Consider the following 70443-nt stretch of genomic DNA (forward strand, 5'->3'; position numbering starts at 1 on the left):
AGTTTCATGGTCCAGGGGCACATTGAGCCAACGGAACACAGCATGGTGCCAGGACACCATGACAGATGATCGGGCCTGCTGGGCTCCACTCTAACGGTTTGCTGAGGACTTCAACAGAAACTCATGGCTCTAGGCTGTCATAATTAACGACAGTATTACTCTGTTTAAAATGTAGAGGTTGTGGCATTTGACTACTCTATAGGGGGAAATCAGTGAGTGGAGCACTGGCCTTTAAATAAGAAATATGAGCATGAGGTATGTTCCTGAGGATGTGTTAGACTAAGCTTCCTGAGTGAATGTTTGTCTAATACTAGTGGGTTAGGATGAATAACAGAAAAAGCCAAATAATGGGTTGAAGTTAGCAAGTTTCAAAACTGGGATTACAAGCAAAGCCTTCCTGCACCCTACCCTAACCCACGATGAGGATTGGAACACCTGAAATTGTGACAATGCACAAATAACATTTATAAGCAAACACAACTCATAATGATATACATGTCGTTGAAATGAAATCTTCCCAATGAAAGCACACAACAATCCCTGTAGTGTCACTAATATATCTCGTTCGCTCCATTAATACCCTGGTTACCCTGCCGTGAGAAGCAAGCACCATTTTGAGATGTAAAAATCAAACATGCCGAACACTGACAACACACATCCTCCAGGCCGATACCTCTGTATTTCATGAAAAAACTCTGCAGTATTAATCTACGGTGGTAGTGAGCTGCTAAGGGCTTGTGCAGCACAGCTCATCTATCTGTATCTGCAGCAGGTAGAGACTGGGTCATTGATCTATCTTACACTCATCCAATACCAACTGAATCTATAATTGCAGGGGGAGGGAAGTAGATATTTGGCAGGAATATTACTTTTCTTGTGATCAAAAAAATACTTCTAAATGGGTCTCATGCAGGCAATGTAATAGATCTGTTGACAGTGTTGAGTAGGAGCAACAGCACAGCCTGTGACTCAATGAGTAGACAAGCTTTCATATGTGGCTCAAAACCAAGCTCAGTGAAACCCCTCTGGCAGCTTAATCTTACAGCTGCTTTGCTGCCATTTTTTCTTAGTTCAGAACAATGTCACTTGTCATGTTGCACTTGACACATACTGGAGTGGAAAGATTTTTTGATGCTTTCCAAGACAAATAATGGTTTTGGCACTATGATTAACACTTTCAATGGATTCACTTATATATCAAAAGGTTAAAACTCAATGTATGGCAGAACGACAAGCAATTGGCTACCAATTGCAAACTGAGTCAAAGGAGAGGAGCTCCCTCCAGTGGTTAATAGTTAATGGTACATGCATACGCCATACAGAGTACGGTGAGCTATTGTAAACATTGAGAACACAGCAGTTACGGACAAATAATTCAACGTCTTTTTATATTTTTTATACCTGTTTTAATTTTTTCATACATTTTTGTTCTTGCATTGGTAAACCAACAATGTTTATAAATGTTTGCTTCTTTCAAAGAAATGTATCATAAAAAAGAAATGGTAAAATATGATATATGAAAAGAAATATGCATATTGAAGGTGCTTGCACATCATTAATAAAACACACAAATAAATTAACATAAAAAGCTTTGACGTAGTCTCATTTTGCGCAATTATTTCATTTGCTCCTATTGAACAAGCTTCCAGAATGACATTGTTGAACAGATAGACATCCACACTGCCTGGTATTATGAGTTCCAGTCTAGAGTGAATCAAGGACTGAAAAATGAAGGGTGTTATACTCATCTATCACACTATTCAAGACTGATTTATCTCATACAAAGTCTAAGGACTAGTTATGAATATCTAGTTACATTTCCTGAATATATTAGATCTCTTTAATGCACTAATACAATAAATGACAAGTTGTTCTTCCTGATGGCACCAGTAAAGTTCTTAAAAGGAGGATTATACTCCAATTGATTACTATTAGTGACATTCATGACCTAGCTAGCTTTACATTTGTCTTTTGTTTCCAGTTGTAATAATTGTATAAATCAAACAAGACCAAAGTATAGGAATGACCTACGTATGTAAAACACACTATCTGAAATGTGAAAGGGGAGACAGTTGCATCCATAGTGTTTGTGTCCTTGCTGGTGATGGCAAGGGGGTATACAAGTCACTCTTTAACGAGTGACATTGCAGTTGAAGCACCTAGAACAAAAACGTCTGTAACACCAGGATAACCTATAAACAAATCAAACATGGAACAAGAAACGACAAAGACAGCTCCTTAGAAAGAAAATAATATATATATATATACACACGAAAAAAATGTTTAAGCATTGACATTCTAACATTAGCCATTTTAAAGTGATGATTACCCTCATTTTTTTTTGGAGTGCAAATAAAGCAATGGAAGTCGTGAGCTATGCTCCCTGTAACTGGCATTTGGAAAACAAAAAGCATAAATTGTTCTGTAGAGGACATAGCAACAGTCTCTTGCATAGTTTAAGACATGCATGCTTTTGTGTCATCATGCAATACTGCTTTCCATACGTCTCTCTATGGAATTCCACAGCTTGGCATCACAGTGGCATCTACTTCAAACAAAAAGGTGAAAAGAAGCTGCAGCTTTCATAATGGTACTATGAAGAGGAATATGCGCCATTTAACCTTTCAGGGCCAGAGAAAGGTTCTGCCTTGCAAGCATGGAACGGCAGAATTGTGTCAACTCAGCATTACGTGGTCACAGGGTTACTCAACTCCCCATTCACGGACGTTGACTTTAAAACAAAGATTTAACTCAGAGTACAAAACCTAGGAGCTTGAGTCTTGAGGTCTAACAGGACACAGCAGAAGGGCCATTTAGTGACACTCTGCTACAGCTAGATCCAAACCATTTCCATAGTTATAGCAATGACAGTTGCCAGTGGCAACAATTAAAAGTGACAGATTATTAAGAGTATTGCTAACCTCCCTAAAGCCTCTCAAACCAGAATTCCTGCTTTTGACCTAAATGTCATAATGAACGTATGACCAGTTTTGAATATGTAAGATAGAATGTAGCTACAGGCAGTGAAGTAGTCAGCAGTCTGGCTTTGGGTGGAAGCCAATTAATGCTACAACAGACAAGTGTTCCAATGATGTGTCTTAAGACAGAAATACTTATGAGCCTCTCTGCATTATTGCCCTAACAACACTGTCCTTCATTTCTATGGGTACTTATGTGCTTAGTTTGTTTACATTTTGTGCAGCTAAGAGAAATTGCAGTGTGCGCAGAAATATTTTGCATTTGAGATGTTTTTCATTAGTAAGCCAATTAAACTGTATAATAATAGCATTTTTGGGGGGCGACGGGGTATGCAGTGACACCCCAATCTGAAAAAAGAATGATCAAGCTGTCGGGTGGTAGAGGCATGAATTGATTTGAAGCCATCCCGAGAGTGACCTGAACCTGGAATAAACCTGGGACCTGTTGGATAGACATCTATCAAACTTGGCTGGGGAATCTGGTTCGACATTTGTGAGAAGCACATGCAATACATTCCCTCCACGAACCAACTCGGATGGGGTTGCAGTGACATGAACAAAGTATTGCACTTGCAGGCTTGGATCAATCCTAACTAGAAACGGGCAAATTCTGTGGCAGTTCAAGGCTATTGCAACTGAAAACAACTTTGAAAAGATAAGGTAGCACAACATCGGGGTGGCGATAAAAGTTGTAATTATGTTCACTCTTCTAGCCATCACTGTATCACAAAAAAAAAAAAAAAGATTCTGCAACGAGTTTTACCCTTAGATAGGCAACATAAGGAAATCCAAATGCTGATCTTGCCACCTGAAATTCTAAAAGTATGATATAAAGATTGTCACGTCATTGTCTTACAATCAACTAAAGGCAAAAAGCACAAATGTACATATTTCCAACTGAAGGAAGCCGTTGTGATTACCTCTATGGCAGCCTGTTATTTCAAAAAATGGCAGACATTATCGCCTCAGATGAGGTACCACAGCTTATGCAACTAAATGCTGCCAAGATGTTCAAAAGTGTTCACGAAAACTGTGGTCATACTTGGGAAACTCAGCATTTGAATGGCGTCAGTGCGGAGAACAACACTGCCCCACGGTACAGCACCATGTGTAGAGAAGGAGTCACTTCTTTCAGAACTCCTTCCAAAGATCAAAGATGAAGTTTGTAGTTTGTCACCCCAAGCTCATTGAACCAGATAAATTATAACGTTTGTATAAGCACTATAACACATTATATTACTTAAATCTTTTGACAGTTAGGGTACTTTATAGCTATGTAGTGGGAAAGAATGTTTAAAATATACAAAGTGCTCACTTAAAACATTCCTATTCAGTTTAGCATACAGTAGTGGACTTATACTTTGCCAAAGGCAAATGATTTGGTTCCATGATAGGACTGAAAGGCGCTTTTGATAAATTACATCTTGATTCTTAAAAGAAAATACAGGTATATACTTTATACTCTCTCTATATATAAATTCATATTTATATTTATGTATATCTTAGGCACATAAAATAACATAGCTGCATTACCTAAAAAATGAAACTACTGTTGATATATTATTGAGGCTTCTGTGTTGGGCGTGCAGAAGATTGCATGCTGGAAGATAGCTTTCTGGAAGATGCCATCCTTTCAAGAGGCTTTTTCCCATTAGTGGGAGATTTAAGACTTGTTTCAGAAGTGGAAGACTTGGATTTGCCTACAGGTAAAAGTGAGTGTCTGACAGAGGGCTTCGAGGACACCCTCCCCTCCGGAGCCAGCTCACCCAGATGAGGCTCAGTGCAGGCCTGGAGTGAGACGCTGTCTGCTGCCTCTCCGCCGTCGCCCCCATTGTTCAGAGTCTGGCTGCTCACCCTGGCTGTCCTCTCTGAGGACTTCTTGGACAGGATGGTGGCTTTCCCCAAATCGGCCGAGCGCCGGCTTTCTCTCTGCCGCAGGGCATTCTTGAAGAAGGACAGGCCCTTGTCTTCGGACTTGCTGCTACGACGCAGGTCTCTGGAGGACACGCTGGGCGAGCGAAGGCTGGTGATGGACGAGATGCTGCTGGAGCTCCTCAAGGGCCTCCTGTCGGGCCGGCTGCTGTCCCCGCTCCTGGGCAGGGGGGCCCGCGTGGCAGAGCCGCCCCGGGGCTTGTCGACCAGGGGGCTGTTGAGCCCAAATGAGTCCCTGCTGTAGCTCCTCTCCACCAGTCTCTTGCGGCTGCCGGAGGAGGAGGAGCAAGTCTCAGTGCTGCCGGAAGTCTTCTTCGCCGTGGGGGAGGGGGACGCGGAAGACTGAGGCGTTGAGGAGATGCGTTGTTTCCGCTGTGGGGTGCCGGCTGTACCTGCCTCTGGACCAGGGGAAGACTCTTTCTTTTTGGAAGGGGTCCCGGTAGGCGTCGCGTTGCTGGTCTTTGCATTGGCACTTTTGTCTTTAAAGTTGATCCCTCTGAGGCCCTTCCCCTGAGGGCTGGAAAACGATTGGGAGATGGAGGATTTGGGCGTCGCCGATGCACACTGGCGTTTCTTGGAGGATTTCTCTTGCTCGGCTTTGCCGGAGCTCTTTTTCGACCCGGTCGTTTCCGACTTGGAGGAGAATCCTCCGATGCTGCTCTTGCGTTTCTGCTCCTTGGTCACGGTGGCTTGCGTGTTTTGGTCCAGGGCTGTGATCTGGTTGTTGTTGTCCGCTGGCGTGGGGGCCCTGCAGTAGACCTCATCTAGGAACCTCTTCCCACCATCCAGATCGCCGCCGTTGCCCTCCATCATGGCCAGGGGCGCCCTGCTGCCAAAGTAACGCTCGTGCCTGCTGTAGCTACCGAAACAGGAGGTGGACACCTTGTCGTCGCAGGCCTCGCCGATCCTCTCCAGTGGGGGAGAGGAGCGGGAGTCCAGAGAGAAGCGGGATGGGGAGTTGGAGCGCATCTGGAGCTTGGCGGAGAGGGACCACGAGGGCTTCATCCCGTTCTCGGTGAAGGACAGCGGGCTGGCCACGGACGATCTGGAGGACAGGCTCTGGCGTTGAATGCTCCTCACGAAGGGGCGGGTTGAGAATCCTCCTGCCAAAGGAAGACACAGAGGGTCACGTCAAAACTCCGATAACAGGTTTGAGTATTCATGTCTTGACCGAGCACGGCATTGGTTCAGGGAAAGGCCAGACATGAATAGGGGAGAGACGGGGGGGGGGGGGAGAGAGAGGGAGAGAGAGAGGGAGAGAGAGAGAGAGAGAGAGACGGAGGACGACGAATGACGACAGGGCTGAATAAGGCAGGATAACCTCACGTCTCTCACCATCGTCTTCCATACGGTCCCCCATAAAGTCCCCTGACTCGGCCAGCGAGGCCAGAGAAGTGCGTCTGGAGGAGGCCCCTGACGCCAGGCTGGCAGGCCTGCTACCCGGCAGCCTGTTGATCCAGTGGTCACAAAGAGACGAGCTGGTGGAGCCTGAAACAGACAGACGCAACAGCCCTCACACAACATCCCTCCCAGACAGACATCTTTCAGGGAGAGCCGTTTCCTTAGTCCTGCGCAGTCCACAGTGTGTGTCCCCCTCACCAGCGACTGAGCTGTTGGCTGACCAGGAAGGGATGGTGGTCCTCCGCTGATAAAACAGGATGTAGGCCGTCTGCTGACAGACGTCATCATCCGCTACGGGCTGGACCTCACTGTCGTCAAAGCAGTACCACTGCCCGTCGATGGAATTCTTACAGTAAGCTGTCGGAGCAGAGAAAGGGAGGCTTTTTCAAGGCAAACCCAGGGCGGGAAAAACGGGACCCAACCCGTTCTGCTGTCAAGTCGCTTTACCTGTGTAGTGGCCGCCCTGCATGTTTCCGTGGTGGTTGCAGACAGCGTACAGGTCATACAGGTAGTCGTCCGGGTTGCGTCCCAGGCCGTAAGGTCGTCTCCACGGCGACCAGTGGGAAGGCAGGCTCCAGCTGCTCTGGCTTCTCTTGACCATGTGGGGCGCCATGTCCATCCCCAGCAACGGGAACCTCACCATGTTCTGCATCTTCACCCTCCGGTCTGCCTCCTGCAGACGAGAGCACACGGGTCAGCACGGAACGAGCCTTACCCGCTCGAGTCAAGAAGACAGGAGGGTCCAAGCAGGGGAAACATTCGAACAACACTGGCGCCGTTTCTGGGTGCAGTACCTGGCGGAACCTCTTGAGGTGCAGTATGAGCACATCCGGCAGGGTCCACAGGCTGAGCTTGATGCGGCCCTGCTGCAGCTGCTTGCAGTGGGGACAGCGCCAGGCATCGTCCGGGGCCAACTGGAACACACACACACACACACACAATCCAGGCAGCAGCATCAAGGAAAAGCTCCCGCAGCAATGCTTTTGAATCAGCATCACACGCGGGATGGAGGCCCCGGATTTCTCTCTTCTTCCTTCTCTCTCGCTCTCTCAGTACCCGCATTTCTGAGACCAGACTGGCTCAACGCAGCTCTGTGACTGGCCAACATAAGCCTGAGCTAATTACAGAGTACATTCACATTTTCGCTGGTCTCTCTCCAGAGTTCTAATAGTAGTAATGCCATGCTTCTCTTTTTCCGGAGACAGCATTAGGAATATAATTTCCAGCCATCTCCGAAAGTGACAGTCCATTTGCTATCCAGAACAGTAGACAAGCCAGTGGGTGGGGAAAGAGCAAACTGTCGCTTTCAACCTCAGCCCAATCACGTTGAGCTAAGCGTCTCAACGTTACAGTGGCGTTACCTGTTCCTCTTTGGTGTACAGCTGGAAGCACTGGGCGAGAGTGCAGGCCTGGGGCTGGTGATGCTGCTCCCTGTGCAGATATACACTCTCTGCATCAGGGATGTACTCCTCTTCAGTGTGGCCAAACAGACTGCAGACAAAAGGGATCACAGTCAAGACTTCCACAGGAGAGAAAAAAAACGACAGTCCTGTCATGTGAGGTCCCGTTTTTTAGCATTGTAGAATCAGTCTTATGTATACATTTTAAAAACCTGTGTGTGAATTTAGAGAAAGAGCCGTTTGGTTAGATGTCAACTGTAAGGTTGGCAGGAGGCAGATTCTGAAGTTGGCATGTTGGGCCTTTTGATAAACTCCTTTTTCCAAACGAAAATTTAAACATGCAGATGATTGACACCCTGAGCCATTCTCTCTTCCTAGCTGCAATCTTTTTGCCGATGTCGTATCATAAGAACGCAGACCAACTCCTTGAGGTATAAACAAAAACAAACATGAAAGGGCTCTTCTTTACCCTGTTCTTATTCTGCTGAGTGTGAACTGTTTCTGTGCATCTGCCATGGTTATGAATCTCCCAGCAGATCTTACTGCACTCTAGACACACACGGTTCATCAAACAGAGACAAAAAGCACAAACAATCCTCCTTCAGCTACACTCACTAGTCCTTGGTCTCCTTGTCCCACTCCACCACTATCTTGACATGTGGAGGTCCGCCCTGTCCGCAGGACTTGTATGCTCTGCAGATTAGGTTAGGAGAGACAAATCCAGTTTTACTATTTTTCTGATTAAAAAACAAAAAACAAACATTGACCACTATTAACTAACATATCATACAACAATTGAATGGACTTTTGGTACTCGATGGGGGTTTTCAAATTCTTATTGCGATGCAAAACATCGTATGCTGCTGTGTTAAGTGATATTTCACATGGGAAGGCGGCACATGTTATTCTCTACTCCGAGACAAATAGGTTCAACAGCTAGGGCATGAACCAAACACGCTGAGCAGGAAACCGAGGGGGGAAAAAATACAAAAAAGCATGTTGTAGCATGCTGCTGAACAACGTGAATAGGAATGCACCCATCTCACAGGGCATGCGTGTGTGTGGCTTGAGGACTAGGATCGGTTGAGCGTAAACAACCTGCAACGGGAGGGCGCCTTGCATGAAATGTGATAAGGGAAATCAATGAACTGTATAGAATAGCAGACTGTCGGGGCTGGAGGGAAATCTAAAAAGCAAGCGAGAGGGCTGACCTTTCCACTGTGGGGTGGCACAGGGGCTGCTCGTCTTGGGGTAGAAGATAGGTGATCCCGACAACACCAACCACCCGAAGGCTGAACGGCCCCACCTACAGACAGACAATCATTTGTCACTCAACAGTTTGCGTCCCACCACTTGACTGCAGGTGGTCCCATGAGCACATGTTGAGAAGCAGAATGGCATTCTTATTTCCAATGAAGACAATGAAATTGTCATTTGGACTGGTGGCCAACCTGAATGTAAACTCCTGGCCTTAGCAGGTGACGCATTTTCTCCAGGATCTCCTTCTGTAGTGCATCCCAAGTCACAGTACGTTCCATGTACAGTACAAACGGTAGACCAAACCTTGAGAGAGCGCACAAATTAGTCCTCCGAATATATCATGAGATACCATTTCAGCAAAGCTTTACACGCCAAGTCTGCTTTTAGAGTTTGAATCCATGAAGCCTATTAGATAGCCACTGATGCTGCTGTGCACAATAACTATAAAACTGTTCTGTGGTACCTTCTCCCTTGCTGGCCAGAGCAGGCTCGGTTGCAGACCAGCAGGATCATCTTCTCTACTCCCATGTTCTTATTGGGCGAAGCCGAAACAGGAGTCACCGCCCCCTGCATGAAGGATGAAGTCCTACTGCTCTCAGTCCCATACTTCAAGTTGTTCTGATTCAGGTTTGCAAGAAGACTCCCTAGAGGACCACAACGTTAGGGATGGGTCACCATGGGATACCTTTATGAAGACGATTGAAGAGCTTCAAAAAGAACGTCAGAGCAGTATATCGGGCGAGAGCGATACCTCTTTTAGTTCGAAGGTTCTCCAATCGAAAGGTCTCGGGCGTCTCAAAGGCAAAGATGGAGTCGCTCTCTTGAATGACGTTGAGGTCGTCCTCGTCGTCGCAGAAGGAACGATGGAACCCGTCGTAGTACATTTCCGTCAGGACAAACTGCGTACATGGATGGGAGGACAGGGATTTTTTCTTACATATTTTGCATTATGTCAAATCATAGGAACACATCATTTCCTTGTTTCCCCCTTCATCCCCCATACACTCATTCATTCCAACCGCGTCCTTGCAAAAACATTTAGATAACTGAAAAATGACTGGTTATACGACAATGCTCTTACAAAGTGATACTGTTACTGTGCCTCTGTGATTATAGGACTCTTCTGGAGAACTGCTGCAAATCCTGTGTGTGTGTGTGTGCGTGCGTGCGTGCGTGCGCGCAACGCTAGTATGACGGAGCAGAGGTTGGAGGGAGGAGAAAAGGTTACCTGGTCCGTGGGGATCTTGGTCTCACGTGACACTGCCTCTCGGAGCCGGAACACAGAGCTGTTCAGTGGCACGGCCACTCCGATCCGCATGCAATGGGAGTACTTTCCCTGGTACACCACTATCACATACAGAGGCCTGAGAAGGTGATGGAAACCGCAAATGCAACATTTAGTTTATCACCCAAAACTGAACTTTTCCAATAACGGGTAGCGGGTACCCACACATCCTGGAAGAGGACAAAACACCATGAGACCCGATTAAAAAACGTTGAATCTATAGTATGGATAATCCAATTCTATTTTCAAAAAACGGTATTTCCTCTCATGGTGTTGCTGCGTCCCTGCTATTATGTGGGTTTTGTCTCTATATTCAGGATTCCTCTGGGGAAAAAGTGGATTACTGCCTTAGCTGACAGGACTAAAAGCTTAGCCAGGAGTGCTGAGAAATGTGGCTCTCAGCAGTTCCATGTTCCACGAATTAGAGAACCCCCTGCATTAAAAGTGAGCTTTCCTTTCTAGACATTGACAGTGAGATCTGTTGTCACGTGAATTCAGCTAGGTTTGCATGGCTTAATTTAGGCCTGACCCTCACAAAACTACATGTCTATATGATCATTTTTCCAACAATGCTTTTTAGCTTAACAGAAAATCTTTTTATGTGAAGTGGTCAACACATGCTTCTCAAATAAGTAATAACTGATTAAGAAAGCTTGACTAAAAGGACTTTGAATCCTCAAAGAGAGAGAACTAAAAGCCAGGCAGAGCACATTATTATGTCATTAATCAGACATGTTGGAGGACTGATTTGACAGAAATTGTCACTGCACATCTCTTAATTTCCCCTCACCATTCCCTTCCTTAATTATGCATGGACAGTAATGAATTTAGAAGATTGAAAATAATCTGCATTGAACAAGGAGCTCTCTCCCTGATCTGACAGCGTAGCCAAGCTTTTAAAAATAGCCTCACTATCATGGGGGTCAGAAAAGACGCTCACAAGCATGTCTCCATAGTTTGAGGCCAAAAACCAAAAGTCACTAGTTTCCCTTAAATCCTATGGAACATAAAAAACAATGGCCTGATCTGTTGAGAAAATGTACGGTTATCTAAATAATGAATATATACTGTACATGAACATGAAATGAATAATAATGGATATCCAGAATAGTCCCACTGTTTGTCTGAACCAGCGGGCCCCCTGGCTGCAGGACAGAGGACGGGTGCACTACTCACCGTGTGTGAGGTAAGGGGATGGGCAGAGAGATGCAGAGGAACGGGTCAAAGGTGTTGCTCTGTTTTTGGCACTGTGGGCAAGTAAGTGAGGACCTGTTGGCAAAAGATCCAAGTCAAACATCGGGTGCGGGACAGGTACGTGTCTGCTGCGGCGAAGAACGAAACCCCTTGGGGGGACGGGACAGCTTGAGCCTACCTGTACTGAGCCTGAAATAGTTCCTGAACAAATGAACCAGCAGACAGGGGAGGAGAAGGACCCTCAAGGCCTCCGTCATCCTCTTCAATTGGTGGCTGAATAGAAAACAATTACAATGATTTTGTTGAAAAGCACTATAAAATGTAATGGCTTGAGTGTAAAACATTTTGCAGTCATATACGATTTTGACAACGACTGGCAATGAGAAGGGAAAGCAAGGTTCAGGGGTCATGTATAGAGAACCAGTAAACAATGCTTTAAATTCTGATCAAACGGATTTCTACACTCACATTTTACATTACCATTAAAACAGTCTTAATGGCTATTGCCAAAACTAAATCACAGCCAATTGGATCGACCTCAAATAATTCAACAACAAATGACGTAACCACATATCTGTTCACACAGCCCCAGTTGAGTACTTCGGGGGAGGCTCTTAACCCAAACCTGTTTTGCATGTCAAGTCATGTCAGTTAAAAATTGGTTTGGTCAGTAAATCAGCCCGTCATTTGGATTTATATCTGCTGCTGGGGACATTTTAATGAGTGTCCCACTACTGTAATATGCTGCTGACACACCTTAGAAACGGTTTAGAGCTCATCTGCACAGTCAAAGTCACACAAACTCTACTGCACTAACCTAGACACCAGCAAAGTCATGCAATTCACGGCTGTTCAATTGTAGAATGTACCTTTATTGATGGCCTGTTGTTGGGGTGTACAATGCAGTTTAGGTCCTCATGTACCCTGTCCAGGAGCCAGAGCAGAAACTCCTGTGCATCATGCTGAGCATTCCCTTTGTATTGCAAGGCGTTTTTTGACACAGCATTCTTTAACAAAGAACACAACGCTCAGATCAGTCTGTTCAAAACATCTGTACATGAAATGTAAAGTGTGGCAATTTCAAACTTCAACTTGGACCACATGCACATAGGTTAAACACCTACTTTAAACTCTCGGCTGTGTTGTGGAGTGTACTCAAAAGTCCACAAAGCCCGGACCAGGCCAGACAGCTGCTCTGTAACCTCTCCTCTGAGCTGCGGAGCTTTCCTCTGCAAAAGCACACCATTGGTCTTCGGTTTCTCTTCATCGATTCCCTCACCCTTGTACTGTTCCAGTGCCAAAAACTCAGCAAAGAGCTCAGTGTTACTCAAGCACTGAAGAATTGCATTCATGAAGCAGGTGTTTCCATGGTTTTTGAGACCTGACACTCCAGGAACCTTCTCTCCAAAAAGGAAGCCGCTACAGTCCGTGTCATCCAAAGGCTGGGCATCCTTACCTCCTGTCTTAAATGATATGAACCCACCATCGTCTTTGTCACCCTCAGTTGAATGCACCTCCGATCCAAAATGGGACAATGTTGACAAGGTCCTTAAGACTCTGCTCATAAAACTACCGACAGAGCGTACAGAACTCCGCCGGAATAGCTTCTTGCTAAAACCAGACTTTTTTTCCTTGGTTGTGGCTTTGCTAGACATGGTTTCTTAAATGTAAGCGATCCCTTCAGAACCGAATTACCAATGTTATGGTCGTTGCTAGCTCAATCAAGCTTAGATAAACGTAACTGAATTACTTTCTAGTGCTGGTTAAGTTAGCTGGCTATACCTGCTAACCTATGAAGCCAGCACAGAACTGCTTGATTGCAATGATAACACATTTCACACCCAAGCAATGCGAATTGAACTACATCAACATGGCTTTAGCATACCGTACAACTGCTTTGCCCCTCAGCTAGCCCAGCCAGCACTACTAGAGCTAGATACTACTGTAGTTGTCCAGTAAAGTATTTGCTGTAATTAACACGGCGCAATAGATAAGGAAAATTAGAAATTAATAGAAATAATCAGCGGAAGCATGCTACTAGCCGAGATAGTAGCAAGATAGCTAGCTAGCTATCTTTTTAACGACTTTACTGGTAGCCAACAAAACTCAGCATAAATCATTCTGCTAACGTTAGCTCTAGCTAGATACCTCAATATATAACGTTAGATACTGCAGCACTGAACCGAGCTTTAGACTTGCTAACGTTACCTACTAGTATGTTTGCTAGATAACGTTACTACTACAGTGTAGCTGTTGGTACTACTAGCTAGGCTATCCGGCTCCATTACCAAGTTAGCTAGCTAGTAGTAGCTGTCAAGATAGCTAAACGACTAGGTCAAATTGTTAGCTAACAAAACAATTATCTAGCTACCGTTAGCTAGCAAGCTATACGTGGCTGGAAGCCGAACAAAACTATAGCTACTTGTTTCACATGGTTTACTTAACTGGATTAAATGTCTTACCTAATGTAGCTAGATTAAGACTAAACTAGGTAGCTAACTAAGAGTGGCAGCTGCCAAACAAACTAGAATTCTAGCCTCCATTGTATTGGGTTACCTTGTTAGGGATAGTGAATAGCTAGTAGTAACGCCTCCCGGCGGTGGCAGTGTCGAATTTAATTTGGCAAAAACACGACCCAATGCCAGAGATGTACCTTGCTAGGCTAGTATAAGAGGATGCAAGGCAGTTCGAGGCCCCCGTTGCTTGCCTGAGCCCGGCTGACTTTTTCAGGGCTTTCAAGTCTCAAGCATTCGCAGTGAGACTCACGCATTTCAGCCATTTCTCACGCAACACCTTGTATTTCTCACGCATTTCAACATTTCTCACGATGAGACATAACTTGTTCCGCTATATACAATTAATGGACGAGGCGCAGACATACTGAGATGATGATAGTTGTCTCGAGTAAAAAAACAATCAGAATCAATTTAAGATGTGTCTGTCTACTCTTGGTGTTCCCGTCACTCAAAACAGATAAAGATAGGGCAACCAAGGACACTGCAATTTTAGAGGATTCGGCTATAGTATTACTGTCATGAATAAGGATTGTTATGAGGGCCACTATTAGTGTCTTCAATTCATTTTAGCCTTTTCCTACCACAGTCCAATTCATCCATATTCTGTCTTTAAAAAAATGGTTTCCCTGTGTTCTGGGATGGCTTTGATGAAGAAAGTGTTTGTTCCATCTCTTCATTAACGGAGTGATTAAGTGCACTCTGCATTCTGCAGTTTGGGAGAGAAAACCAGACCTCTGACAATAAATGTCAACTGGAACACCAGTCTTAGGTCTCAAGCATGTCTCTCTCTGCTCTGAAAGCCGGAGGACCATCTATTATAGGGCACAAGAAAATAAACACAGATAGTGACAGTCAGGCAGTAATGGTGTTACAACAGTCACAGAGAAAGAGATTCACAGCTCACAGCCCATGACCACTCTCAGGGCAGAGAGAGATTGAGGTGGAGCTCTCCCCGTAGTCATCACAAGGAATGTTTACCCAGTACTTTCTCCTCACCCTGGATATCTATTCAGCCTTATAAATATCCACAATTAACTCTTATCAATAGTACACGGACATGAGACCATACTAACTAGTATCCAAAGACTAGTTCTATTAGTGAATAACATAAGTACACAGGAAATTCCACAGCTTCATATGTTGTTTCCTGTTGACTGCACAATGCTTTACACAGTGGTCAGATATGTCTATTTACTGTACTTCATGATGAATCATATTGCATTTCAGATAACTATTTGACACACATGTTAGTTAGGTATGTAGGATTGGCATAATACAAAATAGTTTAACAGCAGTGTAGTATTTGCAGAATTAACAAGAAGACATAATAAACACGAGGCACCAATAGAATCCTTTTGAGTGACAAAGAAACAGTGTTTACTCAAATTAATAAACCAATAACCTTTTACCAAAAGAAGTTGGGGTGATTTCAATAAGATACAACACATTCTTGCCCTGTAGGTGTTAGGAACAAATTGACTCATTTAGTTCAAGATTTGCTTGTCAAAAAATTCCCACAGCCAACTGCTAGCACTTTGTCTGTACACGTGTAGGTGTAAGATGATTGTCTGACTAGACTGATTATGTATGTGTATTAGTAATCATAGGGGTGCCAGACACTGTTTAGAGTATCTGAAAATGTGTGAAGACAAAAGTAGTTATATAGGTTTACTTTTATTAGTTTGGAAGAATTGAAACAACACAATCTCTATTTTATATAATTAAATACTGTATTCATGCAACATAATCTCAAAGCAAAATATAATATTTCATATTACATAACTTGATTTTGTGTTGCCTTATGAGATGGCTTTAGATAAGTGTCATTTTTCAAAATAACTATACTAGTCATTGTTGTTTGTCAGCAGCTGTAAGTTAGATGGGTTGTATTGTAAGAAACAGCATGATCTGTGGGAGGGACTGTGTAAATGGCTTATATGGGTTTAGCCTCGAAACCACTTCCTTGCAATGACATGGCGGATGATGACGCTCTAAATTCATACATCATGGTAATGTCCCCCAAAGTATCAGAGATATGGGTGAGTTTATCAATTTCATGAAATCAGAGACGATGGTTTGAAGAATCCTCATTCAAAAAAAGTAAGATTTTGCCAGTTCTACAGTGAGTTATGAGTTTGTGAGTTTGTAAAATAAGTACAATATCTTATTTCTGAAGATACATTTTGTTTAATCACTTTTAATGATGTTGTGACCTTTTATCAGAAATACTTTTCTAGTGAATTAATCAATTCTTCAAATGTTTAAAAGTAATATTGATTAAACAATGGTAATGAGGTTTGAAAAAACTGTTGTTGAACTAGTTCCTCATGGAAGGTCATGGAATCCTATAGATACATTTTTTAAATCTATTGTAATGTTGCTTTGTGTCCATAGTATTTCATCAAATATGTCCCTCTTATAGTATGTAGAGTTGCTAAAGGTAATATGTTAAACACTGTACAGTATTTTATAACAATCTATAAACCATGTATTTTAATTTTAAGGTTGCAGGTACCTTGTACTGAGTTACATTAAGCAGAACAAACATATGTTTCCCAATGGCAATTAAACTACTAGCTATTCATTTGTTGTGGATCCTATCCTGCTTAATTCAAGATGGTAAGAGGACATATTTAAATCCAATATATATATTTCTAGGAAGTCACCTGTTTAACTATTTACTGTAACACTGTCCAAACTTTGTGCTTGTTTTTGCAGCGGAAAGCATCTGTCTTATAAACTGCTGTACAAACATGAACGACTCGTTGAACTGCTCCTGGTCTGGCATAATCTTCAATGAGATGTCACCATCTCCATTGACCCTTGAAGTTGAGTGCAGGTACCTGACATTTATGATTGTTGCCATGCTCATTACAAGCTAATCGCTTCACTCTATTAACGATTCTCAATTCTAATCTAATTGAATGAATCCCCATTTCATGTCTATGTAGAAACAATTAGTATGAATTGTTAATCATAACTCTTGTCTCATACAGGGATTTTGAAGGGGAAATCAATGGCAGCTGTGAAATTATATCCTCGCAAGGCTGGTGCTTAATACGACCAAAGGATTTCTATCTATATGCATCCCTTGGAACAAACTGCGTTTCAAAAATAAAATATTCAGAGAAGCTAAATGTAATGCACGCTTGTACAAATGATTCATTTTGGAATCTGGCGGATATGGGTGAGTGAAATGTAAAAATAGTTGGTACTTTCCGTTATGTTGTTTAAGATGAAAAAATAGTATCAATATGATTATTTCTTCTCAGTAGTAATACAACTTTCTTCACTTTTGATGTTTCCCTTTTTAATCTGCCATTAACAGTTACACATTTTTAATCTGGGATTTGGTAGTTTATTTGAATTATTTTATTGAACTTTCCCACATAACCCTCAATAATCAATCATTAATTCTGCCCCATAGTGAAACCCCAGCAGCCATTTAATGTGCATGCAACAGAGACCAAAGAAAGCTACAATATCACTTGGGAGACAGATGATCACTTTGAAAACTTAATGTACAGAGTACGAATTAGGACAAAAGATGACCCCCTAAAGGTAAACATTGTTTAATGTCTGAAACCTTAACGAATGATTGTTACTGGAATCACCCCTTGGTCTAAATGTTGGCAAATGTTCTGGAGGGCCACTTAGGCCGGGTTTACACCTTTATAGATATTGAATTGTTTCCACTGCACTCAGGCCAGCCATTAGTAATTGTGGAAAGGAGGACAACTTTTTCCCAACTGGGCCCCTCATCCACAGGGGTGGGGGGTGGAGGAGAGGGTGCGAGTTAACTTATCAATGGGAGGGAGGGCGAGGGGATGCAACTTTACTTAGCATGGGCCTTACCGGGTCCTGGGCCTGGGAACCTCTGTACCCTTGGACCCTCCCTGATGACAGGCCTGACTGCACTACAACTGAACAAAAAAATATACAACATTTATATTTCCATTGGAACAGCATGTAGTTTTTAATGCCTGCATGTTGTGTTAATTATTCATCCTGACAGGATCCCATACACTATACTGTAAGCGAGGACCAGAAGTACTTAACTATAAACTACATACAGTTGCAACAACAGGCTGAATGCATGGTGGATGTACAGGCTAAAGTTGGACCTAATGATATTTACAAAGGCCCCTGGAGTGAATGGAGTTCTACCACAGAACTGGATAAACATACACGCGCAGTATACAGTATTGACATGAAAAGTAAATACACATTTTAAGATAATCAGTTTGATAATAACAGAAGTTTAGTTTATCCTCATTGTTGTAACATTAATACCGTTTCCATATTTTTTAGGAGATGATATATTATGGTGGAGCCTGATGCTATCATTTGTGTTTGTCCTTGGTGTCCTTAGCCTAATTTACTGCAGAAAACCGTAAGTATTTAGTTTTTTACCTTGGTTAAATATACTTTCAATAGACTGGCTGGGCTATACAACTGACTACACAAAATATTCTGTTAGGGTCAAGCTAATAGCTCGTTAGAAGAAGTGTCCCAGCTTTTGTCAGATGTTTTTTAATAGAGGTTATTATTATTATGTTCATTTTTGGGCTCATGTCTATCCATACCAGTAAATGATATGATCTACTGCTGCGTTTTTACAGAATGTGTTAGTAGATACTTTCCTGGCATCTCCTCCCACGTTAACAAAAACCCCACAGATGCTTTACTGTGCATGCAAAAGTGCATGTCAGTCAAAGGGCAAGCTGACACAGGAAGTTGAAAAGCACTGCAAAAGCGAGATACACTATTGATGCAAATATGCTTAAAGTACAAAGTGTTCAGATAGTATAGCTGGAACAGAATCAAATAAATATAGCTTCATAAAGCTTCTTAAATATTCTTTGTTTAATAAAATGATTAAATACATGTACGTAAATAATGACAATACTAATAGCAATGTCACTTTAGTGCACACTTTCTTGTTTGAAACAACATGACGTTTTCTTTTCTTCTTTTTTACAGGTCTTGGTTTACAATGAAATACATCCCAAAGCCAGATGCATTTTTCCAGCCACTCTACCATACATATGATGGGGATTTCAAGGTAAGTCAAAACAGAAATATGTAAAACAGAAACAACCATGGCAGTGTAAGTCCCAGCGATTAAGATGAGAACTGCGTGAAATCTTTCAGTTTTGCAGGTGCTTAAACAAGTGTTTTTCAACACAAACAGGCTGTAGGCGGATCATTAAATGACAAGCATACATTACTAGTGCAGTTGACCCCCTTGATGGAAAATACCATGAAATGAAACAAACACTTTCCTGTTTCCAGTTTAAATATAGCCCACGAGGGGTTTCCATCCGAAAGTCTTGACAAAAATACATCAAGACTTTGAACCTGTTTTTATCTCAGCTAAAAGTAAACTTGTTGTTAGCTTAGCACAATTACTGGAGGGTGGGAGTAATCACTAACTCTTATCAAAAGCAGCAGAAATAAAAATACAGAACTGATCCCTTCGGCACCCCCCCCTTTTTTTCTTTAAAAGTCTTTGTGTGTGCATGCTCACAATACGTAACTATTTGCTCAAATAACCTTCTTAACTTCTATGAATATCTTCATATAATCACTTAAAAATATTTTTAGTATGAGGTTCGCAGTTCTCTAGATGCTTGTCAATACAGGACACCAAAGCTTTGAGCTTCATCCACCCAAAAACTGGAACTTTGTCCATCCACAGATATACAGTACCTGTCTGCAGAGCACCAACACTTTTTTCTCTTTTTTTCTCTTTGGAACTTTTGGGCCAATGCTGCAAAGCTCTTATGTTCAGCTTTGTCCCACAAACACACATGAGTAATTGTTCCTTTTATTTGCATCTGTTGTAATGGTATCAAGTCAGTTGTCCAGCCCAGCCAGTTTATTAAATGTTTGTTATGAAGCCATGAGTTAATCAAAAGTATATATTACAAGCTGCGAGACCTGGAGGCAGAGCTGCTATAGCTGCCCTTAACCTAGCAATATATTCCAACCCCAAACTGTAAACAAAATAGGGGAGAAATGCATCCATTGGATTCCTTTCTTTGTGGACAGTCGTTTCTGTCAAATCATTCAAAACATTTTAAAACAAGAAAACAAACTAACTACGAACCAGAATCTATGTCTGTGTGTGTGTCTATCAGTCTGTGACTCAATTATCTCAAGAACTGGTCATTGTATGAAGTTGAAATGAGACAGATGTATGGCTCAGGGCTCAAGGACATTCAGTGTAGCACAACACCAGTGATTTAAAATCACCATGCCACGCCATGTTTATATGCAATTACACAAATATCCAGCAGAGAGAGCTGAAGTTCACAGCCAAACGTAGCCAAAGCCTGAGAACTAGAAAATATCTTTGTCACTCAAAGAAAGAGTTGCACCTAACAAACAGCACATAGTTTAATACATCAAATCATATTTTATTGCTCAGTCTGTTGCTTGTTTGTTGAAAGTGTGATAACAGGAACATTTTGTTTTCATGGGCATGAAGGAATTCATGTAATCGTTTTAAGGGGATTCACATATTAATGAAAATCTGTGATGGACTTCAGCGGAAGCTCTATTTCATCGGATGTGGCATTGACTTGAAAAAATGTTCCGTGCATATTTGTGGGCCTTATCTTGCTCAACTGGTGTCAGTGCTCAGGGTTGCGCAATAGGATATCCTCCATCGAAGGCACAGTGTTTGATGCACAGTTTTAATACGAAGCACATACAAAATTATAATGATGTACTTGTTCATTACAGCTTGCTAACAATGTCTCTTAGACATCGTAGACCTTACTGCACCCATATGAGTTATCATTCATTCTGTTTGTCGCAGAAATGGGTCCGACCGATCTTCAGTGAGTCTGACCACTTGATGATGAACACACCTGTTCAAGAGATGCCCGTGAAGCAGTTGGAAGTCATCATGCTGACCTGTGGGAGCATAAAAGAGAGAAGCAGTGAGGACAACCAGGGAAACGGTAGACACGGTATCGTCTCCCTACTCAGCCTGGCACCCCACAGTTCCTCGTTACTCTACTTCAGTGGGGCAAGCGGGCATAGCACTGGTCACTCAGCTGGCCACATCTCTATCCATACTGTGACCACATCTGGGGAGGAGGAGGCCACATTAGGAGGCAGCACAAATAGTTTGGGCAGCAAGTTTAAAACTTCAATGGATTGCAATATGGATAACGAAGAAAGGTTATCTGTACAGAAAGGAAGACGATCATCGATTTGTTCATCAGCTGTTGAGTGGCAGCCACAAGCCCAACACATAGAACCTGAGCAAATTTCACTGGACTCCTTCTGCTCAAATGAACCGTCGGATGATGGCTATCCCAGGGTGGACTTGGACACCATTGATAGTGGCTTTATGGAGTCAGACTGCGGCCCCCCAATTAATTCAGACTTTGATAATGTGGAGCAAATGAACTCCTCTTTACTGAGTGGAGCAGAAAGCTCAAACTATGTCAAGCAATGGATGATTTGCAACACCGTGGAGGGAAATCCTGACAACCCACAGAAGCACAGTACATCCACCCCTTAAGCCCCTCTGAACTGTAAAGAAAAAAACTATCCAAAATATTGAAGACTATTGTTTTGCATATAATTGTTTTATTGACTTCGTAACTGCTTGTGTGAACTAAATAATGTTTTTCTATTGTTATTAATCTTTCGTCAAATAGTTTAACATTATTTATAGTGCAACGTTTGGTATATTAGGATATTGTAGTGTTTTGTATCTGATACAGAGATTTAAAAAAAAATACATTAAAGAATTGTGTTGATGTTGAGTTCTTAGCATGTTATTATGCATTAATGTTTGATAGGGACATGTGTGTGCATATTCCAATTGTTTTACACAAATTCAACATACATTTATCAAATTCAGCTTTACAAATGAAAAGATGTGTGTTGGTGAGTTTGTGACAATAAAAGTACCTATTATATATGTTTATCTAGACATTATCACGCAAACAATTCCAGTTTCACTATTATCACTAAACTGCTTGCCACATGCCGTGCATGGTTAAAAACAATACGATACAATCTTAAATGTGATCATATGACCATACTTTGGTGGTGCATATTAATCTGGCTCTGGTTTTCACACTCTACTCTTTAGTAGATCTATTGCATGAAAAGGAACAAGGTAGTGCTTTACTTTATCATTGAATTACACGATGTATGAACTTTCAGTCTTAACTGTATTGTTAATTCATTTGTCATTAATGTCAATTTGATTGGGCAATATATACATACCAACTGAATTTCAATACAAACAATATGAGAGATGTTAATGTTTTTACATGATGAAAGTCAAGACTACTAGTTTTCTTGTTCATCTCCACAGATGCATGTTAATTGGAAGTCTTTGCTGATACTGTGTGAATTCTGCAGCATTATTAATTTGTCAGCAGGTACTACTGATGAAGGTAAATTCATAAATTATAAATAAGATCAATTCATATTCAAGTGCAAAATGTACATAGTGTGTAACTTGACTTTTCCTAATACTTACAGATCCAATAAATGGACTCAGCTGTACGACAGATTATCAGTTTACAATTAACTGTATTTTGAAAAGAGACACAACAGTTACCATCCAGTACTGGCTGGATTTCAAATGGATTAATGATAAAGTGGTGCATAGGTAAGTTTTGTTTTGATTACCAATATGTTTTTCAACTGAGTTCTTTATTAGAACCATTATGTGTTATTTTATTTCAAATTGAGAATACAAAAGAATGTTACAGTTCTTTGTTTGCAGAAATTATTCTTAAGGAGCTAGACCATTTTAACAGCACTGATGCTAATACCTGACTATTTAAATCTTAAAATTGACTTGCTTGCCATCTTGATAAAGCTTATTTCAATCCCCTTAATCTTTTCCCTACAGCATGTTTAAATGTCCACTTGTAAAAATAGGGGATCATCATTACAATTGCACATTTGTGACTGTAAATAAAACAAAGCGCAGATTCAGAGCATCTGACCATTTCAACGTAACGCTTTGTTATGACTCTGACTGTTATAAAAATGTTACAAAATTTCGGCCTTCAGCTAATGGTGAGTTACTTATGAGGATAATACTTGTTTTTTATTGATACATTTTTGTGTTTATGTGGGAGTGGGGGGGTGAATGTCTTTGTGATACAAAGGTCTTAGTGATAAGATTCATCAGTACGCCATACCATTTTCAATGTTTTGATCATTTAATTTATAACAAACTCTTTGTGTTCAGTTAAACCAACTGCCCCAACTGATCTCAAAGTCCAGAGCACATCTGATAGCTACAACATTTCCTGGAAAAGTGGCTATGAAAACCACATAATAAAATTGACGTACCAGATATCCATACAAAAATATCTTGACAATGAGATATATAAGGTAAAAGGTTATTCAGCAAGAGGTCAAATATTGTATTGAAGTACAGTTTTTTTTTTCAACTTTGATAAACTTTTATTTTCAGGAATTTCGTGTGTACAACAAATTTTTCTTAATGAACGCATCCAAACTTGATCCAGACCAAGAATACCTTGTTAAAGTGAGATCTAAAGCAGAATGGTATAACGAAGAGAAGAGTGAGTGGAGTATGATACGGCTAAAGACCAATGCAAAACAGGGTAAACGTGTTATTTTTCTTCTTTTTCTTGTTTCTACTGCTCACCCACACACATCTGTCCCTCCCCTGCACATTTATTTGTTGTTGTTGTGACTTTGCAGATCTGTGTTTCTTTTTGCAGCATCGAGGGGGTTCCTCAAGTTAGCATTGCCAGTGTGTTTGGTCGTTGCAGGTCTGATCTTATACAGCTTATACATTCCCATCAAAAGGTAAAGACTGTAGAACGGTAGAATCATTTCATGTTATATTTTAAGGGCACTGGAATGTGTTTATTGAGATGAAATGTCAAATAATATATAAATCCATTGTGCCATAGAATGAAGATTGAAGCTTGCTTACATGTGCCATCCCCAGCCCCCTTCTTCCAGCCTCTCTTCAAAGATTATAATGGAAATCTTAATGTAAAGTTTTTTTAATATAAGTTTTAAATATTTAAAATGTGTCTTGTGTGAGACTGTTTACATCTTAATGATATTGTCTCCACAGGACTGGCTTGCATCACAAGGGAATCTGAAGTGGATTCACGAAATAGAAGATCTCCAGACAACAAATACTTTGATTATTGAAAGTAAACCTATTAAGGAAGACCACTGCATTTTGGCAACAGCAAATACACCATTGCAAGATCAGAGTCCTTATGTTGATGCTTCTTTGATGAACTGGGTCTCTTCTAATACAAATGGGACATCTCCCACACACAGCACCCATGTTCAACCCTAGAGTTACGTTATGGAGATCATCCCCTCGCCTCCGAAGTTTGAAGCAACTAGTAAAGTTGACTCTTGATGGGAAGAATTGATGCTCAATCCTGTTAGCCCATGGCCAGAGACTCCCCGATCACTCTAAATGCCTCTGTGAGGGTTACAAAATCCTTCACATTATCCCAGAGAGTGTCATTCCTGCGGTATGTTTATGTGCAAATCGTGGTAAGCTGCAGAGTCTCTCATTTCATAACTAAGAATGTGGTCTGTCAGGTTGATGGCATGAAGATGTGTTTGCAAAGGATGTGTAAACACATGAAATAAACTAAAAATGGAGAAATATTTCTTATTTGTGAAATCGTTCCTTTACTTTATGTCCCATTTGGAAGTGTTGTCACAATGTATTTCTTCTTCAGTTGTGGTTCTCATTGATGGGCTGTCTGTGCTTTGTTTATATTGTATTTTTTTTATCCAGCTGGTCAAAGCACTATAATTGTTTTATTTAGATATAATGTAAAGGTGGATGACAGGACTGTATTTATGAAACCACTCTTATTTATTTGTGTTGAATCACTTTTTTCAGTTTGGGTTAGGAAAAGTAGACAGGAAAGTAGACAAGTCTGTAGTAGCTGTAGTTTTTTTTATTAAATTAATTGTGTTCCCGTGAGCACAGTCAGCACTCATATGTATATTTGCACTAAAAGTGAAAATACAGTGTGCAATACAGTTTTGCAGGAATATACTTGCATCAATTTTCTCTTGTCCTGGCTGGGACGGGGAGGTGTGGCTTTAGTCAGTTTGCTCACGAGCAAAGAGCTGCCTGTCTTGGAACACCAGAATACTTCCTGTTTCTATGAGGTCCTGCAAGCTCCGAGTAGCTGCAGTGTAGTGGGGGAGAAGGGATGGCGGAGAAGAGCCCTGACCTCAGCGGCTCAGTTGGACGGAGGTGTCCAGCCCCGTCTGCAGGAGAAATAACGCATTCACCTGGAATTGGAGCATCCAAATGGGTTCGTCTGAATGTTGGTGGAACGTACTTCCTCACCACGAGACAAACGCTGTGTAGAGACCCCAAATCGTTCTTGTATCGACTGTGCCAGGCAGACCCCGACCTCGACTCTGACAAGGTAGTTAATGTTAACGTAACAGTTGCTGTGGGTAGCTAGCTAGGTAATTAGAGTTTCCTAGTTAGCCATGCACAACAGTCCAGCTGGCTAAACCGTGAGTGAGCCAGTCTTCACTTTTTAGCTAGCTAACTAGATAGCCTAACCCCTGCTTTTCTAGCAGAGGCTAGCTAACAGCCAGCAGTAGTTAGCTCGAGTCATCATAGAATTGTTTCATGATGGCCATTTCAAACAACTTAGACAATGTTCACAATAAAACACAAGGTTTTTCAGCTTTGTAAATTACCCTTAGTCATATAGTCTGTTGACCGGTTATTAATAATAAATTAACAGCCATGAGCATGATTTATCTTTTGTTGTCAGATGTTTCACTTGGACTCAGGTGCCCTGTTCTGGTCAAAATGTGATTATATACATGAGAAAGTGTGTTTTTGACCATCCTATACATTTCACAAAAGGTCATCATGCATCATTTAACTGAAGGGTGACATTTACAAGTCAGCAAAGAAATTCACAAACCCTGTTGCTCGGATAATATTAACATTTGGACATGGAGGAGTAAAAAATGCCCAGCAGAAAGTTCAGAATGAGTGGAAAATGTTTCATGCATAATCACAAAGTAATTCCTAAGTTTTGATTAGGGTGGCAAAGAAATGTAGCTTTCTGTATTGATTCTAGCTAATGAAGGTGTGGGAGTGTTGAATCTAGCTCGCAGTGGGGATTCTTGGGAGATAATGAGACTTCTTAATGTCAGTGCTCCATGTTGTCCCTTGGGGAGCTGGGGGCATTAGCCACTCAACTATGTCTGGGCCAAACTCTGGAAACAGACTCATATTACTTCCCGGGCCTTGGCAAGGGATCCTAAACAACAGATCATCCAGCCACAATGTTCAGTGTAATTATGGCACTTCCGGCACTCACCTGTAATGCTGGTGCCTACAAGGTTTCAATGTGTAAGTAGAAAGTTGACTTCTAGCCAATAACTTCAACATCTCTTAAATCCTAACACCAGCGTAAATTGAACATCAGCTGGAAAGTCAGTCTCTTAGAAGAACGAACAAATAAATCTGATTGGAGTCTGTGGGGATCACAGGCTCTGCTTCCACCTTCTAGAATTCTTTTTGTAGTAACATGTAAACACCCCCTCATGCATAGACAACATAGTTCCTATACCATAAATAGCTCTTTAACCAGAGGCTACCTTTGTGAAACAACATCACACATACACACTTACATGGTCGGTCTGTATGTCAGATACATGATCAAGTGTTTTCTGCTTCCATCAACCTTGTAACAACTTAAACCTACAGTATAGCAGTAATCAACAGTTTTGGAAGGGAAAGTTTAGATCTAGCACAGATTGTCCTCATAATATTGTATGAACTCCTTTCTCATTAATATTCTTTTTTTTTTTTTTATTCTTGAGGATGAGACAGGTGCATATTTAATAGACAGAGACCCAACTTACTTCGGTCCAGTGCTCAACTATCTACGGCATGGGAAATTGGTGCTCAATAGAGGCCTTGCAGAGGAAGGTATGATGAGAATGTCCTTGATTGTTCATAGATGTGTTTGGGCCTGTCTTTCATGTCACCTTCAGATAAGTGTTCTGTTGTTGTTTCTGTGTTGCCGATCAATCTCCTTTTTATTTATGATGCTTATATTCACTAACAGCATGTTAAATGATTCCCTCATTAGTTTCAGATGCTTATTTTAAAAAACTTTCAGGATCTGTTCATGTGTAGTTTTGTTCCCGAAGGAGTACTGGAAGAGGCAGAATTCTACAATATTACCTCTTTGATCAAGCTAGTTAAAGACAAAATCAGAGAGAGGGACTGCAGAACTGCGCAGGTAAGTTTACATTGCTGATTTTGATATCACAGCGTCCCCATTTCTTTAAAATGAGGAATTAGAAAATATCTGTATAAAAAATATATAAGAATTCAACAAGGACTTCTTGATTATGCAAACGGTTCTCCCAAATTTCTCTGTTTACAGATGTTGTATTGTGGAGGGTTTCTGTTTGTGCCTCTGTGGTGCACTTCTGTTAGCTTTCTTGTGATTATAGTATTTCTTAAAATGTTGCAAAATAACAGGAATAAGAAGGAGGTGGAAACGTTCCAACTTTAAGAAACTCCCCTCAATTAACGGGGAGTGATATGTGGCAGCCTTGCATAGTTTAAATATTTGCATCAAAACAAAGAAATTGGGCAATTCTATACCTCATAACCTACTGTATATTATGACTTAAACGTCCAGTACATTTTTCCCTCTAAGAACATTTTTAAGCACATATTGCATTTCATTAATAAAGAAACCACTTTGAAACAAGCTAATACTAACAACGTTGTCACTCTGGCAGTATCTTAGCTGGAATTGCGATTCAAACAGTACCATCTGTAAACTGAGAATATGCCCACATAAAACGTAAATAAGCTTGAAAAGTATTTTTGGAAAACTAATATAACTAGTTAGGGTGGGAAAATAATAAGAAATAAATATACAGTATATGAGAAGGCAAGCACGCACAATAAATACCTGGAGCTTAGGTATAGGCTTTAACGATTGGATTGTTTTTCACACAGCTTCCTGTAAAGCATGTCTACAGAGTCTTGCAGTGCCAAGAAGAAGAATTAACACAAATGGTTTCTACAATGTCAGACGGCTGGAAGTTTGAACAGGTAGGCCTAGAGGATAAAGATGCACTGTCCGGTGTTTGTATTCGGTGAGCAAGTGCTTTAATGTAGACTTAACGCTTCAATGACAAATAATCTACAGATCATTAGTAGTTGTATAGAAAACTTTTATAGCCAGAGCAAAAATGTGTTGATTGAAGTTATTTTTCTTATAAGTCTTACAATTGTCAGACCGTGTGAGGAGACAAGAAAATGATTTTTTTAAATCCTGGAAACCATTTAAGACTCGCTGCTGTCGGGGTACAAGTTGCTAGAGTTTGATGTTGTGTTCAAAGTTGTTGCCCCCCCCCCCCCCCTTAAAATCATCAGAACACCAAGCAGTGATGCCTTTTCTGTGATATGTCTGTGAGAAGCCTCTTCCCTTGCAGATACCTTGCAGGGTGTAAAGGTCTTGCTCTGATAGTAGGAATGGGTGTCCTGGCTCCTGCCACTCACACATTTCCTTTTTTGGGAGACAGCAAGGTGACAGAATGCCAAGCATTCTGCACATGGCCTCATTTGTGAAAAGGGCGAACCGCAATACAGTCATGGTTTAGACTTGTTAGAATACAGCCATTCAACGTCCCCTACGTAAGGCATTAGTGCTATGCATTAATATTATGTACTGTACATCATTCATTAATCAGCAACTGATGAACCGATACATGATTGAGAAACGTTTTCTTTAATTGTAAGCAAACATGATGTTCATCTTTGGTCACAGTTAAGGGACTATTTGTCTCTGTTTCTCCCTTCTCTTCTCTTAGTTGGTCAGTATTGGCTCCTCATACAACTATGGAAATGAAGACCAGGCAGAATTCCTGTGTGTTGTCTCCAAAGAACTGCATAACCAATGTTATGGCACAAGCAGCGAGCCAAGTGAAAAGGCAAAGGTGAGTGCTTCCATACTGCTACATGGCGTTTACTGGTCTCACAACTTGATATGTGATGTTGAGAAACTTTTGTTCTGCTTTTTTGCATGCAACCTATAGAACACCCTAACTGCAACCTAACTGACTTTTTTTTCCACAAGTCCTTGCCTAGAATCTTAGAGCTATGGGTAAAACTGCATCCTTTCCCCTGCCTCCCCCTCCCTATGTGCCCATTATATCAAAGATTAGATGATAATTCCTCCATATTTAATGGTTTTCCCTTCCCTTACATATCTTCTCTAGTGTATGGATGTTCTCTATTGCTTTTGTGCTGTTACTGTTCATGTTTTGTGACTCCAGAAGCTAACCTGCTCCTCATTGTTGTGGCATTCACTCTATACTTTTCATGTAATACATAATTTTTATGTTAATCTACCATTGTTTTCAGATTCTTCAAGAACAAGGTTCTCGAATGTAAAGAGACTGCAATCCTTTTGTAAAAACATGATTATTATTTGGATATAAACAAAACACGAAACACATATACACAAAACACATCACAATCTAGAGGAACTTTCTAAGGAACATCATGGTAGGCTGATGAAGTCAGCTTTCTTTTTTCTACACACACCAGTAATGTGCACAACTAAGTGTTAATTGACTGTTTTGACTACTTAGTGGTGTAGATTGATCCCAGATGGAAAGAAGGACCTAACAGCCTTATCAGTGTGATGGAGAGAAAATAGACATGTCATTTATAAAAACCTGCGCAAGGTAATCTACTACATCTAGCTGGTCCATCATTTACTCAGGGTTTCTGCTAGTATTTTCGAATATTCACCAGGAAACATAATGCATACAACTAGGAGGGAATCGTTAAACTTCAGTTCAAGAAATTAACTTGAAGAAAATCAATTAGATTTGTACTCTGTATTAATTTGGTGTTTGACAAATCCATATTAGACTTTTTTGGTTTTTATATATCTATGAAAATGAGATTATTTGTCCACTTACACATAGCCCAATGGCACAGAATCTTATGTTATGGAAAGGGGACATTATCATCTGTTTTTACCTGTTATTTTAAGAGATTGACGATATATGATTGGGAGATGCAGGATGTAGAAGTCTTCCATTGTAGGGTTCTTGGTGTACTCAATGGATTGCCTTGAAACTGGAACATTCTTGTATTTTAGAGTATTTTACCTTAAAGGCAGGGAAGGTAATGTTTCTGAGAAGCACTTTTTGTCATATTTGCAGAAATAAACTTCACATCCTGATAGCAATCAATAAATTAATTGCTCTGACGATAAACAAAAATATATATCAGATATCTGTGACCATTGCAGGACTGTAATAAACACGACCAATCATCGCATTCAGACCGAATGCAATGATTTGACGACCAATGATCTTACCTACCTACCTGCACGCAGTCTGCCTATGCACTCATTGCAGTAGTCAGACAGCACGTTCATGTGTTTTTGGGAGAGTAGCTTTGAAGGGAGGGAGTGGGATATTTTCGGTTGAATATTATTAATAGGTATTTGTTAAACTGTATGTGGAACCCATTTTACTTGCCAATTTTAATATAACCTTCGCCTCTTTGTCTCAATATTAATTGCAAGCCTTATTTGTTTACTTAGTTTACTTTTAAATAGTTGTTATTATTTGCAAAGCTTTTGTCTTGGATTTGGGCAGTTAACTTCAATATTAGGGCAGTGACTGTTTGTGGCAGGTTCTACCAAGCAAATAATTGATATTATGCATACATGTATCACACCTGTGTTGGAAACATAGTTTTGAAGCACTAATCCTTCTGCATGATTCACCACAGTGTTTTTCAATAACACCCGTATACATTCAATCAGTCATTTGACTGGTTTTGGACTGGCAGTGTACAAACATTTAAGGTTAAAGCTGCAGCACACAATGGCTTTACCATCACTAATAGCTTTCACATATCCTGCTTATTGACAATATATACAGTACAATTTTGGTGTAGAACATGTTGCCTTTGTTTGATGACCAAATCAATATCAATTCGAACTGAATTACATAAATATGTGGTCAGGGACTTGGAAACTATTTAGGTAATTTTAATATATCTACAAGCCTTTGTTTGTACATTGAGGAGAAAGTCTGATAATATACTGTATGATGTTGTCTCATAGCATGTTTTTTTTCTTCCTTACACACTAAGGGCTTTCAATAGTGGAATACAAGCTATAATCTCTACAGAGGTCAATTTAACCATTGTTATTGCCTGATCAAGGTAAAGTTTACGTGTAGTGTTTTATAATCTTGATCTTACATGTTTACTTACCTTGCCATTTTGACACCACCCTCAAATTTGGCTGGTTGGAAGATCTGCATATTTGTATATTTACATATCCCAAATAGTTGCTGTCAGCCATGTATCAACACAACTAGTAATAAGTTTTTGAATATTTTTTGATGACAATTATATTTACTCGTCACCGAGTGTCTTGTGGTGACATGTGCCTCTAGTGTCCATGAGGCACTTCAGTGCATTTGCAATGGGTGTGTTACTGATGCTCATATTTTTCAGGGTCAACTTTTGATGAGTAGTGACCACCCAGCAGTAGCTTTTCAGAGTATGGCGTTACAGGAGCTATCAGTTATTGCATGTGTCGTCTACTGCATGATTAAACTGATGCACCCTATTGGGTCCTCTTCAGCTCTGCAGGACACCACCTCATTTTAGATAGGTCTGACTGTTCTTCTTAGGAAGGGCCCATGGTAGACACAAGCATGTTCTTTCCTCCAGCTGCTGTGGATGTCTTAACAGAACGTTTTTCAAACTTTCCATTAATCTGTAAAACATTTAGAAAAAGAACAATTATGCTTTGCTCCACTTTATCACTGCTGTTCCTATTTAGTATCTTTCTAGATGTTTGTACATGTATTTTATATACTCATGTATATACACAATATGAAAAATGTTTTGACAAGTAAAAATTCGAAACGATGTTAAAACATGGTTAAACTTAATAAATGTAAATTAATTAACAAAGTGTTTGGAAGTTTTTCCCGAGACTGGTTTAAACGGCTGACCTTGATGTTACAGTATGCTACAACTTGATATTAACATCAACGTTTATGTTACAACAAATATTTATTGAAGTTAATAAGTATGTCAAATTAGTTGTTTTTTTTAATTGTATGATAAATGCAACGACATTAGTAATGATGAAAATGATGAAGTATTTCTCTATGGCTCTGGGCTAAACCGTTGTGACTTTGTGTTAGTTTACACAGCAACAATTGTAATAACCTTCCAGCTACCTACTGAAATAAAACATCCACCTTAAATACAATCTTTTTCTTAGTTATTTCATCAGTAATATTGTCTTGGATTTTCTGTATCGCTCTGAATAATATTGTCAGGGCTCTTCAAGTTTGGGGATTTCAGTCACATAACATCCATGCTAGAGTAAAAATTATGTGGACTAGCCTACTAGACAAATGTTCATAGTAGGGAAAAGAACATTGGAGTTCGGTGTCCCACACATTACCCTACGTTCTCTTTTTGCCACGTCTTTGAACTTTTGAACACTTCGATAAATGTAGCCTAATCATTTCATTGTCTTTACCAATCCACATATACAAACTGTTATTGTGGGTACATTTTAATAAAACATTATTTGGGGTAATTATACCTGATTCAAAATAAGGAACGCGGGAGTTTTGCAACTGGATCAGTTAATTAGTGAAATCGTTTTCAGGCAGAAGCAATCGGTATATGGGTACGTTCCGTTCCTAAATTGTGTTTCCTCCTATGTGTTCTTGTTTTCTCGGTATAGATCTGATTACATTTGATTGGCATACATTTTATGATTAAATGCAGTCTGGTTCGTTGCTGTATTTGTGGTAGATCTGCGAACGAAAGCAAATAAAGGTTCGCGCAGGGTGGACATTTGCGCAACGTAACGTGTGCTTGGTCTTATTTAGACTGGGATAAATTCTGTTTCAGGAGGAGGGAAACTTCGTAAGCCTGGCAAGCAAATTGTGGCCAAATTTGACGCCATCTGTTATCATCACATAAAAAAAAACAGTTTTAGTCATACTGAAGGTGAGTGTTGATCTTTTAAGAACCCTCTACGTGAAAATTAAACGTTAATCGGTAAGTTTCTTTGCTTTTGCCTGCTTTTTCAGTCAACAACAGCCAATACGCTAGGAAGCTCGTACAAGCTAACTGGCTAGGTAGCCAACTGCCGGCTAACTAGCCTATATATACAATTGTTATGAATGGCTAGAGATTGCTAGCTAGCCATCTTGCTTGTAGCTGGATAGTTACCTGGCTACATAGAAGTGACTGACTGGCTAGCTGTCCTACAATTGGCAGGCTGAGTTAGCTAGTGTGGCCCTAAAACTGGCTGGCTAGCTAGGAAAATAGGCTGGCCTGCTAGCTAGTCCAGACGTTATACTAGTAGCTGCTTTGTGGACATCTCTCAAACTTATCAAGGCAGTCAGAAATATCTACCCTTCACTGCTACTGAAAAGTAAAGTTGCATTATTGACCAGATGGCAAATTTATTTATTGCTCTCAGAAACTGGTTTGTGTACGGGTTTCCCCGGTTTCTTTATTGAATATTGCATAATACTTTGTTTTGATTTAGGAAGCAACAAGAAGTCATGTCTGGTATAGCCTTAAGCCGCCTTGCTCAAGAAAGGAAGGCCTGGAGAAAGGACCATCCCTTTGTAAGTATTCAAATCTTTGCAGGACACCCCACTTTGTGAAAAAGCGGTATATAGCCTACTTCGTGAGTTGTATTTCTCCTCTACTGTTGCTTGTTGGAACTGTGGGCCTAACTTGATCTTGATGCTCTGAACATTGCCATGATATTACATTTGGTAAAAGACATGTCCTTCACTAGGGTTTTGTTGCTGTCCCAACAAAAAACCCTGATGGAACAATGAACCTGATGAACTGGGAGTGTGCCATTCCTGGTAAAAAGGGGGTAAGACTTGATGGAAAGCCGCAACCAAATTGTGTGGACAGCTTTTAAATGGGCAATGGCTTTTTCCAGGTACTTTTTCACAAAGTTTGTTTTTTAATTTAGACGCCATGGGAAGGAGGGCTGTTCAAACTGAGAATGCTCTTCAAGGATGATTATCCTTCCTCTCCTCCAAAGTGTACGTTTCTTTTCTTTTAATGATTTAACTTTTTACATGAGCACTAATCCTACATGCATGTAACATTTCATGTAACTAATTACCCAGGTTGTCTTTTGCAGGCAAATTTGAGCCTCCCTTGTTCCACCCAAATGTGTATCCGTCAGGCACTGTCTGCCTATCGATTCTAGAGGAGGACAAAGACTGGAGGCCGGCCATTACTATCAAACAAGTACCCATCTGGAGTTAATTTTTTTCAAGATGCGCAGATCTTTCTGTTGGAAAATCCAGTTTGAGTAGTTATTTATGTTTAACTGTCCTTGCTTTTGCCTTGTCAAAATGTTGTGCAGCAGAGGGCAGCAAAGATTCATGTTCTGGATATTCATCCCATGTGAGAATTTTAAGGTTGCCATTCTGCCTTCATCAACAGATATTGTTAGGAATCCAAGAGCTCCTAAATGAACCAAATATCCAAGATCCGGCACAAGCAGAGGCATACACGATTTACTGGTAAGTCTTAGTTAGCAGTTGACTTATCCATAGGCAACAAATCTATGTATCAGTAATTTTGATTTCAATGTTTGTAAACGGGATGTAATGCAAACTGGGGCCTGTTCCATAAAGACCGCTCAAAAAAGCTTGAGATTAAACTCCCAAACCTGACTTGAATTAACCTAACAAGTCAGTCGGGGCAAAATCTTTTCCATAAAGGCCAATTGTAGTTCATGCAATCCGACTAATTCAAGTCAATTGCGGGTGCACCCTATTCTTAAGCAGCCTGAGAGGTAAACATAGATCCTATCAATCCACCATGGCAAAGCGCAATGTTCATGATCATGTGACTTATTCCGAAAGAATGTTCTTTCATCCACCACTTCATCAGAAAAAAATGACACGCCATGATTGACATGAATGATGGGCTACGTAGGTCGAGGTCCTTTTTATTTTTATCGACCTTAACTTCATTGATAAAGGTTTTAAAAGGCATCACACCAGAAAGTTTGTGGTGAATCATTGTTTTCCCGTTGGGTCAGTGAACGTCTGGTTAAGCAAAAACACGTGCTAAGCCTGACAGTTAGCCTGCCCCGGACCAGGTCAGTTTCGCAGCATAAGTTGCCATAGTAACTGAGTTTGAACTACGTTGAGCTGGCTTTATGGAACCGAATGAACTGGAACAGGACCCCGGTTGGGTTTCATTCAGATTTATTTTATTTACATGTTTATTTTTTAAAGCACTTAGAGAAACTACTTGCATGTGACCATCACTATCACTAAATGAATGCTCATTCTAAATAAGGTGCCCACACACTTACTTGGGTACAGTCATCTAAACAAGGCCAACAATATAATTACTGGTTGCATTCAAATATTTAATTTCATTGTTTGGTATGCATGTAAACACCATGTTTAATTTTGAGATCTTATTGTAGTGGGTTCAGAAAATGATTAAGCATAGTTCATCCTAACGCAAGCTGTGTAGGGGAAGAGAATGATTGTACCTTTTTGTATTTATCTTTTGCTATAAATATGTATTCAAAAAATGATTATGGTACTAATATCATATTCATCAACATGGAGGGCAGAGATTTGAAACCTGAGATCAAACTTCTATATAAAATGTGGTCGCAGGATGACAATTGAATGTCTAATGTCCCTTTTTGTAGGATACACAACTGTGTTCATACCTCTTTACTATATATGGGAGAGGACAAGGAGGCTTTCTAGCTATGAGTTATACCCATGCGGGTCATGTACTGAGATTGAGAGGTTTAATAGCTGAAGTTTGTGTGGGAGTTTTCTGTAATATTTCATTGAGTCCCAGAAATGGTAGAGACTCCTGACCTTGATTCATGTGAAATGTATAACCTGTCCTGCATCTCATCAATTTCCCTTTCAGCCAAAACAGAGTGGAATATGAAAAAAGGGTTCGAGCACAGGCCAAGAAGTTTTCCCCGTAAGCTTCAATACTTCACGTCAAAGGATTGCTCATGTTTTTTTGTGTCTGCTCTTTTTGGTCTTTAAAACTGTCCATAGCAAACCTTTTTGTGCTGGACTTTCTTTTTTTTAACTGAATGTTTTGTGCCATTTTTCTGTCCTTAAACATTCACCATACTGATCTGCCCCTTTAAACTTTTTGATTTGGAGGTATGGGATATGAGGTGAAATGTATCACCATAATGGATTTGCCGGACTCCCATCTGTGGTTTTTTGAAAAGACTGAATGAGATCAATGGATGGGAGCATCCACTTCTATACATTGTCCAACTTAATGTATTCAATAAATTAACGGTTGTCTGCCTATATGCTAAACTTTTTTTATAGTAATAATAGGCAAGACAACCATAGTAAGTTCAGCAGTTAACTAAATCACAAGTCTTTGTTTGAAGTATTTAGAGTAAATAAAAAATGTTTATACAAAGTGTTAAAGCATACAGATACATTCCATCATATCACACTGTATTGTATTATCAGATGATCAAGCTTATGAACAAACTTTTTAGATATTGAATGTTATGAGGACTGTCAACATGGATACTGAACAGGATGTTGCAAAAATTCAGCAGAATTCATCCTCCATGTGACAATACTGTTATCTTCTACGACCGTGTACATCCAAATATGTATGCATACAGTATCTGTATTTTGTATGGGAAATTTGGCAAACTTGTGGTATATTACTGAAATGGATGAGGAAGCCCTAATGTGCTGAGCCCCTTGAGTGAGACAGGTTTCTTAATGTTTTTACTGTCATATGATTCAAGTGTACCGTCTGAATTCAATTTTAAGCGTTGTTCACATTCCTTCTCCTGAAGTGTGATGTCAAGCTGTTCCACAAAAAAACATGTGTTTTTTTGTTTTTAACTTGACATTAGTATTTAATTGTCATCCCTACTTGCTTCCCTGTTAAGTGTTGACTAATCATAGATGTGGAGGCCTAGCTTTATTTGACATTTAGATTTATTTTTTTATATTGACTTGTTTTATTCAACTCTTGGAGGCTGAGTCCATTTAATCTTAATGTTGAAAAAATCTAGACTGGATGAGTAGATCTAATTTCTTTTGACTTTACTGTCCAGTACATTGACAGGGTCATAGATAGTAATTAAAAGCTGTCTGATAGTTTAAGAGGATGGTCATGCTCTTGGAGGTTATCTATGTTCCCAGGGCCCATATGTTTCCCCTATTCAATGTTCAATAGAACACATTAACTCTCCTATTGTTTTCAGGTCAAATTGAACCTGTCATGATAGAAATATTGCATAAGTAAATATCAAATTTATTGGAATAAGGTTTCAAAAGTGCTATAGAGACGCAATGAAACCAATGGTTAACGTTTGATTTTGATCAATTTAGGTCTAACACTGCTCTGGGGACTGAAGTGGGAAACTTGAGACCCTGGGCCCATAGGAATGACTCCCATCCTGTAGTAGAGCGTCTTGCACTTTCATTTGCTTTTCCTCAACAATCAACCTCTACCTCACCATCCTGCCCCACTGTGTTATGACTCATAACCCCAAATATTCAGTAAGCAAGTGTAACACACTTGGTTTTGAGGCAATGTTAAGACAATTGTATTAGTTATGTAATTTGTTTGAGGTTGTGTGTAAGACACTGATGAATTGTCTCCGAGAGGAACTCCTCACTCATACCTCATAGCTTGTCTGATTGCTAACTGAGCGCAGCAGGTGAAATACAATTAGCACACAATGCAAATTACAGGGTTCGCAATGCAAATTAAATCATTAGCACTGTCATCAACATCAGGCTATACATCCTGTTTTGTTGCAATTTTTCTGAAGAAAACAAATCAGGGTTGAAATGATCATGGAGATGTTTATCAGGCTGGGTGATTTGAATATGGATCACACCCAGATTGTCAAAATGTGAAGTGATTCTGTATTATAGTAATCTGAAGAGAATCATAAAAAAATAAGGTTTTCCATCTGCACTTGCACTAGGAGTCTTGTTTAAGAAATATATATAAAAAAATCTGTGCCACAGATACTTCAAACAATTCAAGCCAGCTGGGGCGGTTCACTAATGATGTGTCCATGGAAACGGTGCGGAGGGTCACCCAGTGTCTTTCCACTGAGCACAGCGAAGTCTTCAACCTTCTTTGTGGATTTTGTCTAAAGGGTAGCTAGCTGACAAGGCATACAGTTAAGAGGACAAGCAACAGCTTGGGGGGTAGGGGGGAATCATTTTCTGTTGCAGGCTGTGCAGGCTTTTATGTGATGAGAGTTTGTGTATGATAATGATATAAACATGCAATTGTGAGGTTCTCTGATCGAGGAGTTCCTGACACAGCAGACAAATGAGGTCCATGCCTAGAAGGGCTGTTAACAACACGGAACACTGTTTAATCAAACTGCAACTTGGAGGTTAGTGAATTGCAAGTCGTGTAAAATCCAGAAACACAATTTCTGTTTTGAAGAAGGAAAAAAAGCTATTATCTGAATTGCTTGTCAGCCGTACACTGTAGTCTGACCACAGACAAAAGGGAAGAACATTACTGTAATTCCCTGGGGGGGATGTGGTAATGCTGCAAGTGAAAAACTCTTGCCAGTGTCTCAGTGAAATGTGTTGAAACGTAGGCCTAATGGGGTTTATATGGCGTTTGAGTACAGAATATCCTTTATTTCAGATTCACAACTCTAAAGAACAGAGTGAATTACGTAATCCGGCGTTCCTTAAGCAGGTCAATTAAAGTGAAAACCCTATCGGGAACTTCTAATCACTTGGGATCTTTGGGTTTGTCTATGTATAAGTGGTTCTATTTGGTAAGTGTCACTCCTGTGCCGTGAAATGGTGCCTGACTGGAGCTTTTGTTATTGTCTGTGTGTGGAATCATTTCTGCGCTTAGAGAGGCACCTCACCCCAGCACCCGCGTAATTAATGTGTCCGTGCCTATTTATAGCATGTGTACGCGTGCACGTACGTACGTGCGTGACAACCGAGAAATGAGTAGAGTGGGGGTAGTGTATAGTATTTGACAGCGTGGGGTGGTGCACCTCTCCACCTGCTGATTTGTATCATAAGCTATAGACCTTGTTTCCATAACATTATCACTATCACTCGACATTATACGATTTTATAGAAAAATAAACAAGATCTGCATAGGCCTACTCAAACACTTTACCTTGAACTTATTACATGAAATGTAGGCTAAGCTTTGAGAATGTAATTATTGCAATGCCGAATCTCCGAGACCATTAAGGAAATCACTGAATAAACAACACAATCATCAATAATAATAATCAACCTCTGGAGTTGCTAATGCCAGTTGTACGGTAAGAATTCGGAGAATCAATTAGTCTATACTAAAGGCTGCCAATCTGTGATGGAGTTGGTCAATTGTGCAATCAACCTTATAGGCCAACAAAAGTGGTCCCAATAACAAATAAAGGGTAACACGTGTAGGCAGGTGTAGCCTATACGGTCAGTAGCTTTAATTATGTCCTTCGGAGTATTTCGAGTAGGCCTACCTATGTAGTGTGTGAACATAACTGCACACACAGTAGAGTTCAATAACTGGCAAATGAGGGTAACCTTTCTTAGCAGGGTTGTTATACGACATCCCTCAGCAACAGCTAGAGGAAGATGAAGTGCTGCACTTCCTATGACCATATTCGGTTAGTACCGCTGATGCGGGAGCATCAGTAGCCTAGACAGCTCGGTGAAAAATGAGCGCGTTTTATTTCCATCAAATACAATAAATTAACGTTTATTGCAGTAGTTTATTTGCTCCTATCATTTTTGAGAATACGCTGTCAAGCCTTGAACGTCGATTGGTTTTTGTTAAAGGAACTCAAAAGCACCCGACAACAACAACATTTGCAAACTGTGAATGAGAAAGCTACAGGTGAGAATGATTTTATATCTATCTGAAATATCCTAACTTTGCTAGAATCATAATTGAATCTTATTTTAAAACGTAAAAATATAATTAATATATCATCGTTGGCATTTTTTTTACTTAAAGGGAACATTCAACGATTCTACCTGTTGATTTTTCTTCCCCGCATTCATAGCAAGTTCGGGGAATGATGAAATGTCAATGGTTTATTTGATTAAATGACTGGAAGGGCAGTGGTCACTTTTGAGTGATCAGTCGCATTTCGAAGTTTCTTCCATTCAAATATAGGCTAATTAACAAATCTCCCATAGGCCCTCTAAAGTGATTACAATAGTTTCCTTTAACTTCCATTGCTAAACATATGCATATGCTAAACATAATGTTTTTTTAAGCCATTTAATGAGGATGTTAAAGCTATGTTAGTTTTGCCTGCACAACTTAAATCATAGGCTTAACAGGGAAACAGAGCTGTTATTCTATGTTCTTTTAGGTAGCATAAGGTAAGAGAGGTTGAATACATTTTGAAACTTGTTTGGCAAAGAAACAAGCATATGGTATAGATACACATTTAGTTTAAACATACAAAGACTACAGACACATCATTTTTCTGTATGATGTTAGAATGTCTTAACAGCCTTGGATACCGTTATTTAGAAACCTAATCAGAAGGACAGTACATGTTTGTAATCCCAGATGTTGACCAATGAAAGAGAATTCCTCATCAACCATCCTCTAATTGTCATAAAGCATACATTAATTTACAAAGTGTAGGTATGGGTATGTCATTTGTTGTTGTCTTGGAAACAGCCTTACCATCTTATGACGAGTCAAATATATAGTGTGCGTTATAAAAAGCCTTTCTTGCAACCCACAAATTTAGCAATACTTTCTGTAAATACAAATTGGAGGTTAGTTACACAGCATTGTAAGCTTTGAGTATAATCCACTAGAAGGCTTACATTCATAATGTTAATGCTCTTTAAATATATATGGATGGGAACATGTTCTAGCTCTTGAGTGACCATTAGCCACTAAACCTAGAAGTGTTAGAAGAAAAATGCATCAACCTCAATCTGCGACATCCAGTATACCAATGATCACTGTTTAATGAAGATTTATATACCCTATGAATTCGTATTTTTCTCCCTTCCTATTTGTCTCCCTAGAGCATCAAGAGACTTCTATGGCTGTTGTCTTTTTCAATGTGTGTTGTTATATCACAGTGGTTAATCAAAATCAATTACAAGAACATTTAATATCAATAATAATCAATGTGTTTTTATTTAGCAGACGCTTTTCAGAAAGTCATATTTCAAATGACTTTCTGAACACCTAATCTCTTAAAATGTTATCGTTAAAATGTAGCTGTATGTAGCATGCTACTGAAGAGAAAGACACAGGTCAGTGTAGAGGTTTGTTCTATATCGGGGGAAAACCCTGCCCCATCCAGGTTGACTGACGGGTAAAATCCTCATTGTTTGTTTTCACTGCTTGTGAGCTTCTTCTTGAACACTACTCAGCAAACAGTGTTAAGCTCCGCCTTTCTGAAAGTCGCTGACATTCAAAGGACCATAATGGTGATTGATGGAATTAAATATATTAATGGTTTGGATATTGGCAGTGGTATACCTACTAGTGGTTTGTCAACTTGATATACAATAGGTTTAAGGAGAGTGGACCAAAAGATAAATCTTTATAATTTTCTGTCTTTTACGTATAGTAACATTTAGCTCTTTGAACATTTGAATTTGTATCAATTGTGTTGACTACTTTCCTCATGTGGCTTGTTTTCTTTATGCTTTTGTTTAGACCATTTACTATGCACTTATCATGCACTGAAGCTGTATGTAGAGAGTTGTTGTTGTTGGGAACCTAAATAGCCCTCGTCATCTGGCTGTAGCTGCTTCTGCTGCCAGACCACACTATGGCTGTAACAATGCAACAAGTGTCCTACACATTATCCAAGCCAAATAACTCTCAGCTCAAGAATTGGTTTTTTCCCCTCCCATCTGAAATGCAAAATGTCTGCCTGTGTCTTGTCATCCCTGACATAAACGCTGATTGGAGTAGCTGATTGTCATGCTGGATATGTGTTGGAAATGAGCTGCTGTGAAACCCCTGCATTGTCTTCTTGTTTTTATCAGAGCCTGAAGGGGGATTATGTCCCTTATCTGTACATGCAGACTGATTACTATGATCGTTCTCCCTCTTTGTGGGATCCTCTCTTGTCAGCTGAAATGTCCATATTGGCTTGGTGTGAAGTGTCTGTCTTCAGAGTCACAAAGCCTTGTCCTTCAGATCATCAGTGTGTGATGGACATACATTAATTGGGTAATCAGGCCTTGTCACATCAATAAGGTACAGCATTCCCCCCCTCCCCCCCATGATTTTCTTTACATATGGTTTGCGTTAGAATACTCTTCAGATATCAATCGTATGGCCTCAAACAATTGATTAATCAAGAAGACCAAAACAAATAGCTCATCGACATTCATAAGTCACCAGTGGAGGGAGTCGCACAATCATGTCCTTGTGTTGTTTCACTACAACTGATTATGTAGAATTGAATTATGATACATCCGAAGGTCAAAATATGTTATTCAATTACAATTATTTTATTATCAGGTTGTTATTGAAAGCCACTGGACACTTTTCTTTCTCCAAACTATGGTTCTGAAAAGAATATTGAAGAACAAAGTTAATACATGTTGAAGTCTTGTAGACATGGCAAACAAATGTTTTGATATCATATTCTGTCTGAGAAGAAAAAGAAAGGCTTATTTGGTGTGGCTGAGACTTTGTGGTGACATTGATGGAGATATTAGAAATGTTTCTAAGATTTCATTTCATGGAGAACAGTAGGTTAATCAATGTATATGAAATAAATCTGCAGAATAAGATTCCACAGATGGGAGGAACTATTCTGACAAGTATGAATCATAAATCTAGCTTTATCTCCTGACAGAATTGGTTTTGATATGAGGGCGTCTCAAGATTGAGACCTCATGCCATTCTGGTGTTCTGAATTTCTGACAAAGCAGTCATGCACTACTTAAGTCACCCTATATATTGAGTTGAGCAACTGGGGCTGTATACTAAACTGTTGTTGTGAGTCAATGTGAAGGGGGGAAAAGATTGCTATAATAACAGCAAGAGTGTTCTTGGGAGAATGTACCTGGATTCACTACCACTCTTCCTGCACTGTTACCATAGAGACCCCCTCATCCCTACAGTAAGGAGCCTTTGGCTGCCTGGCTCTGGCTTTCACAGGAGAGAGGCATGGGCCTCCATGGAGAAGCTCAGGCACCCATGGAGACGACAGAGAGAGAGGCATTCACTTGGCTATGACAGTGTTTCCTTGGCAGCCAGTGCCCCTGTGTACAGTGGCACGTCTGCTTTTGTCACCAGGGGTTGATGACTGAGACAGTGACGACCAGTTGGGAGTGAGTCATTTTTAATTGAAATGAGCTCACCTGGGAAACGGATGCTTTGTAATCCCTGTTAACTGTCCCCAGTCAAAGTTGCAAAATACACGGGTACAGTAGCAGTTCGATAGAATTCCCAAACAGGGACTCAGTCATAGTCATGACTCAAAGTAACCTTCCTCACAGTAGCATAAGGATATACCTGTATGCAGCAAACATAAATGCATGATCAGACCCAAAACTGAGACTTTTCTTTACACTACTAGATGTGCCGTCGGTAAGTTGAATGTGTGTGATGCCGTGAGACGGAAACAGATCCTCTAATCATGTGGGAAGATTATGCTAATTACGTTCATTGGATTCACGCACATTCTACACTAACTTCTACCTCAGAAAAGGTCATATTCTTGCATGGAAAGTTGTGCTCCAATTAACACTACAAGCTCAATGTCGGATTCCCAGTATGCAGATTTTGTATGCTTTTCTTTTATTTGTAGCTGAACGGCATCTGCTGTGTCAAAGCCAGTGTACCGTTCCTCTTCCCATCCTCAAAGAGAGATGTGACAAAAGACAGACACGCTGTCAATGGATGAAAAGACTTGTCTGTCAGTCTTCTAAAACAACTTCTCCATCAAATCCATTCTCTTGTCCCTTTTGTTGTGTTTTGTGCATATTTATTTATTTATTTGAGCTTTTCTCTGCTTCTGTCTTGTGACAGCCTCTACTCGTGTCAGGAATTCAAGCTGGGGGATGTTCAGAAATTACTCACTGAGGTTGAACTGACAGAGTTCTTTCTTGAGTCTCTTATATCACAGTTAAACTCAATTGGATGTGAAGCGCAAGGTCAAGAAATGAGTTAGATGCTTGTAATTGTTTGGTACATTGTGTGAGTGTATGGAGAGAGAGAAGGGCACTTCTGAATGCTCCTTATGAAAATCTTTTTTTTTTCTTCCATGGAGCCTCTCAAAATACTGGTTACCTTGCAAGTTGAAGATAAATGGTCCAATATACAATATCAGTCAACCCCAGCCAGAAATAGCACTACTTCTGGGTGTAATTGAATTAAGAAACAGAGGGGTTATTAATTTCACTGATTAGCCTGGTGCATTTGCAGAGAAATATCCTGAAGCAGATATCCCTTAAGATCAAGCCAGGGGATGAGAAACACATTGATAAATACCTATATGTCTGTAGAAGACATGAGTTAATATAGGATGTGGTCTTCCATATAACACATGTCCAAGGACCTTGTTGCCAGGTGTCTCCTGATCATGAGTGCTTTTTTTCTGCAGAGAGGAAATCAGAATGACGACACTGCTGGACCTAAAGAGCAGTGTGATGAGGCAGGTGCAGAGGAGCCAGTCCCTGAGGGGACGGAGGGAACCTGCAACCTCTGTCAGCAGTCCCCCGTCTCACCGCCCTGACCCTCAACCCCGTGGGTAAGTCTCACAGAGCCCGAAAGAAACTCATGCTCCTCCCACCTGACACTCAACTTTGTCAGGTGTATACCACACAATACATCATGTGTAGGAACTGTGGATTATCTTTCTTCATCTCTACCATGAGTCCTAGTATTAGGCTCATTAATGGGCACCTGTTTTTGCTGTCGGCGGAGCTAAAAGGGACAATGACAGTCTTTTTAAATTGGCTGCCTAGCCGTGTAATAATTCATGTCTTGTTTTTCTCAGTCCTAATCAGCTGGTACTAGGAACCATAAACTTTGTTCTGAATGTGTTTTAATGGGGATGGCATCCTTTGCTTCAGAGATTGGACCTGTTTTGAGAATGCCTTGCACAAATTCTTCCCCAAGGACAGATCAGCCATCTTAAATTCTTAGAGCCACATACACAGTCAGACACTTGGTGATTGGGTAACATACCAATCGGCTAACAAATTTATCGACCTGGCACCTTGTAACTTACGTTTCCTGTTTGAGTTGAGTTTCTATCATGCGCTATATAGATCCAAACATGTTCCTCATAAACCAAAGCAAATTATACCTCTCTCTTTTATTATTGATGAATGCAATGAGTCATGAAAATGTTCAGTCCTATAAATACTCAGGAAGATGACTGTGCCTGATTCAAAGGCCCAAGTAAATCAATTGTTTCTCCAGGCCTACTTCAGTGCATCTTCCTTTTTATTTATCTTCATATGATGTCAAATCCAAAAGTAATGGCCATGCAAACATTGAGGTTTCTATAGCAACCTAAACACGTCAGTTTGTTACATCTGCTCAGAAAGTATAATCAGTTTTATTTTTAACGACTGTACCCACTTTATTTGAGAGGGGAAAAACATATGTGACGATGAATCCAGAACATTGGTTATTATTGTCTTAACACCGTATATAGGCTTCGAACTGGGATCAGCAATTGTTTATCCCTTGTGTTATCTTCGGGTCATTCTGACCCACCGTCGTATTGCGACAACTTTACCGCATACAAAAACAAAGTAAAGCATTTTCTTTTAACCGTTGGGCTGTCTCAGACCCCCCACATTGCGAAGGTTAAAAGAAAATTATTTTTATTTGTTTTTATATTGGGTAAAATTGGGTAAACACAACGATGGTTCGTTATGAACCTTTGGGTCATGTGACCCGAAGGCAGCACAAGAGTTATATAGCACATTAAATCAAATACATTCTAAATAGAATATAAAAAGAAAGTCGATCAGGATCTTTTCGATGTAAGAGACTTAGTCTATCCCTGGAAATAGGATGCCTCCCATACATGATAGAGTGCAATGAGACTGATTACAGTTGGTCCTGTGTCGCAGTGATGGCTCTAATGAACGCACACTCACACTTCCTGGAGGTCCAGGAGGACAGACGTGTCTTCCTCTGTCAGCCCCCATGGATATGCATCCCCACTGAGCCCAGAGCGCAGCCCCAAGACCATGAGTGGTGACTGAGCTCTCATCATTAGAGAACGGAGAGACTGTTTTTCTTCTTTGTTAACCGTAGACACATACACAGTGGCCCTGATCCTGTGGCCCCTCTCATTAGCAGCATGGAAATAAGACTGGGCCCCTCCCTCTATAGCTGACCCAAGATGCAGAGAACCCTGATTAAAGTCTTGTGAGAGCTCTGACGTCAGTCACGTCAAGAAAAGATTGTTGTAAACAGCAATATTCCGAGCCAGGACATGCATAATCATACGGTTTCTCAGTGAAATTGTATTATGTCTGTGCATAGACGCAGCACACCTATTAGCCAGTGATCCATGTAAAGATTAGCAGTGGACAGGAGATTATTATGCAATAGACAGAAATTTCCCCATAGGCTGTTTGTATTCTCTAATGGCTTGCTCTTTTTAAAGTGCTATCCTTATGCTTGGACAAAGGTCTTAATTATTTACACATTTTTGAATTGTGTACTATTAAAATAATTAGAATTCTGAAAAACATGTTGTCAAATGTTGACGAGATGATGATTATAGTGAATTGAATATAAAATCAACTGACATTTAATCAACTGAAATGCTCTAACAACATCAATTAAAATGAGGTCATCCATACTTTAATAAGATGTTCAAATATACTTTAATATACACAATCTTCGCATTGCAAGTTATCATAAGAGAAACAAGATTTTTTAAAGCAATAATATCAATATTAATCTGTACTTGACTTAATAAATGTGTCATTAAGGATTTACAGAAAGAAACGGTTCTTGCTTAGTATCAGTCCAAGTGACAAAGATGACTGTGAAGAATGTATTCAGCATCCTAAAAATTATTAACGGATAACAAGTGCTCTGAGGATCTGAGGAAAAACTGGCAAATATAAGAGCCACAGATGTCAGGTACGGTGCATCCGGAAAGTATTCACAGCGCTTAATTTTTTCCACGTGATTTTACAGCCGTATTCCAAAATGGATTCAATTTTTTCCCCTCAAAGTTCTACACACAATACCCCATAATGATAATGTGAAAAAAGGTTTTTGGAAATATTTGCAAATCTATGGGAGACTAGTCAGGATCGAGGGAAAGATGAATGCAGCAATATACAGAGACATCCTTGATGAAGCGCTGCTCTAGAGCGCTCTAGACCTCTAGACTGGGGCAAAGGTTAATCTTCCAACAGGACAACGACCCTAAGCACACAGCTAAGATGACAAAGGAGTGGCTTCGAGACGACTGAATGTACTTGAGTGGCCCAGACTTGAACCCGATTGAACATCTCTAGAGAGATCTGAAAGTGGCTGTGCACCGACGCTCCCCATCCAACCTGTTGGAGCTTGAGGTCCTGCCAAGCAGAATGGGAGAAACTGCCCAACAATAGGTGTCATACTCTAAAATACTTGAGGCTGTAATTGCTGCTAAAGTTGCTTCAACAAAGTATTGAGCAAAGTCTTTAAATACTTATATCTCCGTACTTAATTTTTGCAAATCTATTAAGAATATGAAGCTAACTTTTCACTTTGTCATTATGGGCTATTGTGTGTTGAATTTAGATTTTTTTTTTTTTAAGTTAAGCGTTGTGAATACTTTCCAGATGCACTGTACAATAAATTGTAAATGTTAAGCAATAACTGCTTTACCGACCTAATCGAATTGCAAATGTTCATATATTTTAATTGAAATGTATGTAATTAGAATGTCTTATTCTGTTCAAATCCTGCTGCACAGGAAAAACTAAGATAACCAAACTCACTCAATTGTTCGAGCATAGCTACTATAAATAGATTTGTCAGTCATTTTATGGCCCTATATACCCAAAAGGAAAGTTCCATGTGACCTGGCCAATTATAAACAATTTTCTTATGAAATGCAAAACTAATATTGTCCAAGGAACTTGAAATGTATGTTTTTATTTGTGCAATTCTCTCCTAATTTAGTCTCTAGACAGAAACCGCAAGTGAAGGCATTGAATGAATAATCAAAATAGATTGGAATAATAATAAAAGGCTGTATGGGAAGAACCTGTTTCCTAGCAACATCAAATGGGACTGTTGTCTAGGTTTTGTGTGTATGTGAGAGAGGGAGAGTAATAGAGAGAATGTGGAATCAATGTTCATTTCTCAAACCTTCAAGTAGGTAAAAATTGACCAAAAAACTGCATTTTCGGAAGGCTTATTTTACATCTACAACACCTGAATGAATTATTATCTGCACTCCCCCACACATCCTGTCTGCTCAGGATTAACAAAGTAAAAGCTTGTGCCTTTCTTGCTGTCAACATGTAAACTTCCTTTGTAATGTCAGACTGGGTCCCTAGACTGCCAAATCTACATTTACTTCACATGAGTCATTTTCCTTTTTCCGTCTGATTAGATTTTCCAAAAGATTTGATATTACATGTATAAAGGCAATTTATTTTTCACAGTGTACAGTACATGGTCACCAGTCAGGCGTCATGGCATTCTTGTGATGAAGACTTGCCAGCATGATTACCATTGTCTCCATCAATATGTTGAGGGTGTACCATCTACTCCTGACCCCTGAAGATGGGCAATAGGGAGATCAGTGAGCAGTGTGTTGGCTGCCACATGCCTGCTGGGATGTGATGGAGGCAATAACGAAGCATGACTGGACCATGGGGACAGCCCATCAGCATAATGAGACAGATGGGGATGGAGACAGGCCAGGAGACAGGGACTGAGCTGGAAAAGAGAAGTAAAGAAAACTTTCCACCAAAGTGAACCGGGAGCTAGTTCGGAGCTGGTGCTAGAGCCGGTTCGGCGCTGGTTCAATTTGCGAGCCTTCTAAGAACTGGTTTGCTTTTCCACGGACTAGGGAGCCACCACAGAGCCACATCATTACGTCACTGTATACGTCATCTTTTCCTCATCTTTCCCAGCAACGCTAGCGCAGCAGCGCCCAGTGTTGCCAGGTCCGAGGTTTTCCCGTGGAATTGGGTTACTTTTGAAGTGTTGCCGCGGGTTGAATTTTTTGTCTGCTGGTTTGGGTAGACCTATTTTGCATGCAAATTACATGAATATCTTTAAATAAAAATCCATATTTTAAATGAAATTATTTATACCCAAATCCTACCCAACTGACTCCAGATCAGCAAGTACACACATTGACATGGGACCCTCATAAACACACGCACTGTGCGTGTGCACACGTGCCTAATGCTCTGTCTCCTGAGAAAACCTCCTGAAAACTGCTTTTAACCCTTGTGCTGCCTTCGGGTCACATGACCCAAAGGTTCATAACGAACCATCGTTGTGTTTACCAAATTTTACCCAATACAAAAACAAATAAAAATATTTTTCTTTTAACCTTCGCAATGTGGGGGGTCTGAGACAGCCCAACGGTTAAAAGAAAATGCTTCACTTTGTTTTTGTATGCGGTAAAGTTGTCGCTATACGATGGTGGGTCACAATGACTGATGGGTCACAATGACCCGAAGATAACACAAGGGTTAATTCTGGCATACTAAACATTTGGTGTTTCTTTGTAGATATTACAATACATTTGGCAATGCTGTTGGACTTTAAAATCAGTGTCTATGGTTTGGCAGGGGCATATTTTGAGTTCTGATATTGGGCTGGTTTTATTGGCCTTTGGGCTGGTTTTGATTGGCCATTGGGCTGGTTTTGTCGCACAGACCTGGCAACCCTGGCAGCGCCAAACACAAAGCAGAGCTCGTCTAAAGGCTGTTAGTGTTTAGCAATCCGAAGAACGCGAGGTTGAGATGCGTGTTTTCTTGGCTATTGTGCAATACCCTGGACTAGCAGACAACACTGGCATTATCAGCGCAACATTTTATAAACTTTTGCTCTATAGTGCTTGTGTATTACTTTTGTGTTAAATATAGGCTAACGTTCAAACCAAACTTAAAATGTGTGTCATTTATAAGATTATGATAAAATGCAGCAACGAGCGTCTGCACCGATGCTAGCTGCGGTAGGTTATCAAAAAGTCAGAGCAACTTTAGAAATTAGCCGTTTCATCAATAAAATAAGCACATTTTCAGCAACTACACTGCCATTTTCTCATCACGTTTGAATTCAGATGCTGATTTACACGTACCGTTTATCTGAAATATGGAGTCAGATGGCTGAGCAGTTAGGGAGTCGGGCTATGTTGGTTCGATCCCCGGCCGTGCAAAAATGACGTTGTGTCCTTGGGCAAGGCACCCCACCCTACTTGCCTCGGGGAGAATGTCCCTGTACTTACTGTAAGTGGCTCTGGATAAGAGTGTCTGCTAAATGACTAAATGTAAATATGAATTGTAAAAATTTACAGCAATGGCGGTCAAAGGATTCTGTTTGTCACGGTAACCCCGCCCTCGCCCCTGACGCAAGCGGTTCTTACTTGGTTCCTACTTTAGCCCACCTATGTGTTGTTGCTACTTAAGAACCACTTTCCCTGGTTCGGAGCCGGTTCTTAGGCTGTCTAAAGAGAAGAACTGGTTTGAGATTAAGCTCTGGCTCCGAACCAGCATCCATAATGCGTTGGTGGAAAAGGGATTTGAGGAAGCTAGGTAGGGGACAGAGGTGGCAGGCAATGTTTCCTTTGCTTCTGCTCATGCCAGAACAGTTTTCTGTGCAGGAGGGGGGATGGGTGGGGACGGGTGGGTGAGGCGGTCTCCCAAGGTGTTTTGCTGTTCCAACGACTCCCTCGTTCAATGTGACTTTATCACCATGGTGACTAGGGCTATGAAATTAGCAAGTGGCACAAGTCCAAGGATTCACCCGCACAGAGAGAGAAAATAAAAACGTATTTTGTATCTCCCTAGGATCTCTATTCATCGCGGTAATAGATTAACATGGTCGTAGTATAGTGTGAGGCCACTTGAAGCCATCGTGTAGATTATTATTACTGCAGAACAATAAAGCTCCAGAGAGGATAGGCAGTGGTGTGAGACAGTTCAGTATGATGGTTCTTTTTGATACGTGACAAAAACACAGGTTGCTGCGTTTATCTGCTGTTTACACAGGTCAGAACAAAGCAAACAGACAAAGAGACTTTATTGGCAGACTATTCCCTTGGCCTCTGCAGATAAAAAGGTAATGTGACAGCTGACCTAGTGTTCATCTGTTCTATAGAAGTACCGACTACCACTCACTCCCTCTCAAATATCCCTCTCAATAGAGTAGTTGTGATTGAATGATTATCTGTCACCGGTTGTGATTGACAGCCCTGTCCATTTTACAAAAAGATATACATGTGCTGAGTGTATTGGCTATGCTCCTTTTGAACTTGTCTGTAAAAAGCATGTTATGTTTGCCTAGGTTCTAAGCACATGGACAGAACCTAATCCATATATCAGAGCTGAAACACAATGATGTTTCTCTCAAGAGTATGTTTTTGTCTCTTTCCTTTTTGTTTACAAGGGTTCCAGAAGGGAAGGAGGAGTTCTTTGAGCGCATGAACAACATACTCCAGAAGCAGGAGAACATTCTGCATGCTCACAATGCTGAGGTAAACCCTCTCCTGGCTCTTCTCACGTTCTTCTCCTTCTCCTGTGGAAATATGATAATGGATAGACATTATCCCCCCCCCCATGCCAGAAGGCCAAGTATGACGTGTGTGGACAGAAGGACAAGGTTGAGTAGAATGCTCAAAAGGCTGGAAGTTCAGCTGTCACAAGCTGCTCTCTGTGGCTATCTCCAGCCTCCTCACTGCCCACGCCAGACGACGCGGACTCACACTCAGTGGGCCCTATTAAGAGGTTTAGCTGAGAGCACTTGATTCCTATAGGCTTGTGGTATTAAAGTGGTGAAGAACAGGCCAAAACATACATCTATGTGATACCTATTGTCTTTTGAGTTATGCTGTGTGTACCGGGACTGAAAGACACAATGTCTTATGTCTGACTGTGACTTCCCCTAACGCCGTGACCGTATTCAGGCTGTCATGGTGATTTTAGATTTTTGCTTCTGAAGTTTGTGAGCCCTGAGTTCTGTCCCCACAGTGCCAGGGAGGGAGCAGCACTGCAGCCCCACCCCCCGAACACATTGAGCAGGCCTTTGTACCAGACAGAGCCACCAGGAGGGAGGTGAGTGGGTTGGGGTTCTGACCTGGCTATGCTCAAATTACTGGTAGAGCACCATAAAATGAAAGCGAATACAGATTTTTTTAATGTTTATGAAACAGATCATAGTCCCATTACCATTGACGACAAAGATACAATAGTTTTTTTTCTCCAATGACCTGGATTTAATGATGGTGCTGCTGATAAAATTGCATGAGGCTGTATCTAATCATGTGTTTGGGTATGGTTTTCCTCAGCTGGACCTCTTGTATGAGGAGGCGGTGTACACAGTGGTGAACAGGGTCGGAGTGCCTTCACCGGAATATGTCGCCGGAGAAGGAGAGATCTTCAGCTACTTGCTAAAGGTAACCATGCACATCAGGGATTGTCATCATGTCTGAAACAGAGACAAAACAAGGGTTTAAAATGACGAGGCATTATAAACTGAGTGTTCCAAATTATCATAGTCAAATGTATCATAAATTTCAATCATAAACCGGGAAAATTCCCAATTTAAGGCTGACCACTAGTTTTTGTAATAGGATGTCTCTATAAGTTAGTGCAGATGTGCTTGCCTCAGATCTGATTAAACATTAGTGCAGATGTGCTTGCCTCAGATCTGATTAAACATCAAAGTCCGTGCCTACCAAGTATCGATGTTTAGCTGTGATATAACAAGTCAGACACTGTCACTCTAACGCTGGCACATCTTGTTGTGCCCGGCTTGTGGCTCTCAACAGTGTGGTAGCTGACATGACTCTCTTTAAAGTTCTATGAGGGGGATGAGATGGGATCTGTACAGCCATCTTGTTCTGCTTTATTTCAGGGCTAGTTAGTGGCAGAGCCAAACAGTATAGACATTCTCACTATGAGCTGTACAAACTCCATGACCTGCCCTGCGTGTCTATCGCTAATATGCTCACAGACGCATGAGCCTCTGTGGCACAGTGTGACCTTTCCTTCTCCGCCCCTCTCTGTCAGGTGTTTGATCTGGGTCAGGAGGAGCATGACATTACTCTGCAGAGAGTCCAAGAATCCAAGGTGAGATGCTTTGTTACTTTTTCTCCATGTCCTTTGCTCGATTCTTGTTGCTTACATATTTTCTCACACCCAAGCAACTATCCTCGACCGCTATAAGGGTGCTGTGTCAAAACGATGTGGCCGCTAGTCATTGTGTTTAGACATTTTCCTCTTCCCCCTACAAGGAACGTTCAATAAATAAGGGCCTGGTGAGATCTAATGGAAAGATTTAACAGCTAGTACCTGAACAGGCAGGAGTCCCTTTCGTCCATCCAACTATGAGAAACCTTTCAAGTGTCTGAAAGAGATGCTGGGGTCTTTCTGCAAGGCTTCTTAAAAGACTGAAAGATATTGTGCCATTTAAACGCTCCTTTTAAAAAAGGATCTCAGCTTTCACATGCACAGCAGTCTCTTTCCACCTTTCTGGTACACAATGCCAGGCATGAAGCATCTGACAAAGAAAACAGCCATCGATTACACTTCCTTGGCAGACTCCTGCAGCATGTATGCCTGCTTTCTATACCACAGTGAAAGTGCAATAAAAAGAAGCGTAATCTAGGGTTCAGTGTGCGTTCCACACTTACTGGTTTGGTATAAATGTTTATTGACTAATGGGTGTCTGACTACATGGGCGTACACTTTATTTTACAGAGAGCCAGTTTCTCCCTGAGGGTTTCTGTCATGAAAGGAAAAAATCTAATGGCAAAAGATGCAAATGGTAAGAGGTTCATTCTTTTGCCCATTTTCATCAGAGGAATGTTTTCTGTAAATTAATCTGTAAATGTGAACACGAAAAAAATGCTTTACGTAAGGAATTTAGAAAGCCTTTGGTCATATTAATGAGTGGCAGTACAGGATAGATTAACCTGGTCTGTTCTTGGAGGGAGTAAGGCTTGCATGACTTGGTGTACTCAAGTTCTTCAAAGGGACTGACTGAAGCTCTAGACTTGTCATCTTTTCATAAAGCTTTCAAGTTATCCCACTGCCCAGAGCATTGTCTAAAAGACACTGTTGGATGATTGCTTTCTCTTTCTGAACCCCAATTGAGTGGAACCTCATTATCTAATAGCACTGGTTCGGAGTGCACATTAACCTTTCTTGTGTGTTCACCGGGGGGCTGGGCAGGGTACAGCGACCCCTATTGCATGCTGGGAATCCTGCTGGGTCAGAGCCCACGAGAGACAGAGGAGAAAAAGGAGAGGAAGTTTAGCTTCAGGAAGAGGAAGGACAAACTGGAGAAGCGTTCCAGTGTGAAGGAAGTACTGGCTGCACGCTGCATCCAGGTCACTGAGGTCAAGCCTGAAACCCTCAACCCCGTTTGGAATGAGCACTTTGCCTTGTAAGCACTGCTTCCGTCTCGTCAGTCTGTGAGAGGTTTGGTGTGCTTGTAGGAAAAACTCCACAGTTGATGATCTGCCCATTTAGGATGTTCTGTGATTCACAACTCAGTGTGACTGTTCACAGGCTTTCTATCACCAATACTGTGAATGACCATGATGACATGAGTGTTTTCTGTGTTTTTTTACATTCGTCCTTCACAGCGACATCGATGATGTCCATAGCGATCTACTGCATCTAGACATATGGTATGTTCACTCAGAAGTCTGGTCTACAGGAAGACTAATATTAGAATATTTTGACGGCACTCTCTTGGATCGGATCTGATCTAATGCTGGGCATAGGACTATCTCTGATAAACTTTGATCTTTAATTTCCACAGGGATCACGATGATGATGTCTCGGTGGCTGAAGCCTGCAAAAAACTGAATGAAGTCAGTGGATTCCGAGGAATGGGCAGGTAAAATATTCAAAACTTAGTACAGACATACACATATACACTTTGAAGGTTCTGACCCTCTGTGGTTGCATTACAGGGAAGTTAAAGGTTCTTTATTACCAAGACACAGAGGATGTGCTGATCACTTGGACGTGTATTTCTGTGGTTTGTCGTTGATTATCTCACCAGGTACTTCAAGCAGATTGCTAAATCTGTTCGGTCCAATGGAACAGCAGCGTCTGGGTCCGAGGAAAATGCTGATGACTTCTTGGGGTGCATCAACGTTCCTCTAAATGTGAGTCATCTAAATATACAATAACTTTGGGCCTGACCTTTCCTTGTTGGTTCCAGGGGCTTTTGACGTCATTTTCTTATCCTGTTGTCCATGCAGGAGATCCCTGTTGTGGGGTATGATAAATGGTTTAAACTTGAGCCTAGATCTAGTGCCTCCAAGGTCCAGGGGGAATGTTACCTGATCCTGAAGCTCTTCACAACTCAGGTTTGAATGTCTCCCCACATTCACCAAACTCGCCATACTCCAACACCTCTCTAATAATTGAAGGTCTAGTACAGACTATTAAAGGAGCTCCTTTTTTATGTTCCTCAGAGAGACACAACACTGAGTAAGAGGGATTCTAATATTTTAATTCACAAGAAAATGCTGAGTCAGATACTGGAGTATGAACATGCTCACATTCAGGTGAAACATGACTTTTAACTATTTGATTTATATTTTATTGAATAGGATACACAGTATATTGTCATTCAATAATACTGTAGGTAGGTAATATTGTTTTCATTTTCAGAAAGAGCCTTACAATTGGAACGGGCAAGTGACTCCACCAGCATGGACTGTGCTCTCCCATCATGCAGTTCAAACTGACCTCTCACCCCTGCAACAGGCCATCATGTCAGTTCATAGATCATGCTGTATTCTGTACTTCAAATATTGTGGTGCTATTTATACTGTAAACACTGTTTTTAGTTGAAGCTCTTTTTTAAGTAAACCTAACATTTCTTGCCAACAAGCCAGCATTCATTATGAATCATATATGACTTATTACATATTGTTTCACATAGTGAGTCAACCGGTTTCAAGTGTAGTTCAACATATACCTTGCACCGTGTAATGACAAGATCTTGACACGAGGCGAGAGGTAACGGTCCTGGTTTGATGTTGCCCTCGTCTGCAGCCGCTGGCAGTGCTACAGCAGCCACCACCGGTCCCAGAGGGTCTGCTACACCCTGCTGCTGCGTCTCCTCAGAACCATCGATGCAGAGTGGGATCCCCCCGAGGTCAGAGGAGACCTGGTAGGTCCTCCCTCAGTCCCCCTTTTGGCTCTGTCTCATTCCATGAGGTGTTCTACATTGTTACAGGTTGAGCGCATTTAAAAATGGTAATTATCTCCATGGAGTAGTGGATGTATTAAAACACATGAATTCAGTCTCAAACCCCTAACTAGATATGGAATATAGATTTTTTTTATAGTTTGTTTTGGTCATGCGAGACTGAGTCATGTGTTGCCTGCATTGTGTTCAGGAGAGGCAGCTGTCTGACAGCTTCCGGCTCCACATAGAGCATTGCCTGGGCCTGATGAAGAGCATGCGTCAGGTGTTTCCCTATTCCAGTCCATCCGCCATCACACGCTGTGAACTCATGCTGAGGTAAACTCACTACCGCCACCTCTCTCCTGCATGCTGCTCAACACTCCACTGGGCCGCTGATCTGCATAGACATACAGTCTACAGCCATGTCAATCAGTACCTCAGTCAGTTCTAGTGTTTAGGAGAGCTATAGAACCCAGTCAAAGAGTCATTTGCGCGTGATTGGCGGTCATTTTGCCAATAAAAGCAGCTGTGTTTCTAAATCTCAAGTTGCTGTGCCCTTTCTGTATGAACATCCTCATGGGGTGCCACACTGCAAAGACCAGATTGGAAGAATTGATATCCTGTGGGGTTCTTTCCAATAAGATTTCAGACTCTGCCCAGAGATTGACTCCTCTAGAGAAATCTCACAAAGTACACATGCACGCACAGACGCGCGCACACACTCGTATGTCTTCCTGTTAATTACACATTCCTGTTTGCGATTTGTCATTATTTCTTTCATGGCAGGGGGATAGGACACATGCAGACCATGCAGGCATTCAAGACTGTTTGTCCTTTACGAAATGAATTGCATTTGGAAATTGCCACAGTTGTCAAGGTAAAACATTAAAACAAACACCACTGATTTATTAAATTGGTGATGGCATTTTACTACGCACGTTGCCTTTTACCCTGTTTCCATGCCATCAGAAAGGAACTGCGGAGTGGTATGAGAACATCATCTCACAGTACAAACCAGAGAAAGGGGTGAGTAGTCCTCAGTAAATGTTCATTCAACTGCAGATGTGTGGCTTGAAGACTTCAAGGCCTCCTTCACTGGACTGTCTCCTGTCAGTCGTCCGGCACCCAAGTCCCTCGTCATGACTCGTCATCATATACAGTACACCATGTACTGAAGTAGCCTGTGAAGGCGGTGACATCTCTTTTGGCTGTTCTTGTTGCCGGCTCAAGGCCCTGGAGGAGCAGCTAAGGAGACTGGTCCAGGTGGTGGATGCTGTGTGTGTTGACGCCCAGAGTGGACAGAACGTCTACAACAAGCTCTTCTACAGGTACACACATTCAGCCTGCAGGCAGATCCAAATCACTTGGATTAGCTGTGTCTGTTGTTAAGTCTCATTTCTGGTTTGTGTCAGTTCAGTCTCATTTCTGGTTTACGTTTCTTCTTTTCTCCTTGGAATCCCCAGTGCTGTGAAAGTAGATTTCTTCAGCATCTCATACAGGCAGTTGGAAAAACTAGTAAGTTTTTACTAGTTGTGAGAGATACTGTAGCTGTTTGACCATATGGCCTCTGCCTGAGAATTTTGTCACGAGGGACAACACCTGACCCTTGAACTCTGTCCATCTTTGTGCTCACCCAGGTAGCAGATGACGTGAGCGTTGCCATGGAGAGGGTGTGTGGAACTCTGGAACAAGAAAGCACCAGACTGACTCAGAGCATGGGCGAGACCCTCTTTGAGCTCTACATGTCTTTGAAAACATTGAAGCGCTTCAGGGAGTTTCTACCTCTCAAGTGAGTCACTGCCTAGATTCTAGTATGGGTATTCACTGGCTTTCAATTTCATACCACAAGCATTTTCCAAATTAAAAGAGATATAAATAGATTGAGTCCTCTTCACAAAAACCTCCCTTCTCAACTAGGTGATTAGTTAAACTGGTGCACAGTGCCTGTGATTCCGTTGGCGATTTAAGATGTTGGTGAGAGTCATCACCAGTTGCATCACGGGCACTGCACTACTCATCTATAATTCCAGGAATCTGTGTGTGTGTGTGTGTGTGTGTGTGTGTGTGTGTGTGTGTGTGTGTCAGCAACTTCCACACAGGCACTATTCACTATCGGTCAATAGTTCCAGGAATCTGTGTTTGTGTGACGGTATTTCTGATTCACAATTGTAATTCTCAAAAATACATATTCAGCCTCCACATCATCTAGTCACTTATGCACATCATAAAAGCAATTTCTCATTCTTTTAAACAAATTGCTAATGCTTTGGTACATTCATCCAAATGATTATGTAGCCTACAATTGTTTGGGGTTTCCTATGTTAACAATTTATGTCATGTTCAAAATGTATTATATTATTCTGTTAAATTGTTTTACCCCTACACAAATCTAGATATTTAGTTCATTTCATAAAACATTACATGCACAATGGTTGAGCCAACCATAATTATAGGCCAAATTCACCATACAGTGTTGAAGTTATGCCTTAAGGGGATTTTCTAACATTTGTATTATTTTCCTTTGTGCTATGCAGTGCTGTAAAATAGTATAGTATTTTCTGTTTCACACTGACATAAACAATCAAAACCAACAATCAACCGAGGAAGCTAAATTCGTAAGAACATAGTTTCTGTTGTATGCCCATTTGCAGCTTGCTATATCCATGCCTCAAGAAACCGATTGAGGAGGCAAAAGTGGTAGGCATAGTGTTCTTGTCCTATACCCGTTGCGACCTCATGCAGTGCCTGTGATGCAGCCGGTGATGCCACTTAGTTGATTCAGTCTCACATACACACACACACATTATAGATTATGCAGTGTCCATGCCTGTGATGCAGCTGGTGATTTTATAATGTTGGTTAATTGATTTGGTGTAAATATAATTGAGTTTTTGCACATTTGCAATGTGCAAATGTAGACAGGCAGAGTTTTTGCATCAGTAAATGCATTAATTAATGTAATACAATTCACTGATCTATACTAAAATAGTGTTCTTTCTGTTAGCTAGTTAGCATTTCATCCATAAAGAAAACCCTTTGAAAGAAGCTGGATTCAATGTTATGCCTGCACAGCACTGCTCACCTGGCCGCATCTGCGTTGTAAAAGTGATATGAAAATTAGATTCTAAATGACAGTATACCCCCAAAACGGATTTGTGTATTGGCAATTGAAAGTTTGTTCAGCAACTAAGTATTCTGTTGATGATGCCTAAAGCAATATAAGTCAATTCCCTGTCTTAGGCTAAACCCTAGTGACGTGTATACACAGCACAATTGTAGTTTATAACCTTCCAGCTATACTGAAATAAAGTATCCACTTTTAAGTGTTGTGTTTCTCTTAGCTAGCCAGCATTTAGTCCATAATAAAAAACATGCTCACCTGGCCGTATTGGCATTCACAATATTTCTCAGAGTCCACTTGTCTTTAATAAGTTTGTCACAGAAAGTGATGCACGTTATAGGACTTTAATTTTCACATCAGAGCAATACACAGCATTTCAAATTTCAGTTGTTCAAGCGCTTAGTAGAGCTCAGCTAAACGCTGTGTAGCCTAAAGTGCAGCTAAATTCTATGTACAGTGCTAGCTCAACATGGCTGAAAGGGATCAATTGCGAAACTGGCGGGATCTTGAAGCGCTTATCCAAACAATGTCAAACACGGCACCACACGTCTTTGGGTTCTGAAACGGACACCTGCAAAATTGCAACTTTGCAGTGCCCAGTTCTCAAGATAATCATTGGCTGGTCATTGCCCTAAAATCCCATTATAAAACAGACACACACACACACACAGAATCCTTGTGTACATACTTGGTTTACTTGGTACATGATGCATATTCTCATCGCAGGGATGCTAAAATGCTAGCTTTGACTGGCTTTCACAACTGGTTCAAGTCCTCTATACACAAGTGGCTGCAGATAGTCCATGAGAGATCCTGTGACAGGATTCGTAAGGCAGTGGAAATGGACCAGGTAAGAGAAGGACCCTCTTATAGCATGACTCTTACTGAACATACAATACCAATTTCCCTCCATCATTACATATTGATTTTGAACTTACCAGAATATCAGTGATATTCATACAGCCTTCATTAATTTATAAGTACTTTAGCTTGTTTAATTGTGTGTGCATCTATTTATTTACATGTGTATGATATATTGATGGGTGTGTTTGTGTGGACTGAACAGCTGGAGCCAGTGCAGCAGACCAAACATAGCTCCTCAGCGGTGGACGTCACAGCATGTTTCAGCCAGGTGCAGGACTTCTGGTCCCAGCTGGCCTGGCCAGACTCTGCAGGAGCCTTCATCTTCGTCACCCGCCTGACGGATGTGAGTGGCGCAACCAACGCTGCCACTCTTCTATTCACAACCAGACACACACACAGCACTCATTCTCAAGTTGAAAAGCTCTACAGGTGGCAAACTACAATCAAAGACACCCGAGCAGAAATCAAGAGGAAAATTGAGGGTTTCACACTCACGTACATTTTGTGTGGTTCTGTGTGTCGCAGAATTTCTGCAGTGAGGCCGTGAGTTACTCTGAGATGATAAAGCACAAGATTGAGACCAGCCAGCTGGGCCAAGACCACAAGAGCCTAACAGTGCAGGTAACGCCTGTGGGAACACAGGAAGGGGGGAGGGGGGGGGGGGAGGGGGGGGCGGCGTTATGCAATGACGTAAGAAGTGAATGTCAATGAGTGTTCTCACCTCGGCAAAACACAAGACAGCAGGGGGCTTGTAGAGTTCCAGTATGTGTTTGCTCTAGTTCCTGCTCGTACCTATACTCATTCCCAATTGTTCATCCCCTCCTCCACCTGCCTCTTTTAGCCCTGCCACTCTTCCTCCTTTGTTTCTTCACCCTTCTGTGCAACTTTTCCGTGTCTGTCTCTTCCTCCTGTTCTGCTCCCTGGCTATCCTGGCTAGCTGTGCATTGCACTGAACAACACCGAACACGTGCGTGTGTTCCTGGGGGGCCTGCCCCGGGACCTGGACTGGCCCGGGTTGGAACAGGCCATGGAGGAGTCTTGTGGAGCGGAAGGCAAGGAGCAGGTCAACAAGGCCCTCAACGGGCAGCTGTACAACGCAGACCTAGACCTGCAGAGAGAGGCCAAGCGCCTCATCACCCTGCTCACTGACAAGGTTCCACTGGTCTTTCTGTTTTTATAAAGCTGTCAGGAACCAGGATGATTATTATCAGGCAGCTGAATGAGGAGTGAGTCAGTATGGTTTTGTGCTGCCTTCACATGCTGTCGGAATTATGGTAAATACAAGTTTCCGACTGGGAGGTTACACATGTAATACCCCCTAAAATCGGGATTACCAGTGGGGAATTTTCCGAGATGGATTACCTTTCAACATGGAGGAGAAGAGGACAGATTCAGTAATGTATGTAATTCTTTAGACTATTTTTAACAGTGCAACTATTGTTAGCTGTTTGTGTACTTTAATCTGTAATCTATGTACACTTAAAGGTCCCATGACATGAAAATCTCACTTTAGGAAGTTATTTAACATTAATATGAGTTCTCATAGCCTGCCTTTGGTCCCCCAGTGGCTAGACATTTTGATAGATGTAAACCAAGCCCTGGTTATTCTTCTCCGCCTTTGAGAAAACGAAAGCTCAAAAGCTCCGATCTGGAACCTTTCCTCTTATGACAACATGTTACCTCCCCTTTCTCTGCTTTGCCCACCCAGAGAATTTGGCCCACCAATGAGAAAATGAACTACAACCTACGAATGCGATAATGTATTTTCCTCGAGAGACAACATGGCTTGCAAATGACCAAAGCATGGCAGTTAGCCTCGCCTCTCTCCTCCTCATAGCATTTAAAGTTAGTCACAGAAATGGCACGTCCTAAGGAAAGCTCAATGTGGGTCTGCTCGTAGTGGCTGTAATTCTGCACCAAGGCTGAATTTTGGGAAAGAGACTTCAAATACACTATTAGGGGACCACTAAGGCCTATATAAAAGCATCCAAAAACAGCATGTCATGGGACCTTTAACTTGTAACCATTTATTGCATCAATTTCCTCCTTCAGCAGGTGCATAATGGACTCAAAAGGATTTCCACAATATGAAATTGTGTACGCCATTTTTTATATTCCTCCGAAAACAAAAGCACTTGAATGTCAAGTACTTTGACGTCCTTTTAATCTCGATTTAACAAGTGGGAAATGGGATCTTCCGACTAGCACGTGAAGGCAGCATAAGAATAGACTGTTGGCAAATGTCATTCCGTAGATTCTTAAAGACAACTAGTGTGTGTGCGCGTTGTATAGATGCTTTCAGAGTTGAGGAGGTACATTCAGCACATCAGCCTCTCCCCTGACTCCATCAACAATGATGACGTAAGACCCAACACTGCCTTGCAGTATCTGTTATGTAGTCCATACATTGGTGTAGTACCCTGTCCAAGACTGGTAATGTGAGTTTGATCCATGCAGGCTGTGTCCCCCCTCATGAAGTACTTGCACGACACTCTGGTCATCCTCAGTGAGTCCCTGCTGAAGGAGAATCTGACAAGGTAATTGCCTTTATTGTTCCACACTTTACTATGCATAATCAGTGTGCCATAATAGCATGCCTACTGACACCTAAGCCATCGCAGCGATCATTAACTACTCATTTTGCCACACATGAGCATACAACAACTATAAATAAATAGCTGTTTGTAGTCTGGTGTATGGGTCTGTTCAACATTAGTGTGTGGGAGTGTTCCTGTCTGTTCTCTGCTAAGGATAGCGATGGGGCCCGTGAAGGAGGGCGCAAAGGGTCCGGGGCTTTCGCTGTCTGACCAAGCCGTCTGTGTTCCAGAGTTCTCCACAGCATGTGGGAGCTGCTCCTCAGGATGATCCTAGACACCATCGCTGAGAACCGGGGAGTCCAGGTGGAGTTCTACAACCGCTTTCAGTACACTGTGGAGGTCAGTGTTCCTGTGGACCACAGACCATCTGCCTCCAGCTTCCCCCCCCCCCCCCCCCCCCTCCCCCTCCAAGGTCCAGCCGAGGCCCAGTCAGAGACTCGGAACAACCGTGGTCCCGTCCATCATCGTTCCCATCATTCCCATCATCATTAGCTATGGTATCCCTGCTGTTGTTGCCGTGATGTTCTTGCCATTCATCACCTCCCATAAACCTCATGAATATTATTCATGAGGTATATTGGCAGCTGCTCGGTGCTGAGGGGAGTTCCCTGTAGCATGACAATGTGAGAGTTCCTGTATTCAAATGGCACTGAGCTGGCGAGGGACATATGACAGATTTGCATGAAAAGTCATGAAATGCTAAGCGCGTGGGCAGAGCATGATGTGTGGCCCACGGATGTCGCCGTTGCCTGCCAGGGGTTTCACGCTGTTAGCGAGAACACACACAGAGTTGCTGATATCCTCAGACGTATGCTCTGACTAGATGACAAAACCGCCAATTTCGCCATGCTAATCCACCGCTCTGAAATCCTCTCCTCTCCCTCAATGTTCCCTACCTCCAGGCCCTGGTGCAGTTCTTTCACGCCGAAGGAGAGGGACTGGCGTTGGAGGATATGAAGAGTGGAGACTACAAGGTAGGAGCCCCAGCCATTCAATCAGTCTTTGCTACGACTGAGGGCATTTTTCAGTGTGTGTGTGTGTGTGTGTGTGGGGGGGGGGGGGGGGGGGGGGGGGGGGTGCCTGTCAAGCTGACTTGACACCTCTTCTCTATTCTCTCTTTTCATTCCCCTCCTCCCTCCTGCTGCTCCAGGCTCTGGATGAGGAGCTGAGGCTGAATAAATGCTCCTCCTTCGAGCTGATCGAGCAGTACTTCCTGGAGAAGATCTCCCAGCAGGTACTTGGCAGCACACGGGGGTGGCTGCTTTGTTTCCAAACCCCCAGGTGTAGGGGAGTGTTGATTAGAGGCAACATTTACTGAAATGAAATTTGCAAATTTTCATCTGCATCAAAGACAGCTTATGGGGTTTTGTTTGACTGAGGCGTGTGGGGCTGCAATCAGGACAAATCTAATCTTGTCATTTTTCCTCCCAGATGTTTGTTAAGCAGACTTATAGAATATACTTGATTTTATGGATCTTCTTTCCAGAGAACACTTAAGCACACCCGTTTTGGCCGTATCAGTGTAAAGTGTTACTACGATGCTCCTGAACAGAGACTGACTGTGGAAATTTTGCATGCAGCTGACCTCATTGCCCTGGATGCCAACGGTAAATATCACAGTGACATTGACATGCAGCAGCTCATTCACCAGGAATATTCAAAATTTTCACTCGCCCGTCTCCCGTCTGTCTGGTTTCTGCTTAGGGCTAAGTGATCCCTTTGTCATCATGGAACTGTGTCCCCATCACCTCTTTCCTATGGCCAAGAGTCAGCGCACCCAAGTCAAGCTCAAGACCCTCCATCCAGTATTTGATGAGATATTTTACTTGTGAGTGTCAAACCTGGCAAACACACACACACATACCGTTTTGACCAGGTTTGGAGGTTGACCGTTCTGTTTTTTACTGTCGTTCCACCCCCCTGTGTTCCAGCCATGTCAGTCCTGAGCAGTACAGACACAGGTTTGCATGTTTGATCTTCACTGTGATGGACTATGATTGGTTGTCCACCAATGACTTTGCTGGTGAAGCTGTGGCCCCCCTAAGTGACTACTGTTGGCCGGGGAGACCTAATGCCTCAGCATCTGGCAAGAACGTCCAGCCCTCCATCTTGCACTTGTCTCGCAACAAACCCAGCGGTATGCAGCCCTGCTCCTCCATCACACTGACTTCACACTGAAAGGGATAGGGGTCCCTTAGGAGAGGAGGGGGTTCAAGTTGTGCAAGGGTTTCCAATTACTTTTGGAATTTAACTTGGCCAGCCATTCAATCGAAAGATAATTGTGTCAGGCTTTGGGAGCTCCTACATGTCTGTTTGCTCTCACCCTCCAGAGAAGCCAATCATGAGGATGCTGGATGCACGGACAGGAGACAAGGAGGCTCAGGAGTTTGTTCGCAGACTGAAGGAGATTGAGAAGTCTATGGAAGAGGAGTAAGCTGTCCAGCTTCTGGTGTATCAATGTTTTCTTGCCACATCTTGCCCTTGCCGTATTTGCTTTTGTACTTGTTGTACGATGTTTCCAATGTTTACAGTTTTTAAATCCTCTTGAATGTGCAGTAAATATGTCCTAATGGAAAAACATGGTAAGACATAACACTGTTTTCTAATTGGGAAGCTGATGTCCTGTCAGTGCTGTATTTCAATGTCTCAGCATTACCCAGACAGAGTATCTGAGAAATGTGACAAATAGTGTACTCTATACTGTAGCTATATTACTCAATACCGTATATTTTGTTAAGAGGTTTCTGAATGTCATCTTGTTGTATTATCTTTGATATGATAGATTTAAACGTACATCAAATGACAATTGTGTTTGTAAAACGATTGGTATGCAGTTTAATCATTAAAATGGATATTACAGCCATTATAATATTTTACATATATTAATTCCCCCCCCCTCACCCCCCCCCCCCCCCCCCCCATGAAGATATCCCTATTAATTGATTGCAGAGTTTATGGAAAAGTAGCACTGTCTGTTTAACGACAAACAAAAAGCCATCTGTAGTCACATTTTAAAACCGTGTGCGTAATGTCGGCTGTACTCAAATATGATTCCAGAATGATTATCTCTTCAGATTATGGAACATATCCTTGAAAAGAAAAGGATCCTATATTTGTTAATGTAAATGTGAATTATTTGTCATTGAACCGTAATGGACTGTGTTGCTGTTGAATGTATTATTCATATGAACCTAACTGTAAACTGTACTTTAACATGATTACTTCAATAAACAATTCAACTTTTGGGTTTATCTTATTTGCGTTAATTAATATGCAGTGGTGTGGAATCTTTACAAAAACACATGGCGTTCCGGTGCGAGTTCTCCAGACACGTATTACATTTACATTTATGCATTTAGCAGACGCTTTTATCCAAAGCGACTTCCAAGAGAGAGTTTTACAAAAGTGCGTAGGTCACTGATCATAACAACGAGATAGCCCCAAACATTGCGAGTAGCCAAACATGAAGCATACATTGTGAAACCAAATAAGTCCCAAAGGGAAGAACAATAAGAGCATGTAGTTAGACAAGTAGTTAAGTTACAGATAAACAGCAAGAACCTCCCTCTGTGATCCTGGAGGAAACTAACATCAGGTCCAGCCAATCATTCTTAAGTGCCGTTGTACTCCTGAAACAAGTACGTCTTGAGCCTTTTCTTGAAGGTGGGGAGACAGTCAGTGTCCCTAATGGAGGTGGGGAGTTGATTCCACCATTGGGGGGCCAATGCTCTTGAGCGGTGGGACCACCAGAAGTTTGTCAGACGAAGACCGTAGGTGGCGGGTGGGGGTGTAAGGGTGGAGGAGAGACTTGATGTAGTCGGGTGCAGTCCCGTTCACCGCTCGGAAGGTCAGTACCAGAGTCTTGAATCTGATACGGGCCGTGATGGGAAGCCAGTTTAGGGAGATCCCCGGATCAGTCGGGGGGAACGACAGGTACAGCTGCGTGTCATCAGCATAGCAGTGGTAGGAGAAGCCATGGGAGGTGAAGATTGGTCCAAGCAAGGTGGTGTACAGGGAGAAGAGGAGGGGTCCAAGGACGGAGCCCTGTGGGACACCAGTGGAGAGCTGGCGGGGGCCTGACACTTTGCCTCCCCAGGAGACTTGGTAGGATCTTCGCGACAGGTAGGATGAGATCCACTGAAGTGCAGTGCCAGTGATGCCCATCTCAGAGAGCCTGGCAAGCAGGATTTGATGGTTAACCGTATCAAATGCTGCAGAAAGGTCCAGCAGAATGATGACGGATGACCTCGAAGCCACTCTGGCAGACTCGAGACTGGCAGACACATATACATTAAACTGAAACTACCTCGAAGGCTTTCTAAGCCTCTGTCGTGGGGGTGCCTGCTTTCTCCTGCAGCCCACCTGTCCGTCTCTTCTCTTTCCTGTCACTCAGTTGAAGACTGTCAAAAGAGCAGAGGCATCCTTATTGCCTTACTAATGTCACAGGCTGATGCAGACCTGTTCTCCCCCACCACACCTCCCCTCATGATACCATTAAAGAATTAACCCTAACCCTTATCGTTGATGGAAAGTATGATTTTGGAAATGATACATAGTAAGGCTGTGTTTGTTGTCTTTCATTGACATCGTTTTTGTACCTGCGGCAGGCTCCATCAAATGACAAAACCCAGTGGTGAATGAAGCGGATAGAATTGAGTTGTGTCAGTACTGGCTCAGGTGTGAAGGGAAGCATAGACTTGTAATACAAACACCATGCCCTCTGGTTGGACCCTTTGGAATATTCCCATCTTTCCTTCTGACAGCTTTCTGCTCCCTTCCAGCTGGGTCCCTCTCAGACTTGCCACATTCCTGGGGTTCCCCCTCCCTGTTGCTGCCGTTTGAATTGCAGTTTCCCAACTCTTGTTTCAGCATGATCTGTTTAGAGAAGCACACAGGGAAGTAAATAGGGATGATACACAGTACAATCATAACATACATACTTCCCCCCGATTCTCACACACTCGGGCACACAGGTCTGAGACAAGTCACAATAGTGTCTGCATTGACAGTGACATTCATGACCACTAGATGTCCTTGTTGTTACATAAACTACTGTATCTTGAAAACTTGTAACTCTAACTGTGTACGCAAACCACACTGACATTAGGCCCAACGTGAAATTAGTGGATGACTCATGTTGGGTTTTCTGTTACAAAAAGGTAACACAATAAGACTCATCAGATGTTCGAATTGCATGTTCGAATGTGCTGTATCATGCATGCTAGCATCAGATGTCAGATGCGCTTCTGGATCGTCAGGCACCATGGCAACTTGGCCAGTCCAGCTTGATCTGGGCCAGGAAAGCGGGTGGGAAGATAGGGGTGGGAGGGTATGCCTGCTCTGTGCAGCTCTTGGCGGTTACAACTGAGGACGTGCGGGAACAGTAAAGCCTTTACTGTCGAGGCCTCATTTAGGACGGATTCATGCTCAGCCATGCCTGAGGTCATGAAGGCCGAGTGAGGCCGGTGTCTTGGCCTTGACGCCGGGCCTCAATGGGGGGGCCCGACAGACCCTCCTCAGAGCACATGTGTGCGAGAGGACGGTCTACAGAGGTCTTGTGCAGGGCCACGGCTCTCCTTGTGTCATGGACAGAGGACCTGAGGGGAGGCCTCCCGAGGCTCTGTAATGAGGACCAGATGGAGCAGAAGGAGAAGGAGCTGCCTCGAGGGTCACTCTGGATCCACTTGAACATGGAGCTGTCCTTGTGTCCCACCTCAAACACTGCTACAGTCATGCAGCTCAGCACATGGACACAGACCCACAGGACGCTTCGGGAAACTGGAAACTGAAGAATTCTCCATTTAAACATGACGCACACACACACAAACCGTTTCATCCGTGTTTGGAAATAGTTCCCCGTCAATGAATATCAAATATAGTCCACTGATCTGAGAGGTTTTCTTTGCTGTCTCTGTCAGTGGTTTTGTGAGATCACTGTTGGGGGGTGAGGGAGAGAGACGCCTAGGACGGGTGTTGATCTCGGGGGAATCTTGGCTGTGCTCTGTGTTCTCCTGGCTCTGGCAGGTACGTTTAACCCGTTAAGGAGTAGCGTCACATATGTGATCGTTGGAAAGCGGGCCCCACAGAGTACCGTCACACGTGTGATTCTGAACATTCCAACCGACTATTTTCCGATAGACAAAAACTATATGACAAACGCTATAGTATGGCTTAAAAATTTACAATTAGGAGGCTAACAAGTAACACTAGCTGGTAGTAGCATTGCTACGAGTATTATGCTAAGTTGCTAGGTAACGGAAGCTAACTAAAACTAGCTATCTTCCGTTTTGGAAAAATAACTCACTCAGGTAGAAGCGTCGGTAATATTTAGAACTCACTCCTTAAAAGGCACTGTGATCCCTCAGTCTCTTATCTCCCCTAATACAACCCTAATCCTCTCTGCAGAAATATTACACGGCACAACTCAGCCTTGTTCTGGAGCCCAGCATGTGACACGCACACACACACGCACAAACACACACATATATAGTACCCTTGCAGCTGGCATCTTGGCCCCTATCTAAGCTTCTCGCAAACTGAGACACTGCAGTTTTAGTCATGATATCATAGGAGACACATTTGCATCTCAGATTTATGGGCATAAAGGCCTGTCATTAATGTGAGGGTGCTCGTTTTACTCTACTCGTGTTTGAACTTGTACTGCTGCAGACGTTTCCCTCACAGGAAACTTCCAGTGTGGTTTTCCGATGAGCTGCTCAGGATTACTGAGAAGTCCCTTCTCTTATCGGAAGCAGCCAGCATTTCCTTGAAAGCTGAATCAGACAAGCACTGGGAAACAACAAAATAATTTCACTGAGCATTAAAGTCTTCTTATCAGTGATTACAATTGAAAAAAAGAAAAAAAAGATGTATCGAGCCCCTGGTAGTTTGAACTGACAAAGCCTCATGAGATTCCTAGAGATCAAGTGCTCTCATTCCAGATTGACACAGACACCTGTTGAAAGACGCTATGGTTGTTGTCTGCAGGTGGGAGCAGGTTTGGCTGTGGAGTCTGGGTAATTAGGCACTTCAGAGGCCCAGCCACTCCTCTTCAATGGGGACAGAGCCAGGGTGAAGAGAGGCCAGCACAGCGGCTCCTTTGTGGCCCCTGTCAGAAATGGTATTGGACAGTTTGCCCTGGAGGAATGTATCTGGTACAGAGCAGGGGCCTAGGCCAGGGCAGAGCATCCACTGAGCCTCTTAACAGGGCTCCCTACCACTCGGCATGGAGCCAGAACTCAGGGCATAACTAACAGCCATAATTAGGGAAGGACAGAGAGGCAGAATAGAGGGGTGAGAGAGTGAGTGGGTGAGAGAATGAGTGAATGGGTGAGGGAATGAGTGAGTGGGTGTATGGGTGGGTAAATGGGTGGCTGGATGGATTGGTGAGAGAATGAGTGAATGGGTGGAGGAAGTACAGATGAGAAGG

The 70443-nt window shown here is 41.7% G+C and overlaps 5 protein-coding genes and 1 long non-coding RNA gene across 6 annotated transcripts; 5 read left to right on the plus strand and 1 right to left on the minus strand.

Annotated features, from left to right (window-relative positions):
* Positions 1 to 3259: 3259 nt before the first annotated feature.
* On the minus strand, positions 3260 to 13182 carry usp31 (ubiquitin specific peptidase 31). The gene is made up of 16 exons (XM_067233177.1): positions 12575 to 13182; positions 12320 to 12457; positions 11629 to 11723; positions 11433 to 11525; positions 10200 to 10335; positions 9723 to 9870; positions 9435 to 9615; positions 9163 to 9274; positions 8923 to 9017; positions 8327 to 8404; positions 7673 to 7802; positions 7106 to 7225; positions 6759 to 6984; positions 6510 to 6668; positions 6246 to 6398; positions 3260 to 6013 (listed from the first exon to the last, which is right to left on the minus strand). Exons 1-16 carry the CDS (start codon positions 13103 to 13105, stop codon positions 4539 to 4541), a joined length of 3870 nt encoding a protein of 1289 aa, XP_067089278.1. The 5' UTR covers positions 13106 to 13182; the 3' UTR covers positions 3260 to 4538.
* Positions 13183 to 16513: 3331 nt separating this feature from the next.
* Positions 16514 to 21824, plus strand: il21r.1 (interleukin 21 receptor, tandem duplicate 1). The gene is made up of 8 exons (XM_067233471.1): positions 16514 to 16585; positions 16685 to 16805; positions 16963 to 17153; positions 17394 to 17527; positions 17982 to 18183; positions 18278 to 18359; positions 18950 to 19031; positions 20793 to 21824. Exons 1-8 carry the CDS (start codon positions 16525 to 16527, stop codon positions 21504 to 21506), a joined length of 1587 nt encoding a protein of 528 aa, XP_067089572.1. The 5' UTR covers positions 16514 to 16524; the 3' UTR covers positions 21507 to 21824.
* A 1385-nt stretch (positions 21825 to 23209) lies between these two features.
* On the plus strand, positions 23210 to 23795 carry LOC136941211 (uncharacterized). Its single transcript, XR_010876455.1, has 3 exons — positions 23210 to 23350; positions 23433 to 23586; positions 23707 to 23795. It is a non-coding gene; the product is annotated as an uncharacterized lncRNA (long non-coding RNA).
* A 1350-nt stretch (positions 23796 to 25145) lies between these two features.
* On the plus strand, positions 25146 to 32279 carry kctd5a (potassium channel tetramerization domain containing 5a). Its single transcript, XM_067233605.1, has 6 exons — positions 25146 to 25410; positions 26834 to 26942; positions 27167 to 27258; positions 27993 to 28088; positions 28850 to 28975; positions 29403 to 32279. The coding sequence occupies exons 1-6, from the start codon at positions 25189 to 25191 to the stop codon at positions 29430 to 29432; spliced, it is 675 nt and encodes a 224-aa protein (XP_067089706.1). The 5' UTR covers positions 25146 to 25188; the 3' UTR covers positions 29433 to 32279.
* A 646-nt stretch (positions 32280 to 32925) lies between these two features.
* On the plus strand, positions 32926 to 36510 carry ube2ia (ubiquitin-conjugating enzyme E2Ia). Its single transcript, XM_067233235.1, has 7 exons — positions 32926 to 33050; positions 33598 to 33679; positions 33856 to 33939; positions 34042 to 34114; positions 34216 to 34325; positions 34524 to 34603; positions 35991 to 36510. The coding sequence occupies exons 2-7, from the start codon at positions 33614 to 33616 to the stop codon at positions 36049 to 36051; spliced, it is 474 nt and encodes a 157-aa protein (XP_067089336.1). The 5' UTR covers positions 32926 to 33050; positions 33598 to 33613; the 3' UTR covers positions 36052 to 36510.
* An 8170-nt stretch (positions 36511 to 44680) lies between these two features.
* baiap3 (BAI1 associated protein 3) lies at positions 44681 to 65448 on the plus strand. The gene is made up of 33 exons (XM_067233198.1): positions 44681 to 44814; positions 51666 to 51753; positions 52247 to 52330; positions 52564 to 52671; positions 53288 to 53347; positions 53978 to 54044; positions 54452 to 54665; positions 54868 to 54912; positions 55047 to 55124; positions 55293 to 55398; positions 55495 to 55602; positions 55711 to 55803; positions 55910 to 56013; positions 56297 to 56414; positions 56644 to 56768; positions 57219 to 57309; positions 57402 to 57458; positions 57663 to 57760; positions 57896 to 57947; positions 58070 to 58221; positions 60280 to 60403; positions 60620 to 60760; positions 60943 to 61038; positions 61355 to 61570; positions 62710 to 62778; positions 62875 to 62954; positions 63245 to 63353; positions 63917 to 63988; positions 64165 to 64248; positions 64501 to 64621; positions 64719 to 64842; positions 64946 to 65151; positions 65345 to 65448. Exons 1-33 carry the CDS (start codon positions 44681 to 44683, stop codon positions 65446 to 65448), a joined length of 3528 nt encoding a protein of 1175 aa, XP_067089299.1.
* Positions 65449 to 70443: the final 4995 nt, after the last annotated feature.

Source organism: Osmerus mordax, chromosome 3, assembly GCF_038355195.1.
Source record: "Osmerus mordax isolate fOsmMor3 chromosome 3, fOsmMor3.pri, whole genome shotgun sequence".
Classification (NCBI taxonomy): domain Eukaryota; kingdom Metazoa; phylum Chordata; class Actinopteri; order Osmeriformes; family Osmeridae; genus Osmerus; species Osmerus mordax.

Bases quoted from the DNA above. Each gene is read 5' to 3' on its own strand.
- usp31 (XM_067233177.1), bottom strand. From the start codon at position 13,105: ATGTCTAGCAAAGCCACAACCAAGGAAAAAAAGTCTGGTTTTAGCAAG. The intron at 11,526-11,628 runs GTAGGCTCAAGC...TTTTGCCAACAG, and splicing joins CTATTTCAGGCTCAGTACAG to GTCCTCACTTACTTGCCCAC. The intron at 6,014-6,245 runs GTGAGAGACGTG...TTCCTTTGGCAG, and splicing joins GGACCGTATGGAAGACGATG to GAGGATTCTCAACCCGCCCC.
- il21r.1 (XM_067233471.1), top strand. From the start codon at position 16,525: ATGGCAATTAAACTACTAGCTATTCATTTGTTGTGGATCCTATCCTGC. The intron at 17,154-17,393 runs GTGAGTGAAATG...TCTGCCCCATAG, and splicing joins TTGGAATCTGGCGGATATGG to TGAAACCCCAGCAGCCATTT. The intron at 17,528-17,981 runs GTAAACATTGTT...TCATCCTGACAG, and splicing joins CAAAAGATGACCCCCTAAAG to GATCCCATACACTATACTGT.
- kctd5a (XM_067233605.1), top strand. From the start codon at position 25,189: ATGGCGGAGAAGAGCCCTGACCTCAGCGGCTCAGTTGGACGGAGGTGT. The intron at 25,411-26,833 runs GTAGTTAATGTT...TTTATTCTTGAG, and splicing joins CCGACCTCGACTCTGACAAG to GATGAGACAGGTGCATATTT. The intron at 28,976-29,402 runs GTGAGTGCTTCC...CATTGTTTTCAG, and splicing joins AGCCAAGTGAAAAGGCAAAG to ATTCTTCAAGAACAAGGTTC.
- ube2ia (XM_067233235.1), top strand. From the start codon at position 33,614: ATGTCTGGTATAGCCTTAAGCCGCCTTGCTCAAGAAAGGAAGGCCTGG. The intron at 33,940-34,041 runs GTAAGACTTGAT...TTTTTAATTTAG, and splicing joins CCATTCCTGGTAAAAAGGGG to ACGCCATGGGAAGGAGGGCT. The intron at 34,604-35,990 runs GTAAGTCTTAGT...TTTCCCTTTCAG, and splicing joins GAGGCATACACGATTTACTG to CCAAAACAGAGTGGAATATG.
- baiap3 (XM_067233198.1), top strand. From the start codon at position 44,681: ATGACGACACTGCTGGACCTAAAGAGCAGTGTGATGAGGCAGGTGCAG. The intron at 60,761-60,942 runs GTGAGTGGCGCA...TGTGTGTCGCAG, and splicing joins TCGTCACCCGCCTGACGGAT to AATTTCTGCAGTGAGGCCGT. The intron at 64,249-64,500 runs GTACTTGGCAGC...TCTTCTTTCCAG, and splicing joins TGGAGAAGATCTCCCAGCAG to AGAACACTTAAGCACACCCG.